The sequence below is a fragment of the Crocodylus siamensis genome, chromosome 1, assembly GCF_052110815.1.
Source record: "Crocodylus siamensis isolate JL-2025a chromosome 1, ASM5211081v1, whole genome shotgun sequence".
NCBI lineage: Eukaryota > Metazoa > Chordata > Crocodylia > Crocodylidae > Crocodylus > Crocodylus siamensis.
The window spans coordinates 302,881,922-302,954,010 of record NC_143395.1 but is presented as its reverse complement, the minus strand read 5'-3'; the positions used below and the strand labels follow the sequence as shown (position 1 = coordinate 302,954,010).

At 41.9% G+C, this 72,089-nt stretch overlaps 1 protein-coding gene across 1 annotated transcript; it reads right to left on the bottom strand.

The window, feature by feature from the left end:
- Positions 1–24,214: 24,214 nt before the first annotated feature.
- SLC5A7 (solute carrier family 5 member 7) lies at positions 24,215–55,328 on the bottom strand. Its single transcript, XM_090031683.1, has 9 exons — positions 55,229–55,328; positions 53,834–54,056; positions 45,851–45,964; positions 43,305–43,460; positions 41,584–41,732; positions 35,615–35,758; positions 28,873–29,026; positions 26,426–26,643; positions 24,215–25,561 (listed from the first exon to the last, which is right to left on the bottom strand). Exons 2-9 carry the CDS (start codon positions 54,009–54,011, stop codon positions 24,938–24,940), a joined length of 1,737 nt encoding a protein of 578 aa, XP_089887809.1. The 5' UTR covers positions 54,012–54,056; positions 55,229–55,328; the 3' UTR covers positions 24,215–24,937.
- Positions 55,329–72,089: the final 16,761 nt, after the last annotated feature.

The window sequence follows — 72,089 nt, the reverse complement described above, 5'->3', positions numbered from 1 at the left end:
CGGAAGCTCCCAGGTGCCTGGGAGCAGCTCCTAGCTGCTCAGGGCTCAGGGTTAGCAATTTGCTCCCAGTCAGTGTCTACATATGCATTTTGGTGCATTAGTTTAAAGTGCCATTTTCTAGGACTTGTATCTGTCAGTACTAGCAAATAGTGCTTTAAATTAATGTACTGCACAGTTATTGCTGCACACATGTAGATGGTGACACTTTACCATGCATTAGAGTAGTCTAATGTGCAGTAAAGCACAGGTGTAGATGCACCCCTCTATTGCCCCCTCTTTTGGTCCATCACATAGGCTGGTGTGGCCTCCGTAGGGTGGAACCAAATGAGGCGGCCCCATACCTCATCTACATATACATTTTTGGAAGGTCCCAGGTCTTGTGACAAGAACATCTGGTCTAGTTATGAGTGGGGGCTAATTAGCACATAGATTCTTTATTGGGGGAATCTGAGGTCAGATATATACTGAGCAGTGCTAGGCTATGGGGTCACCATAGCTTGAAACATTGTTGGCTGTGGCCTAGCCCCATGTACATAGATGTAGTTTGGAACAGGGTGTTTATCAAGTGCTTATGCTCAACCTTACAGGAGTTTACAAAAAGATAGAACTAAAACAGTGATTATACGACTGGGTTTTTCTGTACCATTCTATTAACACCTCCATAGCCACCTGCACAACTAAGTCTATACATAGTATATTATTTTCATATCAGCAAATAGCTATGAGTACATTTATTTTGAACTCTTATATTTTAAATCACTATTTTTTGGTCCCCTGCAAGGTTTTTCTGTATTGCCCCAGACATCACAGGAGACAAAACACCTTGACCATGGACTAATGAGGCTTTATTAACTGAACATTATACTAAAACAATCTGAAAATAAATTTGTTCAGTCAAAATCATCTTGGTGAAAATTTGCCTTCATTTTCACCACCTCATACCTGACTCCATGTCTTGAAATATCCAGTACTACAAGGCAAGTTAATTAACTGCAAGGCATAACAGTGGCATGGCCTGACCCTGATAGAGGGAGTCATCTAACCCAGAAGGAGAGCTGGGCTTGGTGCAGGTATAAGCCCAGGCCCTAAGAGATCTGGAGAACACCACCTCAGCAGGAGGACTGTAGCTCTGGAGCACCACCATAGAGAGGACAGCTGAAGCAGGCTGCAAGTTTGGGTAGGAACTAAAGGGCTTGAGGAGGTTCCTAAGGACCCAGGGAGGGGTCTGAAACCTATTGAGAGGCTGAGAGTGTGGGACCAGTGAGAGTCGAGAAGTCTTAGAGGTGGGGCTAAATGAAAGAGAATGTCTATGAAGATGCCATCTACCAGGCATGGGACATGGTGTTAGGGAGGAATGGAGCCATGCAGTTAGCTTATAAGGCAGAGACTTCAGTAGTGATTGAGAGTAATTTGGGAAGCCCTGGGGCAGCCTCCTCATAATAATAGACATCAAGGCATGGGAGGAAAATGAAAGGGGTGAGTGCCCAGAAAATGTGGGCTGCAGAGACTCCAGGGGCTTCATGGCCTTCCCTGGAGAAGCACTCTGCCACAATAACAATTAGATTATCTTTCAGTTACGTTTGTACTGCAAAATATTAATGGTACACAAGAGCTACTTGAACTGAAATGACCATTAGCTACAGTGCTTGTTGTGATGATCCCTTTGGAAAATGTACCCACACTATACTGAGGTTCAGAAAGTTTTTCATAACTAGCCACTGTGACAAGCACCATTGTTCTTTGCAGGTGTTCTTGGGAATTTATATATATATCTCATACCATTGACTCAAACTGGGAAAATAAAATTATACTCTTTAAGACCTTATCCTTCCACAAGATTTATGAAGTTTAATTTAATAGAGTCCCAATCAATAGTACAATGCATTTTATAACATTTGAGCAGCAGAACAGCAAATATTTTAGCAATGTTGCTTTTCTGTCTATTTATGTATTTAGGGTAAATTCATATCCAAAGTTTGTTTTGCAAAATTTAATCAGTGCCAGAAATGCGACCACTGTTTTTAGTAATCACTGTTTTTTTGTTAGAGACTATTAGAGATAAGTACTCGCAAAAGAAGTAGAAAAGCTGCTTTTGCTGGACGAGTTTGTGTTTTTGTCCTTTACAAAATTAATGACAAAACAAGATGTCACTTTAGGCTAATGTAACCTTTGTCTTACTCAGCCTTGCTTTAGTATACATTCTATTGTGTGGCAGCATTCAGAACATGAGCTTAACTGAAGTCCTGGAAGGTTACACTTGAAGAAAAACATAACCACATGATTCCTTTGCCATTCACTTGTCTGTCCCTAGGCAGGTATTCAGTTTTATAAGTGATGAGCTTATTAAGGTTTCTGCTTCTTGAAAGCCCCTGAGGGAAACATTTATCTCTTTGCCATTCTGTACTTAAAACCTGCTGCTGCAGAAATTCTTACAAGGCCTTCTTTGGGCTGTAAGCATGCTATCTATAGCTTAGATACATACAACACACATCTTTCTGTGGGCAGTAGAGCCTTCATTCATGAATCACTACTGGAACCCACACACAAATTATTAAGTTTATTCTTTACAGTATAAACACTTTTCTTTATTAATGAACATTTGATTTGCTTTTGCTTTCGAAAATACATGCATCTTTCAGCTGTCCAGCTGTGGGCTTTAACAGCACGTAGGGGTAGACAAGAAATCTGTGTGGCCTGATTTTTAAATCTGCTGAGGTCTGAGGAAAGTCTATGAGAGTTCTCAGCACCTGTGACAATCACAGGCCTGCAGCATCCAGAATCCCTAATCACTTTTCAAAATTCCAACTATAGTAGCTGCTGGACAAGAACCTCTTGAAAATGGAGAATCAAAATGACTTTCAGCACAGTTGCCAGGTTTCCCTAAATTTAATTTCTGCATACTTCTAACCCAAATACACTGACCTTAGTACCCAAAACTTGTGATTTTTCCTATATCTATTTTGCTGCATTGAATTTGGGTTGCCAGACTATTAGCCTGGTTGAATCTCATATCTGCTATGAAATTTCCACCTGGAGAATATTAGTTTTCCTAAGAAACCTCAGCAAAAATAAAGGCAAAACTTTGCAAAGGGACTCCAAAACAGTCCACAAGTGGCACAGACAGAAGTTATGTCTGCTGTATGATCAGCCCCATGAAAGCACTCTACAGACAAGCCATCACATGTGCACAGCTGCAGAATACTTTTAAAGTGGCTGATCATGAGACAAATTAGCCCTCATCAAATGAGGGATCAGATGAAGGCATCCACTTAGGAGCACTTTAGGGAACTTGTGTTTCCTAGGGTTAATTTGTGGTGCAATTGGGGCTGGTGCAGCCCAGAAAAATCCATCTCTATCCTCTCTATCATCACTCTTCAGGTATTTGAAGACTGTTATCAAAGCCACCCTCAGGCTTCTCTTTTCCAGGTTAAATAATCCTAGTTCTTTTAACCTTTATGGCGCCAGTATGCAGCTTGCTTCCCAGGCCCCTAATCATTTTTGCTGCTCTGCTCTGGACTCTTTCTGAACTGTTCACATCCTTCCTGATGTGTGGGGCCCAGTACTGGATGCAGTACTCTAGGTGAGGCCTTGGATTTCCAGCTATTCCCATGTTGCATCATTATGCACTAATTATCTCAAGGGCTCACTGGCTTTTAAGAGTTTATGTATGCCACAGTGGCAGCATGTTCTGGCCAAGACTGACCTGAATACACCCTGCTCTAATTTCACCCACCTCTGTGTACAGACACATTCTAAACCTGTAAGTTCATTGTTGGCTTTGGATTTAGGATCCAGATACCTTGCTTCAGGAGGGGTGGGGGGACATCCACCCTCAGACCGAGCACGACCTTTCCATTCGATAATAGGCAAATTTACTGATACACAGTGATAACAGAAAAGAAACAAACAGTCAAGCAATTCCATATATCTACCAAATCCTTGGGCTGTCATCAGAGTCAAAGTACATCTGGCCAGGACGCAGTCCTCACTCTGAGGCTCTTTCTTAGGTGTCAGATATTTGCACAGCATGTCAGCATTCTGGCAGTGGGATGCCAAAACCCATACCCAACCTCTAGTGGGGCGTATGAGACCTTGGGGATGCTTCCAAAGGGATGGGGATGGGGACCCCTCTCAAGAAGAAGAAGGAGGAGGGACCCAAGTGGGACTTTTTGTTACTCTCAAGACTCTGCTTTTGTATTCTTCTTCCCTCTTGATGACTCCTGATGACTCTTTATCTGTGGCTATCTCTGGTTGGTTGTCTCTCTGTGGTCACACAGCCACATAGCCTTCTGGGCTTTCTCCTAATTTGGTCTGTTTCCCCAAAACTGGGACTTAGCACCATCCAGCATGGGCAACTGGTGCCACCTTAGTTGGGAGGGCATGCTCCCCCCCAGCAATCAATCAGCAATGGGGAGGACCAATCTTGCTGCTGGGGGGATCCCCCCACGGCTGATCGCGCCAACCAGGAAGCAGCCATGGCACTCCTGGAAGTGGCTACAGCACCCTGAGAAGTGGATGTGGCACTTCATCTGGTGCTTCCACCCCCTGGCTGGCGCTCACAGGGGGGCACTGGATCTCTCAGCTGGCCCCCCACCCATTGCCTAAGGGGGGAACACGGCCTGCCGAGGGGTGCACTGATGCTCTCAGAGGTTGCATGTGCTTCCCCATGCACTCCCTATGCATTGCCACTGTCCCCCAGCCCCCTGCTCTGGAGCTTTGCAGCAGGTGTCACTTTATCTTGTGTTATGGGACAGTATGGTACATACTCCCTTGGTTCCCAGGCTTTTTTATAGACCATGTGTCCTTGTTGTGTTAGATATCCTGTCTGCCTTGAAGGCTATGATCTCCTGTTATGGCATGCTCCCCTCAATTCTTAGGCTATGTGTGTATTTATTGGCCTTGTCGTGTTAGATAGCCTGTCTTCTTCCAGGGCTGTGAGACACTCTGACTGTGAGACACAGGCTTCTTAGAAATCAGTTAACCCCTGCTGTCCATCTTAATCACTCTAATGCGCGTGCGCGCGCGCACACACACACACACACACACACACACATACATACATATATATATATCCACACACACCTATAAGCCAGTTCCCAAAAACCAAAACTTTAAATACCATTTCCAAGCCAAGACCTTGCTGAGGACACTCAGGGAAATCCCTCTAAGGCTACTTTTGAGCCTTTGGCTTCTAGTGATGTGCAAGAGTGGCTGCTAAGAATGAGTCTTTAACAAACTTGCCACCATGCTTCGGGGTTTGGAGTTGGCTTGCAGGCATAGGCAAACACGGTGTGGATGGGACAAGTTCAAAATCATCTTGGCTAGAACTTGTCATTACTGCAGTGTAGACAAGTTTTGATGTTGCACACATAATCAGGATAATTGGATATCTTAATAAATTGCTGAGCTTTTTTCCACCCCTTGGTCTGGTCATTTCTCTAAGTTCTTTCAGTTTTTCAATGTTCTCCTCAGAAGTTAGATGTCTAATATTGGCAAACTCACTTCTCTCCAACTTCAGGTTGCTTGCATTCCAGGCAACTTTAGTGTATCCCAAAAAACACTGACTTGGCCAATGAAACATTTTATTCATACAGTAGCACAGACAGTAGTACACACTTCCAGTGTGGTATGGAAAACAAAACATGAACTGGTAATACCCTTAAGTTTTCTTAGCCATAGGAACAAAACAAAATGTTTCATAGTCTTAGATATCAAAAAGCTCTCTGGTTCTAAGGGAACTTTATATTTTATTCCCTCATACAAATAGCTTTTACCCTATTCCAGAGTGAGATATGCACCTCTAATTGTGTCACTGTTATATATAAATATAAACATTCTTAATAATTATTTATTTAGTACCATAAGTATACCTAAGCACAGACTTTCAAAAAGCATGAGCCTGATTCAATTCAATCTTTGCTCGTTGAACCAATTTGCAAGTGAATAGACATTCACTTTTGATTCTGGAAATGCAGGCACATGCCTCCAGTGGTCAGGCCAGAAGCTTTGGGGCACTAAAGCGAGCCCTCAGCTGGAGGGAAACTGAGCTGGGGGGGCGTGGCCAGGCTGCGGAAGGCCTGAGTATGATTGGGGAGGGGTTTAAATCCCCACCCTGACTTGCATGGTCCCGAGTTGGGGTGTGCCTGGAGGGGGAATGAGGAAGCAGTCCTGCCAGGCATTTCCCACCCTCCTCCCTCACTGATTGAGTGTGTGTATGTGTGTGTGTGGGGGGGGGGGGCACGGGGGCACTAGCCTCGAAGAACAGGGGACAGAGTGGGGTTTCATTCCCCCCTCCCTCTCCTGTCCTACTGGCATGCTGGGGTCTGCCTGGCTGGGGTGGCGTAGTCCATGTCAGGGTCTCCTCCCACTGATGCAGCGGCAGGGCTGGGGGCATGGCCAGATGCCAGTTTCATAAACTGGCTTGACCTCAATGAGTTAAGTCTGATACTACATTCAACCAAGTTTATCTCAAACCAGTTTCAGCCATTTTGAACCTGGTTTTTGTGCACTGAACTTCTATTCTGTTACAGGTTTAAACCAGTTTCTGATCACTTAAACCGGGTTCTGTGTAATGTCTGTCCCTAGACCAATGATATATGATACCTGCACCACATCAAGCAACTAGAAAGACATTGCCCCAAAGAGTCTATATTTTTGAAGGACTGCAGTGCAAGAAAGTACAGATGCACAGTGGTATATAGCCATGCCTGAAATGCTTTACTACAGTAGCAAAATTTTCCTGCAATCTGCAGTTTATTATATATAAGGCTGTTTATCTGGTTCATTTTCATTTCATCAGATGAAATTGCAAATGTCTCTGACTTGTCTGAGAGAGCATGAAGGAATATGATGTGACTTTGCAAAAACAAGCTTGATTGATGATTTCGATCTCTAGGAAACATTATAAGTTTGACACAATTAGCTTATGTTGCTGTGGTAAGGCACCACCACTGGGGGAAGAAAAATATTAGTCAAAAGAAAGCCTCCTAAAATAGTGGTAGTAACAATTTAAAATGTTCATCCTCGCAAAGTGCAGTAAAAAGATACCAACATGTAGATGGAAAAGTTATTTATGGGGAATGAGACCCTCAGTGAACAGTGAACCAAGTGTCTTATTCCTTCTTTGCATTGACCTTGCATTTGGTATTTTGGCTGGAATAAAATGGATGACAGTGACTTACACTTTATGATTCCTCTAGGTTTTACTTTATGTCTAATAGAAATGATCGACTTGCAAACTATCTCATCTTCCGCTGAACTTAATGTAGAGCAAAACAAATTGGCAAGGAGCTTTTGCTCTAAGAAAAGCAGCTGAATGTCACCCACATCACACTGGACAAAAGTGTATTGCATCAATAGAACCGGACATGTTTATTGTGTATTACACCATGCTGGTTTGTATGATCCTTGTGAGTTACTATCAGGGTGCTTTGTCATTTAACTTACGAAAAGCTACAGCGATCTAAAAGATTCCTTGAGTAGATGTGATATCTTTTATTACACCAAACTTTTTTCCAGCTACTCAGTTGGTCTAATAAAAGATGTCACATCTACTCAAAGAACCTTGCCTGTCCATGTCCTGAGACCAACACAGCTACAACCAAAAACCCAACAATCTAAAAAACACACTCACTGTACTATGAAATTAAGAGCCTAGGATTGCAATTGGTATAATTTATATTTAAATAAAGTATTTTTACTAAAATAAATGTAGACAAAAATTCAAATGGCACACTAAGAATGTCCAATCCAGATTAACCTTTGCTGCCATCAAATAGTAACATCATTATCATTTCCAAATCTTTCTCATACTCTTCTGTATGCTTACAGAGTTATTAAAATTGCTGCACTCACTCATTAGAGCAGGTAAAATTTTTTTCAAAGAATCACATTTCCTATGAAACATGTTTTGCAAAAATGAATTCTTTATTATTAAGTGCATTTATTTGTATTCTATTACTACAACTACAAAATATAGGCATGTTTACAACCACAAATGTAAAGGCAGATGTTCCCTCTTTAATTTATCATTGCTCTGTTACCGTTAAAACTATTTCCGCTGCTTTGGGATTTTATTTCCTTACAGCTCTGAAACTCTAGCTAAGCAGTATGAAAGTTGGTGGGTTTTCACTGAATTTTAGCTGGAAGGGTAGTTAGCCCAAGAGCAATGTATATCTATTTGTTAGTTTTAAAAATAAAAACCTAAGCTTTGTTAAAAAAGATGAATATATTAGTTTTTCTCTCTTGAGGAGCTTACAATTGATGGCCCCACTTCAGAATTCGAGCATATGCATGAGTAAATGTGCAAATAGTCCTGTTGATTTCAAAGGGACTCCTCTGGTACTTTAAGTGGTATACCTATATCCTGGATTGGAGTGTAAAAAACAGATGTAGCAAGGACCAGATGCAGCATGAAATTTGGACAATGGTTCACTTTCAATGTAGGATAGCTTTAAATGATTTTGTGTGGTTAACTCATGCCAGCTGGTAAACACACATGCTACACTGGAGTTTGAGCTGATGTCTCCTTGGGTATTTGGGATAGTTTAAACCTCTAACTGAAAATACAATTTGAGACCCTTAGACCCTTGCAAATGTGAACAAAGAAAAGGGGTTGTATGTCACCCCTTTGATTGGGCACATCTGCATGAGATGTTTACTGCACAGTTGACTGCAGTAAACATCTCAGCATCTACACATGTACCCCTATTAGGATGCACAAAACTAATAAACTCTGCAGTAGGATAGGAGCTGTAAATTCAAGGCCTATCTTGTTGTGGATTTTTTTCATGTGCAGAAGTGCACATGTAGACACTGAGCTGCCTGGCTGGGGCACGAGGGTGCATCAGTGTGGGGCTGCCTGCCAGCTAGCACCCTTGTGCCCCAGCTAGCCAGCCCCTCCACAGCACATTGGGTACCTGTAAATGAATGTGGAGACTGCTCCAATGTGCTACAATTACAGCATTTCAGAGCAGACTCAATTAATCAATTAACTGAGTCTGTTGGAGCATAACTGCTGCAGTCTAAAGCCTCCTGCATCTTGTGTACCAGTGTCTCCTTGCTTCAAAATGGTGGGTTTAACTACAGTTTGTTGAATGAGCTTTAGTTCAAGCACCCCCGCCACCATTTTGAATCACTTGGATGCTGATACAAAAGATTCTATGGCAACCTCTTGGAGCTGCTTGAATTAAAGCGCTGTGCCATCCAGTCTGCCCCCCACTCTCCCCAGAGCATGTGTAAAAGTGCCCATTGAACCTAGGCAGGCTCGCAGAGTGACCCCTGGGGCCCCTGCCAGCCAGTCCTGTTGAGACCTGGCTCAATGTGCTGTGCTCCAGGCACATGTGTAAACTGTTCTCGGGAACTTCCTAGGAGCAATAAATTGCTGCCTGTTAATGCCATACATAGACACGCCCATTGTTATTAGCAGCCTTTAGTTAGAACCAGTTACAGCAGACTTGGCTGTTGTTCCACCAGTCCTTTAATAAAATGCTTCAGAAGGAAATCTCTTGAAAGAGAAAGTTTCTTTATCTCCAAGGTGGAGGCAGTGGAGCTCAAATATATGCCAGATTAGAACCTGGGGTAGAAGCCCTTGGGCTCAAAAATGAAAATGTAGGTAAATTACAAACACAACAGCATAAAGAACAACTCATAAAGAAAATGACAGACTAGGAATGCAAGCAACTATGATGTGCATTACATTTTACAGGCTACAAATTCATTACAGTTGAGGTTGCTTCAGACATATAAATATGGCATTTAAAGTGTAAGTGTTATGAAGTTTGCGATGGGCTTATCAAATACCAGAAAGGCTGGAAATGGGTATGCTTTTTATATGCCAATACAGTGGTTTTTTTTTAAATATTTTTTTTAAATCACATTAAAGTGTCTAGGTTGCTCATGAATATTATGAAAAATACAATATGTGATTAGGAGGGATTGCCTTTAGAGAGAAATAATTGTATTTGAATAAAGTATTATACTAAAAGAAATTTCTTTGCATGCTTAATTATTAAAGCATGCCCTGCATTCAAAGGTGCTAATTTAAAACATTTCAGGCATTACTTGTAAAACAAGGGAGACAACAGCAGCATTTGGAACTAATATTTTTAGTTTTATTGTACCAGGCAAGTGATTGTTAGGACAGTAGTCCCATGATGTAATAACTGACTTCCTAATATTTTTTATTATTTATGTTACAGTATTTGCTAGAGGTCTTAACTGAGTTCAGGCCCCTGTACTGGGCCCTGTATAGGAACTTAGTAAAAGAAAGTCACTGGTCTGAAGAACTCACAATAGGCACATGACAGAGGAAGTGAGAGGGGAAAGAAGAGGCAAAGACATTTGTCTGACCAGGGTTCTTAACCATGGTGCCACAGCACTTTGGGGTGCCGTCAGATCTTTGAAGGGTGCTGTGAGGTGTGAAGAGATAAGCAAAGTGTGAAGAGATAAACAGATAAGAGCAGGCTTGGGTTTGTCCCTGCCAGGCTGATCCCTGGTCCCACTGCTGGACCCCTCTTCAAGGAGATAAGCACTGCAATATATACAGACTTTTGAAAATTGAGTGCCACTCAACTCATAACATATATGGAGGGGTGCCTTAAGTCTAATGGGAGTGCCTTGAATCCAGAGAGGTTGATAACTACTGGTCTAAGTCTTTCAAAATATTTTGAACTTGACTCTCTGTAGCTCTTGTGCCTTGTATAGTCATTTACACCTGCATATGGAGGGTGCGCTATGTTATTCTTCCTATAAAATACTATGTCTATTTTTCAGAGATGCAAAGAACTGCAGAAGGAACATAGGATTAAAGGCACCTCCAGGGTCATGGAATCCAGTTCCCTACTACTGAACACAACCATGTTGTATAGAGCCTCTTGTAAACTGATTACGCGCCATCTTACACAAGGAAGGCTGTTTGTACTATACTATAAAATACTATAGAGTATGAGGCAACAGAGAATTGAGGCTCATGTGGCAATAGCTTGCTATCTATTATTGTATTTTGTGAAACCAATGAATGTTCTGAACTCATAAATTGTACATGTGATTAATTTATGCTGGGGCAGGTGCAAAGAGGAAGCGGTGGCATGGTTGCAGTTCCTTTTCAGACCACGCTGTAGGAACAGCAGCCAGGGCCTTTTTAAGCCTCTAAAGTGTCCCAGTAAGATTTTTAAGAAGTGCTGGCAACACAAGAGTTAAGTGTGTTCATGCGCAGACCAGGCCTATGGAAAATTCCACAGCGTGCCCAGCATGTGCCCTCTGGGTGAACTCTAAACGTGTCAATCACCTGCGACCTACTTGCAGCCCTGCTCATTCTCTGTTCTATACAGACAAGTAACCTGACACATGCTCAGTCAGTAAGAGCGTCACATCAGTGTTCTAGAAAATTCTTATAACCAAGCACCCTGATTGGCTAAGGGGTAGCTTTAAAAGGCTTCTGACCCCCCACCTTGGGGGTGGGTTGTGTGGGTGTCGTTGGTGAGAGAGTGAGAAACTGTGCGCTGTCTGTAGCAGAGGCTGCTTTCAGCAGGGACTGCGAGGCAGACAGCAATTTGGGATTCGATCCCCTGGTTCTCTTTGCAATCTCACACAGCGAATTCATACCTTCGATTTTGTTTTCTCTCGTACTGACTACTCTGATTACTGAACTTATTGGCTTTGACCTCGACCTCGATTTCAATTACCTCTACGGCTTCGACACTGATTCCGGCTTTCACTTACCTGGCATCTGACTGACTTTGGCATCCATTATTGACCACGATCCAGCTCATCCCTACTTACCTTGATCGTCTCCGCTGCATCATGTTCCAGCTCTTGACCTCGGTTTTTCCTTCGACCACCCGGTGTCCATTGGACTGGCATCACAACCACCTCGTTCTTCTCAACGAGTTACAGTTGTCGTTTGTTCGTATTGTTCGTTTAACCCTTTATGAGCTGTTGACCAGTCCTAAGACTAACCAATGGGCAGCCGCACCTAGCTCCGGCTAGAAAGCAAGGGCTCGTTGGGGAACCTTGTGGACCAACAGACCCCTCTGTTAGTGTTTGTGTTTGTTCTGTTTATTACAACTTTACACTGTAACTGAAGCAAGCATCACAACCTATGCCTTCAAAAGTGTAAGTTAAAATAAATCCCTTTTATTTGAAATCGTTACGCTTCCATGCCTCAGAACTCCACGCCAAAAATCCCTCTTGTTCCATGTCCAATTGCCACCACCCAGCCGTCCCACCATGACCAATACCGTGAGCTTGGCTCACCAACTCCAGTTTGACATAAAGCAGGTAAGAATTCCCTGTGTCCCTTCACCTTTATGCTCAGTGGCATGTGTCCTCTCCTCCCCTCCCACCCCACACACTTTTCCCCTGCTGCCACTGTCCTCTTTGGCCTTAACTGAGCAGTAGAATGGGGGGGGGGGCGGAGCTTCAAAGCCACTCCTGCTGAGCCAGGGACAGCAGCAGGGGTACTACTTCATCCCACCCAGGCACCCTGGGTGTTCCTCACCAGCCCAGGAGCAGGCTTGGGGGGCGGGGAGCCTGCTTATTGCCACAAAAGTTACTTTTATTTTTGATTATTGAATTACAGTTTGTACCTCCATTAATTGTATGCTTAATATTTGTCATTATGATTATTCTGGTATCTGTCAAGAAAAGAGATGAAACCATTATCCTTCACTACTTAACTGAGATAGTCAACATAGTCTTGGTATTACAGTCTAGGGATTTAACAGTCATATTGTCAAATATCTCCTAGGCTAAGTTGAACATTTTCTAGATATTGCTTGCCATGGCATGCTTTGTATATTTCTGAATTTGTTTATACTATTTAGTTTAAAGGACTGGTGGTGTTGGGAAGTGAATCTACTTGCTGACAATTTTTCCATTCTCTGTAAACACCTTTTCATCATTCCTCAAGTTAAAGAGCAATATAATATAAATATAATATAAATGCAGAAGGAAATAACATGACTTATTTGGAAGCAGTGCAAAATGAAAGATTTTGGCAGATTTTGGTTCTCAGCAACTGTATCAACAAAATCCATAAAAGACAATTTCTGATGGAAGAATGTTATAGGTCTTGTTTATTTGGCCTATGTATGTGGCTCTGTTGATAACAGTACATGTACAGATATTGTATCATTCCTGCAGTTAATCTTGCCAGAAGTGGGTTATGAAAGGAGTAGAATTACAGCAGGAAAATGCAACACAATATCTTGCTTCTAAACCCTTACTTTTAAAAAAAATTTAGTATTTCATAGATAGCTGTTTATACAGATTCTGAAATAAGCATTCAGCCTACACGGGTCTGATCCAGTACACATTGTTTTGCCCAAGAAATTAAATTATTTTACCAATGAAGTCAGTATAAAAAAAACACACATTTCTGCCACTTGAGTAATAGATTCAGCCTTTCTCTTGTCTCAAACTGAGCATAAAATATTTTTACAGCTGGCTCCACAGATCAAGAAGCAATCTACTAGTGTGTGTGTGTGTGTGTGTGTGTGTGTGTGTGTGTGTGTGTGTGTAGGGAGAGAGTGTGGGGGAGTGTGGGGACCCCGAACATGGACCCCCCCTATGGTGCACAGCTGTGTACGGTGGCATGAGCCCTTGGGGAGCTCGTGGCCCATGCAGGCACAGCCACCCAGTAGCACGTAGCACCAGGTACTTCCAGGAGCTGGCAAGGAGTGGAGCCAGGTCACCCTGCCTCTATCAAATGGGGCTCAGGTACAGCTCCCAAGACTCATACACCACTGGAGGGAAGCTCTGAAAGATAGAGCCAGTGGTCTGGGCCTGCTCCCTGCTGCCACATGGAGTTTCTGGGACTTCCCGGAAGTGAAGCTCCCTGCTTCCTGGTGGAGTCCCATTTGCTGCATGTGGCAGCTGGGAGAGGAGCCAAACTGTTGGCTCCATTGTGCAGGGCTTCCCCTCAGTGTCATGCAAGTCCCGGGAGCTGCATATGAGCCCTATGTAATAAAGACAGGCTGGCCTGGCTCTACTCCTTGCCACCAGGTGCCACTCCCAGAACTAGCTGGATCCTGTGCTACTGGGTGGTTGTGCCTATGTAGGACATAAGCACTCAGAGGGTCAGCTGCCTGCTGCTGCTGCTGTTGGAGGCAGAAGCTGTGTGCCTTTGGGGGGATGTGTGGGTGGGTCCCCACATCCCTCACCCTCCCTCACACCCTACAAACCCTACACCCAAACCCACCCTGTCCACATCCCCCACAACTTTCTCACATATGCACATACCCACACTCCCCAACTTACCCCACATCCTCTAACACACATCCATACTCCCTCACAATCCCCCTCCACACACCCACCCACATACACATCCCACACCCCACCATGCACACATACCTACCCCCCCAGCGACCTCCTACATACTCCCTACAAATAATATACATGAGTAAGGCTTTATTTCTGAGCTCTTATGCAATCACCTCTATATATGCTACACAAACACATAAATCAGGACAAAAATATTTTTTGAAATAAAATTAAAATATGTTATAGTAGATGCTTGACTTTTAGTATATGATTTGGATTTTTTCTGGTTCAAAGATGGCAACCCCACCTCCCAAAGGAATACTTCTGAGGGCAAGGGGAGGTACTTCCAGTGGCAAAGGTCAGAGGCTAAGGAGAAGGACTTCCGGTCCCAAAATGGCAACCCCAAGGGATGGGGCACCTGTGAAGGGGCAGGGCTACCAATACAGCTCTTGGCAGCTCCCTAAAACTCATTAAGCAGCCCTACAACCAAAATAATTTGCCACTCATGATATATGGAATACCCATGCTAAAACTTGCAGGAATTTCAACAAAAAGGATAACATGCATGCTACAGCCACATTTAATTTTTAGGCCACTGTTTACAATTTTGCCCCTCACTTCCGTGTGCTCTGGGAGAGCAGGGTCTGACAGTAAGGAGAGAGGGAAGGGGCAACCAGGGCAAAAAGTTAGGGAGAAGTAGAGAGCAGAGGAGCTACCTGACCCCCAGATTTATTGACCTGGCTGTAGCAGTGGGAGGGGGACAAATTCAGGCATGCCTCTAATAATTAGATTCTATACCTAGAAAATTATAACAAATGTATACATTTTCCATATATAGAATCTAATTTTTTGTGGGGTTGTCTTATAATCAGGATTGTCTTCTATTTGAGTAAATACAGGGAAAAAGAGAGAGAGAGAGAGAGTATGTTCAATATATATGTATGGCAGATACATATATGACTCTAATTTTTGTGTTTTACTAATTAGCCTTTTGGCAGTAGCTTCCACAGCTTTACATGATGAGCCAGCTGACAATTCGACTCATGGCTCATGTATATGTGGATTAGCCACCCTGGGTATAAATCCTCCCTTCCTTCAATATTGATGTTGATAGGTCTTCATTTGTCAGTAGGTGATGCCACTTGGAAGTTTCTTTCATGCTCTTCATGCAACGTGGAATGTTTCAGCCCACATTACCAAACTCACACATCATTGAAGAAAACCCATAAGACTACAAGCATCTGAATTTGTTAACCTAGGTATTGCCATATTCTGGGCAGAATAATCCCCCACCAGGAATGAATTCAGGACTGTATATAGCCATTTTTCAACTGAAAAGTTGTCATGGAAGCTTCTTACTGGTATAGTGGAAATACACTGTACAGTGGCATTCTGTCTGTCTTTACACATAAATAGTCTACTTTAACAGCTTGCTGTAAAAGATAAGACATGTGAGCAAACATTTTAAGATGGAATTTATCTATAAAAAATACATCCAACTAAAGAAATTTATTACTCATCAGTAGCTGGGATATTCTCTTATTAATTGGATGGTGTATTTAAGCTGCAAATTTAATGATGCCTTACAGAACTTTCTTAAAAATTAATCTATGAATATATTGTCTTCTCAAATTCTTCTTTTCCTGAACAGTAGATGATGGGTATAGGAACTTAGTGACTTGTTAGAGTTGCAGCTCTATAATCATATGGAATACTTTCTCACAAACCAATAAAATGTTCATAGCTCCCTTGTATATGAAGCCCAGTAAATTATAGCCTTCTTGTACTTAGTTTATTTCTCAACCATTTTTCTGTCATTTCAATGTTTGTGGAAAAAGCATAAGTGAAACTAGATGGCAAGGTCCTCACTTGAGCTCTCTACTTGCATGCTGAGCTATTTACAAGGGGTTACACTTATGATGTCAGCTGCAGTTAATCACTCCTAGATTGCTGAAAGAGGGTAAATTAGGATACTGTGTAGATTTCCTAGGTGTTGATATACAGAATATAAAAACTAATAAAAATGCCTTTTGGAGTTGTGTGATGTTAAATAAAACCAAGTCCGAGACACTTGCCTTGCTGCACTTGTGTCTTTTTATTAACTAGTATGTACTGTTTCAAAACAGCTGGGTCCTTAAAATCCAAGAGCAGTTGGGGTCAAAACTATCCAGAGATCATAAATGTCTTTGGGATGGTTGGACACAGTCCACTCACAGGTGACAACTATGCTTCTTTCTCCCTGTATACATTGTATCATGACTGAGATTCAAACATTTTTAATCCAAGTCCCTTTCTGGCTTAGGTATTAAGGAAGCAATGCTACATATATATAATTTGCCTCTTTTTTAAAGGAGACAAAGAGTTCAGGCTTATTATATTTAAGTAATATAGTCGAAAAAATCTTACAACCTCCCTTATTTGCTCCTTGCTGATTAGGAAGGGTGGCAGAATGGAAATATCAAGGCCCATGCATGTATAGATGTTTAGGTGAATGAACCATTGTACAACACCATCTACAAAATATTTCAGAAAAGTAAGAATGCAGGTAGTGCTGTATGATGTCAGATGTCATAGGAGGCACCAGCAAGTTAGTGGTCACTGGGTGCATCTACATAAAGTTGCTCCAGAGTTTTTTGTTTCTTGGTGCACCATTTGAACATGTCCCTGGGAGCAAACATTTCTAGAGTATATTGTTCTCAAGTTTATTCGTGCACAATGCATTGAGCTGGTCAGAGCAGGTCTGGCTGGAAGAAGCCCAGGGCTGCTCCAACTGGTTTCAGTGTGTTGTGGATGGGCTGGCTATGGCACAAGGGTACTTCAGCACAGGGCTAGCCAGCAGGCAACCCCTGAACTGAAGCACCCTTATGCTCCAGCCAGGCAGGCAGTGTTTACACATGCACTGCTGTGCATTAAAAAAATCTGGAACAAGCTAGTACTTGTATTTGCAAGTCCTAGCCTGCCTCAGGAGTTTATTAGTTTCATGCGCCTTAATGCGAGGTCACGGTTGGCAGGGCTAACCGGACCTTTCGTGTATCCACAGGTGCATCTCAAGTAGAGCCAGGGAGGTGATCCTCCCCTTCTATGTGACACTGGTCAGGCCATAGCTGGAGTACTGCATCCAGTTCTGGGCACCCCATTTCAGGAGGGATGTGGACAACATTGAAAGGGTCCAGAGGAGGGCCACCCGTATGATCTGGGGACAACAGGGCAGACCCTACAATGAAAGACTGCAGGACCTAAACCTGTTCAGCCTTCACAAGAGAAGGCTGAACAGCCTGGTGACTGCCTATAAACTCACTAGGGGGACCAGAAGGGTATGGGGGAGACACTGTTTCCCCTAGCGCCCCCTGGCATGACAAGGAATAATGGACACAAATTATTGGAGAGTAGGTTTAGGTTGGACATCTGCAAGAACGACTTCACAGTTAGGGCTGCTAGAAGCTGGAACCAACTTCCAAGGGAAGTGGTGCTGGCTCCTACCCTGGGGATCTTTAAGAAGAGGCTTGATGACTACCTGGCTGGAGTCATTTGAATCCAGTTTTTCTCCCGCCCAGGCGGGAGGTCGGACTTGAAGATCTACAAGGTCCTTTCCGACCCTACTTCTATGATTCTATGATTCTATGGTCCTCCACCAGGTTGTCCCCAGAGGCTAACACCAGATCCAGTATGGCGTTTTCCCTAGTGGGGACGTGTACCTCCTGCACAAGGTGTAGGTCCTGTACACACATCAGGAACCTTCATGAGTCGATAGACCTGGCCGACTGCTCCTCCCAGTTGATGTCAGGGTAATTCATATCACCCATGACCACAACATCCTTTGCATGCATGGCCTCCCCCAGCTGCCTGGAAAATTCCAGATCCAGCTCTTCCTCCTGATGTGGTGGCCTGTAGTAAACCCCTACCACCAGATCCCTCTCCCCCTGCCCTCCTTGAAGTTTGACCCACAGGGTCTCAGTTAAGCCTTCCTCTGGTCCTATTTGGAAGGTAGAACTGGTATACTGTTCCCTAACATAGAGCGCAACCCCCACACCTTTTTCCCCTTCCTATTTCTTCTAAACAACCTATAGCTCTCTATGTCTAATGCCCAGTCATATGTTTCATCCCACCATGTCTCCACTAGGGCAACCAGGTCAATTTTACTACTTGCAAGCAGGAGAGCAAGCTCCTCCTGCTTGTTCCCCATGCTTCTTGCATTAGTGAAGAGATACCTTAATCGCCCCTTTAGCTTAGCTTGTTGTCCTCCTTGCCAGTATTAACCCCACTTCTTATCCCCATTTGATTACTTCATTTTGCAATGAGTAGTCAAGCAGACAGAAGGAGATTTTCCCAGTATTTGATGTAACTATATTTTATATTGAACAGTATTTTATGCAGCAGTCCTGGAGTATCTGCTTGGATAACTGTGCTCTGTATCTATTGTACCTCCATGTGCATCCAGTCCTACTGTTCATCAAGGCAAATGAGTAGAGTGAGTAAAGTAAGTACTCCTATAGGCATTTATAGCTATCCTGACTGCAGGATGATTTTTAAAAATTTTTTTGTTACCAAACACAATTTACTCTGCTTGATAATAAAATAAATGTATTTATTTTTAATAGATAGACTAAAACAGAGTCAAAATTAGACACTATTTTCCTGAATTGCATGGGCACTATTTAATACAGTACTAATGCAGTTAAACATATACATCTACAATATGTTTCTTATTTCATTAGTTAAATATACTTTTCATATAACATTTCTGGCACAGACAAAAATATACATTTTATAACAACAGCCACAAATACAGCCCTGTTTAATAGCAGATGTACAATAAATAGTAATTGCACATTGTACTTGATCAAATAAACTTGAAGGGAAGAAAATAAACTGAATGACCACTTTATTCCTATAATATTTATATTTAAAATCCTAAATTATTTGTACTATATGAAAATAAAGGTTAAATCTGACTGTTGCCATATTGGATTCACTTTACGTTTACATTCAGTTCAGGTTCACAGAAGATAGTTTATAATACATATGCTCTCCCACATGGACAGATATAGACAAAATAACAATTCATAGTTTGTTTGTACTATTTTTGACAGCTCAGCTATGTAATAAGTTTGTTGTTATGAACAAATGTCATGCAGAAGGATCTAAAAACATAACAAATGAGCATTTATGCAAAGTAATTTTAAGATTACAAAAATAAGTGTACAATTATCATCATGCTTCATTTACAAGTGGTAGGCCCACAAACATTGACCTCAGCATCTGAAAATGAACTTTTTCCATATTTTTACCTCATCGATTGTTGAGAGGATTTATCACAAGACACTATTGTTTACTAACTTTAAAACAAGGAAGCGCTAGCAGATGACTTACACATCAGAATGATGATAAACTGTGTAAGAGTCAGAGGGTGTAGAATCATATCCTAGTGTGATTTTGCACGTGAAATTCTATTTTTATTTTTATCACCCACAAAAGTTAAAACTATGATATGGCCCTTAATTGTATTAACATAAGCAATGCCAAATATATTGAACTAAAGCAAGAAGACTTGTACAGAGAATATCTGTAGGGTTCTTGGAATGTTCCAACACACAACATAGAGAACATTGATTCGGTAGCTTTGCAGTTTCTATCACCCGCTCAAATATAAGCACATCTCTTTAGCCTATAGATTGGGTTAGGTGAGGACTTCTGCTCACACCTCTGATTCTCCATCCCTTTTTTTAAATGACAGATTAGCCATTAAGTAATGCTCTTTGGAAAGCAAAAAATAGCAAGTTTTCCTAAGTAGATATGGTCAGACAAAACAGACATAACTATTTTCAGTCAGAGGATGCAATTCTATCTAAATTGAAATGTGTTGCAAAATTGCATTGATTTTGCCAAAAAATTGTTTAGGAGGGAAACAACATAAAAACAAAAAAGTCTGGCAATATTGAAGCAGTTCATTTTAACATTTGGGGGACAAAATATTTAATTTTTTTGCTTTGGAATAACTTTCAGTTTTGAATGTTTTATTCCAAGTGTATGTTCCAATTTAATTGGAAAAATATCTAAATGGGATGATTTTATACATAAAAAAGTAATTTTATTAAAAAAGATATCCCTGCCAGAACTTTCTTTGGCAGAGAATTGGAGGGCGGGCAGGTTGGAGAGGAGGGCAGTTGTTCTAATTCAGAATAAAGCTGCATTTCAAAATCTCCTATGAAACTGAAAATATTCATCCTTCACCGAGCTCTACTGATACTGTCACTGAAGTATGCCCTTGTGTATAGCATATCTGCAGTAGTTTTGCTGTATGCATGCTGTTCATACCCAAAGAACATGTTAGAATTTAGTTCTTACTGTGAAATTATGACTATCCATATACAAAGCCCCATATAAAAGTATTCATAAGGGTAATCTGCACTCTCCACAGTGACTCTTCTTTTCTCTTTTTTATGCTCCGATAGAGATTGCCACTGTATATGAAGCAGGTTTTAGACCCTTCTATGAATGGAATATCCCATCCATTTGTTAACCCACCCATTGAAAACTTGTCTTTTTTCCATTAGTTGGGTGTTGTGTGCTCTTAAAGCACAGCCTACTTATGATCCATACTCATTGGAGCATGTTTTTTTTTTTAAATACAGTTCTTGGTGCATATTCAGACCTGAGATGCAGTGTTATTTTTGAAACTGAACAGTTGGAAAACACAACAGTATACAGCATACATGCACGTGTAATTAGAACTCCACAAAATGAGCAAAGAAACACTGATGCATTGACCTTAAGAAACTTATGCTGATGTGTAATACAAAAGTCAATGGCTTCTTCCTTTAGCAGCAAAAATTATTCTTACATTTTCTGTTCTCTGTTATAATTCCTAGTTTCATGGATGTTGATAAGAACTTATCACTGGTGACTAAAATACAAGAAGATGTCAGTTTCAACTTTAAAGGGTTTTGTCATATACCAACATTAAACAGGCTATTGAAGTATAACTCTTTGTCGTACAAGACTGTAAGCATTAGACCTCCCCCTGTGAAGGGCAGATATCATTCAGGACACATACACACACACAGGCACACACATCTACGATTTGGCCAAACAGAGCAACTTAATTTGTTCTTAGCTTACAATGCCAGGGGCTAAGAAGGAAGAGACCTGCCTCTTTCTAGTGCTATAATTCTATGGATGGTGCTCCGTAACTTGCTGACCAACCCTATTATTTCATGGAGGCACTGGGACTGCCCAGTAGCAGCTCTCTTCTAGGACTGTTATAAAAGCTGTGTTTTTTTTAAGGGTCTGGATTGGTCTTTCTTTTTAGCTCTCCTACAAACTGATGTCAGCTTTGAAAACAAATGCTTGCAGCTGCTGAACACTTCCATGAAGACCGGGTTTGGTGGAAAACTCAGTTTTCAACTATATGGAGATTTCCAGCTGTCAGCTTTCCATACACCACTGGTTAACCCCCACCCCCACCCCCCGCTTTCATCTCACAAATCTTACTTTCTATAGAAAAGTTACATTTTTCATGGTAAATCCCCAAACCCACATGTTAAAATTTTTCATTTTGTGCCCAAAAATTTCTGATGAAAAGTCAAATTGTCCACATGAAAAATCCCGATGAACATGTCCAGACAAGTAGGCACATGCAGTTTGTAGCATTGCAGACCTGTCTGTGGCACCGCAAACTGCACATGCCACATGTGCAGGCATTCACCATGCTACTAATTTGCAGCACAGCGGATTTTTTTGACACTGGGAGACCCCAGGGTAAAAAAAAAAGACTGTGGCAGAAAAAAGCAGGGTAGTGCACATAGTGGCACCGTGGGTCACCTGAAACAGGAGCCTGGCTGGCTTGAGCCATGCTCCAGCTGCCAGCCAGGCTCTGCATGCCCGGTTGCCTCTGGTGGTGCTCTGTGAGGCCCTCAGGACCCCAGGTAAGGCTGCTGGGGCCAGCCCAGGTACTGGTCCCAGCATCCCCTACCCCACCAGGGGCAACTTGCCTTGTGACAAAGTTGTCCACTGCACGGACAACTATATGCTGCTATTTTCCCCAGGGAAATGCACAAGCACACTTGTCTGGATGTGCTGTATGTTCTTATCAGCTCTGATACCCATTGCTCCCAGTGCATGCTGAACTACTATATTTTCCTATTATTGGTTTGCTTGTGCTGAACAATGAATTTGACAGTAAGCCAAAAACTGCTACATTTCTCATAACAAAAGAGCTGCACTTAGTTCAACAAAGCATAAATATCTATTGCTTCCCCCAAAGCTTAGTCTTCAACTCAAAATATTGCTTTAAAATTAATTTTTTAAACAAGGGTTTTATCCTCCATTGGTGACAGTCACTCAGATAGGCAGAAAGGGCAACTGTAGTAGTATATGTTGCTTAAGTTTGTCTTGCATAATGTAAGGGTGAAGTTACATGTTACATTTAGACCATACTGTGGATACTTAAAATGCAAGTGTCTTCAAGTTAAAGCTCATTGGCTTGTGCTAAGTCTCTTGGAGCGTTTTAAAGTTATGCTACGTCAGACAAGGCTTACTCTGGGATGTGCTCCCTAGGTTGTATTAGGGTAACTTCAGTCTGCTCTATGGAGATAAAACAAACAATTTGTTGTCCTCATGCATCCCAGGATGCATCACTCCTTCCTTCTAGGACAGGCATAGTTCCCAGGTCCTGGATCCTAGCCATGCCCCTGCTTGTCAACCCTCTAGCAGCAAGTCAGAGCTGTGCAGGCAAAATGCGATATTAATCCTTAACGTGTGACTACTCACAGCATGTTCTAACTTTAACACTGCTTAACATTCAGTGGATTTAGTATGAAATCTGAGTGTAATGTGTAATTTCACCCTAAATAACACTTTAAAATAGTGATACATTTTATATCCTTCTCTAAGTATTATAAGTTTAAAACTCCCATAAGAAAGGTTTTACTAATTATACACTTTGTTTTTATTACAAATAATAAAATACCTGGTATATATATTTAAAATTAATTATTAGTAAAACAAGAAATATTTCTTTGATCAAGCAACTAGGCATTTTGGCTGTAAATAGATATTGCATTTGAGATGGGCTTGATTGCCCTGGATTTTGACGCAGATTAAAACAGGAGCAGCACAGTCATATAGGGTACTGTTCTAACACTTAGCACTTATTGGATGCATCTGCATATGCATTTACAGTGCAATAACTTATTGCGCAGTAAGTGGTTGTTAGACCGTCATCTACACATGTAAACATTACAGCACAGTTACACTGTGTGTGCTCCAACTTGGGAGAAAAGTTACTTCCAAGTAAAGGGAGTAAAATGACTCCTAAGTTGGCGCACACATACAATGTTACTGCACAATAAAGTGTCTACATGCACCTTACTGTGCAGTAAGTAGTGTAAGTCACCACAGTTACTGCGCAGTATGGATGCACATGTGTAGATGTGCATCTATACTGCACAGTAACTTTTGGGTACTGTGAAGTAACCCAAGTTACCGTGCAGTAACGATGCACATGTAGATGCATCCACTACATATAGTTGAAATACAAGCGCACACACATTCAAGCAGTTTAGCAAGTGTTAAAGGTCCTTGCAGCATTGCAAAGTTGTTCCCCTTCAGGTGAAGATTATCTCTTAACACATACTAAATTTAGTAGGTCACTACATTGTAATGATTTGCAATCGTTGCAAGTGAACATATGGCACCACCCTAAGATGTACTAACCTTAATACATCTCAATATTCCAATGATTTGCTACTGTGACAAGGTCCTTACCACACATAGACCTTCCAAGTTGCATTGCTGCTCCTCTGCTAGTAGATGAGCACACAGCCTGGCCAGCTTGTTAGGGACTGACCTTCTATAACTTTACAGATGCACACCATGATGTCCCAGGAAAAAGCAGTAGCACAGTTTATTCTGTATACTTTGGTGGGACTTGAAGTGAGACAGTGGTCTTGTAACTCTGTAGGGCTGAGGGACAAAAGGCTTTCTCCTGGGACAAATGTAAGGTCTATTTACAGCCTTAGTAATAATCGTGTACAGTAGTGACAATATATCAGTTTGTGCCATATAAAATGTTGACTCTTTTGTATTTCAGTCACCATAGTCTAATCTCTTAAATGACTGTATACAATTTTGAGTATCTTTATATACTGGCTCAACTAAATAATTACCACATGTTCATGTTACTTATATTTTGCATTTGATATATTTATTACATTCGGTTGTACATAGTTCTGCTTGAATGGCAGGGGGTGGAATTTATCCTTTGTTAAACTTTGTATAACTAAATCCAACAGGTCAGATGGTGGCACAAAACAATTTATTTCACAGGGTACTCGAAGTCCTAGAAGTGACTTAAAGAATTGTGCAATGGAATTGTATTTCCCAGTCCTATTTTTCTTCTGCCAAGATGCTTGTTACTATTTTTGCAGCAGAGCTGGAGCATTGTTGTAGTCATGATGGTCCAGGAAATGTACAAAAGGCAATGTTTTTTTGATGATATCTTTTATTGGATCAACTGTATAGTTGGAATTGATGCTGGATAAGCTTTTGGGCACAAAGTACCCTTCTTCAGGTCTAGGGCCAATAAAACATATCACAGAAAAACTCTTGCCTCTATTACCATTCGTGATGAGGCTACCCTGCTGCATTGCTTTTCATGTGAAAGCAAGATCTCATTTTAGTTATCTTTAGCATTGGGTACCTCTGGGCTTGAATCTATATCACTGAAAGCATCTTTATTAGTGAAAGTTGAGTCCAGAGTTAGACTGTGACGAGGATTCACAGGTGCAAGTTCATTTAATATAATATTGTCATTTTTTACAAGAGTCGTTTTGTCCATGTGTTCCTTACTGTACTTTGCAACAACAGCATCAAGGAAGTCTAATTTTGGTGGCAAAGTACCACTTTCAAATAAGTACTTTGCTAGGTATGAGACAGCAATGTTAGTGAGGAAAGAAGTAAGCATGGCGAGTGTTTTAAATGGGAATCGCTGGACATAGATACCATTTTCATCGATATAACAACCAGGATAGACGATCAAGGGCTGAAGGTAAAGGTAGGGTTCTCCTCCTGTTATTCTGAGAAAGAGGCCAAACAAATATCCTGTAATCGCCCCATAAGTGTTGGTTCCTTTAATAAATAAGACACATAACAGTTGGGGGAAGATGATGATGTAAACGAGATCAGAACTGAGGTACCAGAGTCCATATACTGACTTAGCTAGCAGCGCCATTGCTGTTGCTGATGCTCCAAACACCAAAACAGTGATTCGCATCACCCATACTATTTCCTTGTCTGAAGCCTACAAAACAAACAAGCAAAAAAAATACCCATGGAGAGTTAGTTTGCATGTAGCAATTGATGTATGGATTTCTTAAGATTATATTTTATTAAAAACCCTAAAATATCCAAGAACGCTTTTTACATGATTTATATATCAGATAAAAATGTGCAAGATGAAAAATACATAGTAGGTAAAAAAAAAAAAGCTCCTGAAAATAAATTCAAGTTCTTATCCCAAAATTCTGTCCCTCCAGGAAAGCATAGTTTAATGCAGTGTCCAACAAAACAGTGTGATAGAACTATTTTTTTAAATAAGCAAAACAGACTACATGCACACATTACTTATATAGCTATATAAACAACACAAAGCTAGTGTGTGTATGTTTGAACTATTATCTCTGAACACATGGCAGATCCACCACAAGAAAGTTCCTTTTGTAGTGTAACATGCTGACAGTTTTATGTAGTATTGCAAGAGTGTCTTGGACCCTCAGCAATCTCTCAGACCCTGACAGCCCACGGGCCTCCTCCCCCTCCCCTAGAAAGCCCTCAAGGAGCAGAACATCTTATTTAGTTAAGACTTTTAAAGAACTTGTGGTGACTCTAATAGCTTGGAGCTCTTCATATATATTGCAACATTATGAAGTCTAGTAAATACAATTTCACTATATGCTTTCTTCTATTATACAATTAATCACAGTAACAGATATTTCTGGGCTTTTTCATTTAGTTTATAGAATATGCTGTGATAAGAGAAGTGCTATACTTTACCCAACTAGAAACGGGAACAAAGAAGATATTTCTAAAGACACAAATGGCAATCTAATCATCTTTTAACCATCACTTTTCTTTAAAAAATGAACAAATGATAATATAATCTCACGTTTTGACGAAATGAAAGTTGATAAATGTTCCGAGCAAACATAGAACTTGCTGATAAGATTGAGGAATCAGCTGATGACATCACAGCAGCAGATACTGCACCAAGACCAAAGAAGGAAATGTAGACAGGACAAAGATACTGAAGCACAATTGGCAAAATCATATCTGCTTCTTGTCTTTTCCAGGGTTCTGGAGAACCATATGCTGTCTGGGTCCAATCTGCAATATAAGTACAGATGTAATTGATTACATGATTAATGCATGATCTGGTATGTGTTGTCATGTTCCTTCATCCCTGCTGATCCCATGTAAACCTCAACAATTTGAATTCCAGCAAACATAAACCAGCTATTCTGATTTGCAGGAGACTTGTCCCTCTGACACTAGACTGCAGTTTCGGTCTTATCATTTCAGCCTGAGTACTTTAGGTGTGCCTGCTAAATTTCTTCATTTTATAAGGAAACTAATGTGTTGAGTTGCCGCTTTTCCTAATAACTTCTACATCTTAGCCCTTCCTTTTTTTGTCAACATTGTTCAGCAGCATCTCTAATGTCCTCCATCTGATTCTCTGAAATCAATTGCCCTAATCAACTAAAAGGACGAGTACTTTCCCAATCCATATCAGTTTGCTTGTTCCCATATCCTCCCTTTCATTATTAGTGACACAGGAAAGACTCTTGGCAAGGCAGATAAATATTCTGAATCACTCACTCTCCTGTGAAATGCCAAGCACCGTTGTGGGCAGCTGTTGATCTCACAGGACGAAAAAACTAAAGAAACCCTGTCTTTTTCTAGCTACTGTGCTGGATATTTTGACATAGATCGGATCTCAGACTTACATGAAGAACAGAGCAGGAACAGGGGCAACCACCTTTCCTGCTGCTTTGGGGCATAGAAAGAAGGGTTGGATTGGAAAAACATTTCCCTCATTTCCCTCTGGCCACAGGAGCTAAATGGGTATAAACCTGTGTCAGGAGAAGATTGAGTTTGGTGGACTAGTGAGGGAAGATGGAAGCTTAATGTCCCCAGACAGAATTTCAAATTCATTTGCACATCCTGATTAAACCTAAAACAATTCCTTTGTCCCCAAAAATGTGTTTGTGAGTTTGTAGTGTGTTTATAATCATCATGCATTTAGTTGATAGAGGTCAAATTTGAAAGATGAACTCAGGGTGATATTAACTGTAAATAAGTGGTACCACTAATGACCTTGCAGGCTGCTTATTTACCTCAAAAAAGTTGGAACTGGATAGTCTTTGGGCCAGAAGTTTCTGGAGTCAGGTCTCATGACTGAACATGTACCCAATGCTGCCAATTCAGCATCATACTGACAAGGTACAAGGCTAAGAAGTTATGCAGCAATACTAGAGATTTCATTTATTTGCTGACACTTTGTATCAAAGCTCATTCTGACCACTTTCACTAGGAAGTTAAACCTCTCATGGCATTTTTTCAAAACAGATGAAAACAAATTTTCTTTTGAACATCCTCAATAAACAGGTCTAGGGCACAGATTTTATAAGGTATTTAGCATAAATTTAATTGTCTTTCTGAATTAGAGCCTGAAGCTGTAAGTTCTTGTTAAATGCAGAATAGCTTCCATGTTTATCTACATAATCAGTGATTATTAATCACTGCACAACTACCTAGAGGACTCAGGGTAATGCCCATCTTTTTGATATATCTGTACAATGTCTAAAACTGATTAGTAGATCTCCTTGGACAGCGGCTCTGAAATGAGAGGTGACCCCCTCGTGAGGTTTCAGAACTTACAAATGACATCAAGTGGCCAAATTCAATTGGAAAAGCCTCGCATGTACTGGAAGTGGGGTGCATGCCCTAAAGTAGAGTCACAGATCCAGTGGTTCTCAACCTTTTGAGGTTCAAAAGACCCCTTGGAAAATACCAGCTTTTAGCTTTCACTTGCATTTTGACTATGGAAAAATAACAGTGAATCTTCTGTTGCAAAGAAAAACCACAACAGGTCAGAAATGTTTTTGACACTATGGATTCCTATTTGAAATCCCTGGGTTTATTTTGTGAATCATGTGTGGGTGTCTGCACACCTAATAGTACAAATATTGTACAGCACCCCACAGTACCCTGAAAAGCATCTCATGGCCCCTGTGGCACCCTGGTTGAGGATCTCTGATCTATGACGTACATGGTTAACATCCACCGATTCTGGTCAGTTGTGATCAGCCTGTGACACTTACACTAGACTGTTCAAGGGAGCATTTAAAATGCATCAAATACTGATGGTGTTAAACTAAGCTATGGGGTAATCTGAGTCTGGAGATAGTTCTATAAAATTAAATTTGGATCTAGTGTTATATGAAGGAAGTCAGGAGATTAGTAAAGGTCTGGCTAGAATAAATTAACCAGGAGCTCTGTAAGGGTTTCCACATATTGATAGCAATAGTCATATTTGGTCTTCTCAGTCTTTACTTGTTGATGCTCCAATTGCGCCAATGAGTATTGCCGGAAGAGCCATCACAAGACAGCCAAAAGCAGCCAGAAATGATAATACTTGAGCATACATGGCAGAAGATGAAGAAAGAACTCGCTGAAAGTATGCTTGCCATGGGATTCCTCCCAACATCTGCAAATATAAAACATAACCAATCATTTCTGGTTGACAGAGGGTTTCTTCAGAGTATTTACAGGCACTGAAACAAACATCACCAATAGTATGCTCTTCCCCAAGGTTATTATTATCTCATTTATAGACTGATTACCAAAATTTCAGTCTGCCACCACCCTTAAGAAACAAATATTTTCAGCTTAAAGTAGGTACAATACCTATGTTTAACCACATCTCTCCTTTGTTAGGCAAGCTATGTCTTCGAACAATTCTCATTAATACTTTGCACTTCTGAGAAGGATCCCAATGAGATTCATGTACTCTATGAACCCTTTTAACAGGTTTGAAAAAATTATTAACCCATTTCATGTGTGAAGGGAACTGATGAACAAAGCCCTCTTCAAGTCAAGTCTAAAGCAATAGTGGGATATAATACCACCACATTCTCTTGGTGTTAGTATCTAAATGATGCAACACATCCTATGTAATATTTGATTTTCACCTTCCTCATTCAAGCATTTATTCTCTTAATCCAGTTTTTGGCAGGTGTGTCACAAAGTAAGCTCCACACCCTCCTTAAAATACCACCTTAATCCCCTTCCCCTGCCCATTCATCATTCTGCTTCTCCTTCTTGCCCTGTGCTCTGTGCCTGATCTATTGCTATTCTGCTTTGTGCTTTTTGTTGTGTGCTTCTTGCATGATCTGCTGCTCTGCTTTCTGTTCTCTTCCCTGTCTGCCGCTGTGCTGCCTGCCCCCTATCTAATCTGCTATGTGCCACACACAGAGGCTGCCCCAGACACTTGTGGCACATGTGACACAGGTTGGCCACCCTTGTCCTAAGTCATGGACCCATAATAATATCAATAGTAGGTCTTACACAGAAATGGCATCGATCTTTCAAACCATAAAAAGGGAAGACATGTTTTTCTTTTAAAATGCAGTACCTTTTTTCTTCTGCCTTCTTGGGAATTAGAAATAGTTTTGAGTACATTTTAAATTACAAAAAAATGTAAAAGAATAAGGCTGAAAAGTTGAGCACTATGACTTCTGCCTTCAGAGCCAGGCCAGTAGTGTATGAAAAATAAGGGACTGGGCACATACCAAACAAGGTGAAAACAAACTATTGAATGGTTACTCACTAAATGAACAGTACATCCTAGGCATTGCATAAAGTAGGGGGCCTGCAGAAATAAGAGTGTGCATCAGGTAATTCAATAATGCATTAACACAAGGGGTATGCCCAGATGAGTGTGGACGTGTAGTATGTGGCAATCCTGGGGTCAAAAATACCCATGCCAAAAAAAGCAGGGTGGCGCATGTGGTGGCAGCATGTGCCACCTAAAGCCAGAGCCTGGTTGGCTGGAGCCACCCTCGCTGGCTGCTGGCCAGGCTCCCTGATACAGGAGCGCTGTGACTGCAGCTCCCAGAGGGCCCCAGGACCCCAGGTAAGGCTGCTGACCCCAGCCTCCCCTACTCCCACCTGGGGTAACCTGTCATGCCCCAGAATGCCCGTGGCTTGGGCATTCCCTGGGGACAAGTAGCAGTGGCCACTGTGACTGCTACTTGTCCGAGAGGAAATACATGTTCCCCCTCATGGGGATGCACCCAAGAAGGTTGTGCAGTTCCTATCTTCTGGGCACATCTACATGAGATGTTTACTGCAGAGCTGACTAATTAGCTCTGCAGTAAACACCCCAGCATCCACACGTGCACCCCTATTAGGGAACAGGAAACTAATAAACTCCACAGCAGGGTAGTACTTATAAATACAGCAGCAGTGCATGTGTAGATGCTGAGCTGGCTCTCTGGGGCACAAGGGTGTTTCAGTACAGGGGTGGCCTGTCGGCTAGCTCCTGCACAACCAGCCCCTCTGCAGCACATTGGATTGGTCAGAGCAGCCCTGGGCTGGCAGGCTGATCCCCTGGGCCCCTATCACCATCCATGTGCTGCACAAGAATAAGCTCTGGAGTGAATTGCTTCGGAGTTAATTACTCCTAGGCATACATTCAAATGGTGTGCCTGGGAGCAAAAATCTGGAGAAATAAGTTCCAGAGTTTATTAATATGCACTAATTGCACATAGAGACTCACCCTCTGAGTGCTAGTGTTGCAACCTTAATAAAATTGCAAGGTAAAAAAATGGAAATTCCATTAAATATTATCATATTGACACCCTTTTACATCCTAAAGGGTTGAAATGTCTAGATACACCAAACAGACCTCTGACACTTGAGTTAATGGAGTAACTGATGGCACTACAGTAAAGACCACTCATACCATCAGCAGGGAAGGCAAGCAACCGTTTACATTTGCTAGATCTCATAGATTTTTATCTTAAAAGTAGTTCCTAAAACAATGGTTCCTGCACATTTGTGGACAAACAGCTTGCCCTCAGCTGTTTGCACGTCAGGCAGCGCGTCTACATGTACACATGTAATTTACTGCAGAGTATACCCATTCTGGGCAGGCATCTCCATGGGCAGGCATTTGGGAGCAGATTTGCTCCCACCTTTCTCTGCCTCCCTACAGCAGCCAGGGACAGCCAGGGGCTGACAGGGAGCACGGGACCAAGACAGCTGTCTCCTGACTGGGGCTGGGAGATTGCTCCCTGCCCCTGGGAGCTGCCTGTTGCCAGTGCAGGCTCTGATGACAGAGCTCAGGCTGGGATAGTGTCCCTCTGCCCAGCAGCGGGGAGCTCCTGGTCCCTGCTCCATCATCAGAGCAAAAGTTAATCTGATTGTGGAGCTGGGACCAGGAGCTCCCTGCTGCCAGGGAAGGGAATCATTGTCCTAGCATGGGGTCCACCATTGGAGTCTGCCTTGGCAGCAGGCAGCTTCCGGGGGCAGGGAGCAATCTCCTGCCTCCTGCTGCCTGGCTGACCAGAAGCAAATTTGCTCCTGGTCAGCCATCTACATGTGCCTTACTGTGCAGTAACTACTCTGCAGTTAATTTTCTACCTGAATTTGCAGGCAGCAAATTAACCATGGAAGAGACCAATTTACTGTGCAGTAAGCATCTGCACATGTAGACAGTGATACTTACTGCGCAGTAATTTGGTGTAATGTGCAGTAAAGTGTCTTGTGTGGATGTGCCCAGGCAGGTTTTTTGCATTACTGCTCAAAGTGACTTGCCCCTTATAGCAGCTATAAAGTTAATGGGACCTAGTCAGTCTCACAACTGCTAATGATCCAGCACCAGCAGAGTCTGACTAGAAGAATCAGCTGCCTACCTTGCCACTTTTTGATTGTCAAATGAACCCTCCATATGTAAGTTAGACTGTAGTAGGTTGTCATTTTCCACTCCCTCTTTTCCATCCTGGCCCTGTTCCAGTCCTGTCTTTTACTCAGTCCTAGCGGCGGAACCAGAGTTGCATTCCCCTTTGGCCGTGTTGCAGTTGAGCTCTGTGTGCGGGTGATGCCTGAAGTTCCAAACTCCTGCTTCAGCCACTATCAGTCTTCCCGCATGTGATCCATTATCTGCTGTGTCCTTGCAGTGCAGTCCCTATGCTTTCCTTCCAAATTGTCACTCAGGCTTTTTTCCCTTTTCTTATCCTGTCTTCAGTCTCCCCCCAATACTCACATTCCTCAATTCTGCTGGTTTCCAGTTCCAGTCTCTTTCTCCAGGTGCTTTGACCAATCTCAGAATCCACTTACCCCAAAATTGGTCCCATCCTCTTTGTCCTAGCTCCCTCTGCTCACCACCACCCCCCACCCCCAGTGCGCTCCTGCCTGGTCTGTCTCTTTGCTCTGTCCACTTCATCTACTTCATCTCACTCTACAGGCCTATAGTTATAGCTCCTTGCTGGCCTCAGTATCCACCACCCCAAAATCTCCTAGTAACTCTTAAATCTCAATCCTACTATCTCTTCAGCCCAACGACCTTCATTTCCAGTCTTCTCTCTAGGTTTTAGTATTTTTCCTCCAAGTCCTCCACTGGCCCTGCAGGTTCAGCTCTTGTCACCTCTACACATGAATCAGGCAAACCTCTTCCTTCAGTCCCTTCAGCAATGCTTCCATTCACAGCATGGGAAAGAGAGTCTTCTCTGTTCAAGTACCTGAATTCAGTTTGGACATGGCCCAGAGCAGCTAGAAATTATAAATCCTTATCCCTTGTACTCAGATCACTGCTTTCTATTTAGAAGCTCTGCTCCCTGCAGTCTCTTCATAGTATCTGATGAAGTAAACTGTTGACAATGCCAGATTATATATCTCTGATTTAGTTAGTCTACATTCTATAAGATGCATTTTTATCTTGCCTTCTGCTTAAGTTCAAGGAAAATCTTGCTCAGCTGCATGCAGACTTAGGCTGAGCTATGATCAGTGCAGAATCTCCATATATTTAAGCTGTGAAATTTTAGCAAGGTTCTATTTAGCAGTGTGGCAAAACCATAAACAACCTATCCACAGTTTTGCAAAGGCCAATAATGTGGTAAAACCTGTATGAATTTACCAGAGAACAGAAAGTTCTATCCCTAACAAAGTCCATCAAATTTTAGTTCCATAGGCAAGATAATATATTTTCTTAGTTAACCTTTTAGATGGCTGAAAATTTTTGGTTAATTTTTTTCAGAATGACCCCAAACCAACTAACCAACCAACCAAAAAACCCAGTGTGAGCCATTCACTTGGCATGGAAAAATTTAACACAAATAGTTAAAAGGTGGCACTTACACGCTACTGAAAACAGTCTTGTAATGGGAAGGCTTTGTTAACTTAATTAATGGGTGGAGCTATTATTGTTGCCTAAAATAAATGGATTTCATGATCATTAAACACTTCAGCTTCATTATAGAATACATATCTGTACCCACTAATCAAAGTTTTCTCTGAATCGCCTACAATTGTGACATTATTAATCATCTGCATAAACAGGGATGTCCAACTTCAGCACAACCGGGAGCCACACATGGCACTGGCATGTTACCCTCTGGGCCGCATTCTGTGCTGGCAATACACTGCTAGGCTGAGCCCCTGGGATCTCTTCACCCCACCACATGGGCAGTGCTGGTAGTGTGTGCCTCCCCCCCTCCAATGTGCACAGGCAATGTGCAGACCTTTCCAGTGCCCTGCAGTATGGGCTGCATGTTCCATGCACAGTCTCTTACCTCTGCCATGTGAACACTGATGGCATATGTCCTTCCCCCCAGGCTCCTTGTTGTGCAACTGTGGTAAAGGTCGTTGTGGGAGCCTGTGGGCCACATGCTGGCTCCCCATGGACTGCATGCAGCCTGGAGGCCACCAGTTGGACAGCCCAAGGCTGGGAATATTATCCTTTAAATGTTATCCCTTAGCCTGTTAACTTAGCAGAATGGTTGTCCGGGGTGACTGATGCCTCCTGAGTCTGGGGTGTGGGTAGGGGGTGGGGAGGGAAGGCATAATTTGTGGGTGGGCCCAGGGGCAGGCCAATCCACTCCTATGGATCCCATATCCACTGGTATGGGTGGCTTAGTGCCCCCTCCCACACACACTGCTGGCCCGCATGGCAAAAAAATTGTCTTATCCTGAGTGGGGGCAACATGCTCTGTGGCCAGAGGCTGCTAGAGCACCAGCAGCAGACACCCCAGCACCAGCAGGCAGCGGATGTGCTGTTTCTGGTGCTCAAGGTCCCCCCACGGCCCGAGGCTGCTTGAAAGCCATCAGCAGGCAGCCCAGTGCAAGCAGGCAGAGCATGTGCTCCATATCCCCCTGTGGTTCTGGGCTGCCTGCTGCTGCTGCTTGGGTGGTGTCTGCCCGTGAGAGGAACTAGAGCAACAGAAGCAGCAGCAGTGGTTTCCCTTTGGGCAGGGCTGCCATCTTTACAGCCACCTTTCTTGGACCCTCTAGATGTGTTCTCTGAACCATGGGTTGAAAACCTAAGTCAGTTCTCATAGCTAAAAATATATATAGTTATTTTGGTAATGGTCCTTTGCTTTGGAGCTACTTTGAAGTGAAACATTGCTGTATTTATTGAAATCAATCTACTGCCACCAAACATATGCGGTATTCATCAACAGTTGAGAGGTCAACAATCCTGAGGCAGTTACTGGCAATTTTTAATTAGACACTTCACTTTCACAAAAATCACCTAAGACCATATGAGTAGGGACATATTGAATTCGGGGTGGCTGCCCTCTGGTTAGGCAGAATGCAGGGCCCAGCAGCCATTTCATGGGCGGACTGTGGTAGCCCCCTACACCTCTGATTGGCTGAGGGGCTCTATCGGCCCTGCCTCTCACCACTGATTGGCTACAATGGTTACCTGTCATACAGCCCCATGCCTTGCCACTAATTCAGCTGAGAGGGCTGTCATGTGGCTCTGCCTCTCACCACCAATTGGTGGAAGGGGAGGGTCACATAACATGCATCCCTAGCAGCCAATCAGTGGTGAAGTGTGGGAGCAGCAGCCATCTTGCCAGAAGCCCTTCAAACAGGCAGACCCCCATGCCCTCTGAGGACTGCTGGCTCCCTCTGGGGAGGCAGCAGTTTCTTTTTGGTAAGTTTTTTTCCTGTGGATTTCATGAGCAGTGCCTGATTTCATGCTGGGTTTTGCAAAATCTGTGAAATCTCAATTTTGGCAGGTCCCTACTTATGAGTGATTACATATTTTACTTGTGCATTCATCACTTACCAATAAAAGGAAATTGTCAATCCAGGTATAGATGTCAGGTGATTTTACATTTCCAAGCCAAGGTTCCTGGTGTACTTTTTTCACAGCTGTGCGCCCAATGTCTTCAACTGCAGGATGCGACATTGCAAAAGGAACACTGATCCACTACAATCAAAGAGTGACATTTTATTTAGATTTTAAGACTGAAAATATTAAAGTAGAAAATGAAAAAAAACCCCTATTTTCTTTATTATTTGTTTCAGTTCTAATGTCGGATTGGAATACAAGAGAATCAAGTTTGCTGCTGGTATAACTATGTCAATAAAGAATAAGCTGTCCCCTAAGCACATATCAAATCCATGAGTCTATATATTTTACAGAATGAATTATTCTATATATTCCCACACTTTTGAAAGTTAAACCCCTCTTCAGGAAAATGAAACCTACTACAACCCTGAAGCAAGGCCAGGTGTTGTTATAGACCTACATCTTTGAATGTAACTCCTGTACTTTTCACTCTGAGCATCCTTGCATGCCTTTAGGATAGGGCTCACCAGACTTTGGGGAATGCCACTACCAAAAGGTGGATGAGCTCATGTATTAACATGAGAGATAGCTAGAAAAATCAATTTCATTACGTTGTGAGGATTTGGAATGGAGTTTTGATCTATGGGGAATGCAAGCACAATCTATTAAAAAATCATGAAAAAAATATGGGCAAGCCCATCCATCCTTCTTCAGGTACTCCCTTGAAATGTGGAAATACAGGTTTAAGACTCTTCTCTTTCTCAGATCAGGGACTTGAATCTTTGGTCTTTACACACCAGGAAAGCATCATAGTATTTAGCAAACAAGGTTCTTCGGGTTTTGGAATTTTGAATGTGTGTTTCCACCTGAATTTTTCTGAGAAATTTTCCTGAAAATGGTTCAGCTATCTCCAATACTAAGGCTATAAAATAATGAGTTGCTTTGCTGATGGAAAAGAAAATCTGGGAATCTCTTCTTTAAGAAGCAGTATTACTTTGCTTTGGAATAAGGACTTGAATTATGGCTGCACCTTTCTTTCGTCCTTCTGAAAATATGCCAAATTTACCAAGTTATAAACCCCTGAAAAATTGCACTTTGCACATGCTCAGTTGTGACATCTTAGATTTTAGCAGAGAAACCTTTGGGAGATTCATTTTGGTCTGAACAAGCTTCAGCTCAGGCTTTCTTTACAATTTCAACTATGAAATGCTACAAATGATTCTGGATCCAAGCAATGGAACTGATAACAGGGAGCCTAAATTTCTCACTGGCCCCTGTCAACATGGAGTAGGAAGCTATCTGGTTTAAATGCAAAGTGAATGAAAGCTTGATATGAGAGGTGGGATGAGAAGCATGCTGACACAAAGAGTGCAGTATGAAATTGGGACTGAGGGAGAGAGGAAATTTGGGACTTAGATCTGAGGTAGGAAGGGCTTGGAAGGGAGTCAGGGATAAACTGGGACTGGATGGGTAAGGAAACTAAAGACAGGGAGTGATGGAAAAGGAGAAGAAACTAGAAATGCCTGGGCAATAATATGGCATTGACTGTGCCTAGAGATATGGGAATTCTTGCAAGGTAAAACTAGGACTTGCTGAGAAAGGAGATTGGGACTATGAGGTAAAACCAGAGAAATGGGGATGAGGAACCAGGGATGGGAAAACACACTGGATCAGTAGAGCACAAAATTCTGCAGTGTGGATTTGGACCTAATGCTTTTGACTTGCACCAGTCTTCTCCTGTCAGCAAACTGCTGTGAGACCCAGCGGAAAGAGTCCTATTCCCATTTAGTTCTGGTCAAAACAGAAGATGACAACCACTGTTATCAGTTATTCCAACAATGCAGGTCAGGAAGATCTGTTTTATATTTATAGGTCTCAACCCCATGATTACCCACATGGCTGGCAATATAATTCCATAGAATAGAAATTCTGATCTTTATTTTTTTCTTTAAATAGGAAATTAAATCTGATATGTTTTCAAAAAGAATATTACTGAGGTTAAGCAAAGTTATTCATTCAGAAATGAGAAAAAGCTAGAATGAAAGCTCCGTTGTGTAACCTTAGTTTGCTTTCTCTTGTGCACATGCATTTTTATAGTTTTTAAGAACATAATCACATACCATTTTTTCCACAGGAGTCCTCCTTTTTCAGTGGACATGCTGGATGGTACTAAATGAATAGTCATTATTAGATATTTTCTTTACTCATTGTTAAATGTGTGACCCTGTTCTTTATTCACTTCATACTATTCAAACCATACTTTGAGGACAGACACATCCAGATGTATGCATTGGTTCCAAAGAGGATGGAGCTAGACTGCTCTCAGTGGTGGCAGATGACAGAACAAGGAACAACGGTCTCAAGTTGCAGCAAGGGAAGTTTACGTTGGATATCAGGAAAAATGTTTTCACTAGGAGGGTGCTGAACCAATATAACAAGTTAACAAGAGAGGTGGTGAAATCTCAATCTTTGGAGGTTTTTAAGACCTGGCTTGACAAAGCCCTGGCTGGGATGATCTAGTTGGGGATCGTCCTGGTTTGAGGAGGGGGTTGGGCTAGATGACCTCCTGAGGTCCCTGCCAAGCCTAATTTTCTATGATTCTATCAGCATTTCCAAATGAATGCGGCCATGAGGTATGTGGTGCTACAAAAACGTCTGTGGCACCACATACCGCAGGATCAGGTATTCTTCATGCTGCCTGTGCATGCACTGCTCCGTTTTTTTCCCCATGCTTTTTTTCCACCAAAAAACTGTGGAAAAAAACCTCAGAGCAGCACACATACAGGCAGCACGCGCTGCTGAAAGTGGAGCCGAGAGCCATGCTGTGGCTGCCAGTCAGGCTCTGCCTGACAGGATTGCTGCTTCTGCAGTCCTGGGAGGTTTCCCAGGACCCTTGGTAGGGCACAGTGCTGGCCCCAGCCTCCCTACCCAGCGTAACTTGCTGCATGCCAATGTAAATGTGGCATGGGTAGTTCCCCAGGGACAAGTAGCTGGAGCTCAAGATGTGCCCGTGCTACTTGTCCTTGGAGAACCAAATGTCCATGCTTGTCTGATGATTCGATTTCCATGTGGGTATCTCCATGGCATACATGATTATATGATCTACATTAAACAAAACCAATTCTAATTGATGTCAACATGCTGATTAGGTGAGGATGGCACTGTTCCCATTTTATGTATGGAGACCTAAGGCATAGGGTCCAAGTTTAAGTCCAAGTTTTGTGCCTTATCTGAGAGGTCCTGGACTTGATTTATCTGGGTACTATAGTGCTTTAAAGCACAATTCCCAAGAGTTCGGTTAGAGCTGTGAGCATTCAGCATTTCTGAAAGTTAGACCACAGGGTCTCAAGTCAGGCAACCAGAAAATGAAGAATAGACAATTAGCAGACTGTGAGAGAGAGAAGGAGCCAGCAGGCTTCAAGGCTCCCGGGCTAATCAGAGGTTCAGCGGCTCCAGGTCCGCAGCAAAAAATATTCAATAGATGCTTACAGACCAGACACTGGACATTCTCTGCATGAAGGAAACATTTGACCCGTGTAAATAATCAAAGAAAACTCTAAAGGTCATCTAGTCCAACCCCCTGCTTGAGGCAGGATCAATCTCATCCAAGCATCCTATACAAATCCTTGTTGAACCTATTACTAAAACTATGCAGTCAAAACTGTCACAACTGCAAGGTATAGCACCCTACCCTACCACAGGTAATGGAAAAGTTGTTATATGCTTGGGAGATCCAAGGAAAAGGGCTATGTCCCCTGTTACAGAGGAAAGCAAAACTCCTCACAGTCTGTATCAATATGACCATGGGGTAAAATTACTTCCTGACCCCAAAAATAGTGTTTGGTCTAACCTGAAGTGGAGGGGCAAGACACTCTAGCCAGGAACTTCTGGATTTAAGTCCCAGCAGGAACGCTGACACATCCTAGTCAAAATCCCCAGCCTTAGCTGCAGCCACTGCCCAATGCTTCTAGGAAGGTGAACTGTCCTCCCTCTCACCCCTGACACATGTAGCAACAGGAGGGGGAAGAATTCCTTTCCAACCCCATGTGGCAACCAGCAAAAACATACAGCTAAAAAAACAGTAGGTCATCAGGTCCATTACTACATCGATGCACAAGGGAACCAAATTAAAGTTAAACAGGCAAACCTAATTCTTAGCATTCCTTAGTGTTTGAGTACTTACTTTGTAACTTTAATAATTATTCTTTATATATAAGCTTTTCTTGAGTGTTGATGTGCTGTGGGGAGGACAGGACACCATGCAGAGATTGGTATAGGGCATATTCTTTGCTATCTCTGTTTTATGTTGGGCAAATAAAACAGGGAACGGTAGCTTAGTCAGAGGAGAATGGGGGAGGTGGGGGGGATGCATTGGTGCAGTTGCACCTTCCCCCCGCCTTTGATTCCTCCTTTACCCAAAATTTAAAATGAATTGCCTGGTAGTGGTAGCAGCATTTATAGTCAGGCAGCAGTGATGGAGTCACTTCATGGCTCATTATAATCTACCTGATTCCTTCTAAACTTCATTCCATAGGAATTAACAACCCTTCTTTTCTCATTGTCTTAATGTTAATAATCAAGCTATTCTTTCTGCTACAATTCTGCTGTTTGCTAGTTACTCCTGGTAATGTAGCTTCTATTTCACAGCCCTATAGGCTGTGAAATGCTTCAAGTGGGGAAAAATTAACTCAGGCAACCATTAACTCAGATTTGGAAATAACTTTCAGTGAAGCATTGGGTGCACAGTCAGGATGCTTGATTTTGTTTTATGAATCTGAAAGAGATGTATATTCAAATCTAATGACTACAGGATTAAAAAAACATCTTTTGAGTATTTCTTCCTAGTTTGTGTTTTTTAATACATACTGGGTGCATCTACACCTGACGCTACATTGCTGTAGCAATGCATTCCCTCATTATAGTGTGCTGCTACGGTGACATAGCAGCTAAAGATAACCATGCATGGCGGGCATGGCACAGTATAAGCTGTTACTGCATCATTGTTTAGTACCCAATACATGATATTGCAAATTACTGCACATTTCGATAAAGTTATGTGTTTGTTCTAGCTTTGATCTGAAACCAAACAATATAGTCCTAGGCCCCTAGCATACTATTAAAGCTTTCAGTTTCTTTTTACCTTGAAATATGCTGTGTTATATGTGATGCTGCTGTGCACAATCTTCACCTCCCTTTTCAAAATCCAAGATCTTGCCATGACCCTGGAAAAATTGTGTCACTGGGGTATTTCTGGAGTGCTTTCTTCTCTGCCCTCCCTACCTTTTGTGCCACTGGCTGCAAGGAAGGTGTCAGCTCCAGAACTTTATGCCTGTTGGTGCTTCCCCACACCAGGAAGTTACAAAAGGTTTTGCACTATCTGAAAGGAGACTGGAGTGAGCTAGAGACTAGGATCCTGCATCACTATTGTAAACTCAGGCACATGGGCGACTGGTGACTCTGCGTGGGCACCAGTGGCCGATCGCTGACTGGGGCGGAGGGTCCCAATTTCAGGGGGGGCACAGGGGAGCATGTGCTCAGGCACACTACATGTCGCCTGTGCTCAGGCACATTGGAGCAAATGTAGCAGTTCTGTTGTGCAGGATGGATTTGGAGGCTTTGAGTGATGAAACAGAGGTAAGAGACATTGGTTATGGGCAGGTGCATGGCTAAGAATACACTCAGCTCTGAGGATCTTGCCATCTTCCATTCAGTGGAAGCCGTTTGGGGTCATAGAGGACTATTTTGTAGCACTGTTAAGGTGAAGTAGTGATGCCTTTTTAGGGCTACTGTTCTCTAGCCAAGTGAGGGGAAAGATTCTTTTTTCCCTCACTTCCTGTCAAGACACCCACATCCTAATCTGCAATTAAGGAAGAACATTGGGTCTCTGATGGGCACTGAGTCCCACAGTTGAGAGCAAAACCACTTTGCTTTGTAAAACGGAAAAAAAAAATAGTCAAACTCACCAGCCCCAGGAAGATGCAGAAGAGCTGAACCACATCAGTGTAGGCAACTGAGTACAGTCCACCCACTACAGTGTACAACGTTGCAATCAGAGCAGAAACAATAACTGAAATATTGATATTTATATCAATTATCACACTTATTGTGGCACCTGTAGGGGGAGGCAACAAAATAAAAATTGTTAACTGTTTGTTCTTTCTTTTTAAAAAATATTCTCTAGGCTGATGGCTTGCACTGGTTTCAAGATTTGTTTCGTTCTACAATGCGGAATGGTTCTCTTTGGCTCAGCCATGCCTTTATGATGCAGCCTAGATGAAGGAGTGGCAGGGAGCGGCACTCTCCTTCCTCCCATGGAGAGTTTCCTTGAGTATTTACGTTGGGGAAAAGTTTACTTTTGCCAGTGCTGCCATCTGTTATTCAGACCAGTGCATGGTGCATGGTGATGGAGTAGATAAAGAGCCTTGAGTTTCCGACACAGGTTTTTAAGACAGGAGGGAAAGACCAGACTTGGTGGATTTTCCTTACTGGAAAGTGAACCTGTCTCTGTGGAGAATGGCCCGTTAAATTCAAGGGCATAAAATGGTTACATTTGTTCACACAGAAGCTATCATTCAGAAGCCTCTTAGATGTATAATCATTAACTTTCAGTTGTTAAGACACCAAAAACTGTTCACAATAATTGCTTTGAAATACCACATAGAGCCTTCTCCAAAACGAACTGAGCTGGATTCAGAAAAGAAAGCACATTTTAAATCCTTAGAAAATACTTCAGGCCACTCATCTTACATCACCTCAGCATGAAATTTGTTCTCAAATTTTAAGAGTTTTGTGACAAAATTATGGTAAACAAGTTTCCCATTGCTTTGTAGCTAATCAGAGCACAGTGGGGAAAAAAGCTCCAAATTTTATTTTATTTTTTTAAAAACAATTGTGCTAAAAAATAAAGGCAATATAGGTGCATTGTGCATATTATTTGCTGGTAAACAATTAAGAGTGCTAATGGTTACTCAACTAAAGGGCTTTCTCACTTTTAAAACAGACAGAAAATCCAAATCTCTATTATAATTAAAGAGCTCAGCAACATAACTATTTTCAGGGATGGATGAGAGGTTTGGTGATTTTGTATTGAGCCATGTTTCAGTTAGTTCTCTGAAATATTTGAGTGGTAGGATTTTTATTATCATTATTATTTTGACAAGTACAGATGCATAATAAACCTGGATTCCCTGATAAGTCTCAGGTCCAGAAAAAGTGGACCTGAGCTTCTTCTGCTGTGGTCAGATGGAAGTGGCTATACTATTTATATGTATTGTCAATAGAGTTGTGTGGCTATTTTTGAGAGCTGTTATCATTTCTGTGACTTTGAGGCTGTTCAAACTCAGCACAAAGAGATGTACTTTTATTTGGAAAATAATCAGTGAAGTCCCATTACAATTAAGGAAAGTGATGTAGCTAAAACTTTTCTTGTTGCTTTGAAAACATTTTGCTCAAAAATAAGGACTCCAGAACACTTCATTTAGTGCTGAGGCAATCAAGGTTCTGATAATCAGCTAGATGGAAACCATCCCTTTCCAAACTGTCTGGTCAAAACAATCAGCATTTAAAATCAGCCCATGGATTTAGCTGTTGATTTTTAATCTATGTTGCTTTCGTGACTTTCTGATGTTCTTAACTTGCCCTAGAGGCAGTGAACTATTCTTTTATTTTATTACTAATTCCTTACCTAATGCAGAAAATATGGCAGCAGCCCAGAACATCTCTCCCATTAATGCTGGGATAAACAACAGCCCTCCCATTCGTTTTCCATACATCTGCTGGAAAGGGTCTAACATTGTAACATAGCCTTTGGAACGCATAGGTTTTGCAAAAAACAGACCACCTAAAATGTTAAACATTAAAAGACATCAATGTGAGTGGAGAAATACATTTACTTTAAGTAAAACCTTGCTGTTTTTTGCAGGTATACAAATAGTAGCCATACTGTATTTTTACAGAAATAAGTATAAATAAAAATATCCTACAAAGGAGATTTTATTTTGGGGATAAGAAAAGAGCTTTTTCCAAGAGTAGGATAAAACTAAAAGAAAATCATTAACAATCCTTACCTACACTGACACCTGCAACACTGATCTATATGGTCTAATTATGAAATAAATCTGGATTTTTAAGTCTCTATGGTTCAGGGCTTTCAGCCTGCTGTTGGTGGCACTCAGTGGCCTTTCATCTAATAGTGTTGCTTAGCTTACAAGCAGCATATCGGTAGAGAACAGGAGATTGTTTTTTGTTCATATTTTAATTATGTAGTTGTCCAATGCAACACTACCCACCAGAAATGGAAACAAGTACTGAAATGACCGCAGGTCTGGTTTTCTTCATAATGTTACTCCATATCTATATAATTCAGGCTTCATGGTAGAGCTCTAATGTATTCAATGGAATCCTATCAGAATAGAACTTGTGAAATGCATTTGGGATACACTGTAATTAAGAGGCAAATCAACCTCCATTAAAATCAGTTGTCAGTACCTTTCTCCATATCAGGTACATGAGAGATTTTTTCTACAGGAGATTTCATAAACATCTTAAGCTTTTCCCACATCACCCAAAGTCTCTCTGCTGTGTAAAGACTGGGGAATGGAGGGCAACTAGCTTACCATGTCAAATTTACTTTACTTTTGTGTTACACAATAGTTCAATATTTTGGATGAGTACAAGTAGTTATTCTGCTATTCTTTTGCTGTTCATGATTTCTGTGTTTTTTCTATTTGTCATATCATATATCTTCCTTTTTGGGGCAGTAGAAGAGAATTTAAGAATGGAAAAAAAAGAAATAATATATCAAGAAAAAGAAGATTTAGGGTAACAGGAAAAGCTTACTGACTGGGCAGTTTCAATCTCCCAAGGGAAGTTAGGGATGTTTCACCATTTACAGCATTTAAAACTAAACCAGATGGAACCCTCGAAAGCATAGTCCACAGAAAAGTATTGAATTGTTAGAAAGATCAGTTCAGTTCGGCGTCTTCTCTATTACTAACTTAAGTATTTTTTTTTATTCTTCCACTGAAGTTTATTAAAAATACACAAACAAAAACAGGTGGAAGGTTCCAATGCACAGTGTATGCCAAAAAACAGCTCTCTAACTGTAGTCCACAAAATGTGGTCACTTGTCCAACTTTTCCTTCTGTTCAGCTATTTCGACAGAAGTCTAAATGTTAGCAGGGCAAAGAAGACTTTGGATGTATCAGCAGAAGAATGGGAGGAGGAAGCGAGGCACATTCAGCCTGGTTTTGAGGGAATGCTCCTAAAAAGTGTATTTTAATACTAAAACATATTAAAATACATATTTTAATCCCATCAAGGTATGGTGGACCTAGAACACAGGCCTTCAAATTTATGGGTAAGTGCTTGATGAATCTTGGTTCTTAAGCAATTTTGCACCCACTGAACATGGTTGACTCAAAGACCCAGATTTTGCCCAAGCCTTTTGGCCCATAGGCAACATATGCCCCAGATTCACATCAGTAAAATGGGGATAATGCAGTTGTGAAGCTTTCAGATACTATAGCGACAGACATCATCAAAGCACCTAAGAGAGGGTGAACTGAATAAATAAAAGCTAACAAAAGTTACAAAAATATAAAAGATATAATTTTAAAAAAGAAGAAAGGAGAGAAGAGAAGAAGAGAGGAGAAGGGAAAAGCTTGTTTGATTGCCATACTTGGCTAATGAGTTCAAAGGGGGTGAACCATGGTTATGGACACATATTTATTTGGAGCTGTTTCAAAAGGGATGCGGGGTGGGGGTGGGGGGCTTTCAAGATGTTATATTCTTATTGTTAAATGTCGACAAGCTAGGAAAGCTCTAGAGGCAGCAAAACCTCTCCAACTTTAACACTTCTTAATTTGGTGGAGCAGTTTTGCTACCTCTGTTTCATTCCTAGCTTATCCACGCATAGCAATTTGAACATAACAGCTGCTGCCCGTTTCAAAAGTTCCCCTTTTGAAATGGCTCCAAGCGTGCATGTGTCCATACTCTGTTGGTATCAAAGGAATTCTTTAGGATTTAAGTTGTCAGATTATTTGCAGTAATTAGTAGTGCATTTGTTTCTTGTTTAAAGGCCTGCTCCAAAGCATGGTAATAACACCAGAAAAACTCTGTTTATTTTAATGGCCTTTTAATCAGACCCTTGCTACAGGGATCAAACAATTATGACATTAGCATACCTCTGAAAAATACTGAGGTACTAATTTATTTTAGTTCTTTGCTTACCTAAAATCAGGCTAAGGGAATATCCAATGGGTGCCTGTGCCCAAGCCAGCCCATAGCCTGGGACATACACAACCTCTGCGGTCCCATTGATGTAGCCTCCTCCAACCCAAGTGGCTGAAAATGAAAAGGTGAAAGACTTAAAACGTATATGATGCGTCTACATGAGATGCTATGTCACTGTAACCACAAGCTACATTGCAGTATCTTGTTGCTACAGCAACATAGTGTCAGCAGGCATGAACCATGGTGCGGATGCTACTGCACCGTAGCTCACTACTACTGGGCAGTAGCATTGGAAATGACCCATGCAGTACCAGGACTGTGCAATCATGGTAGTTACTATGCAGTCATTTAGTACTTGCTTCAGTAACAACTGTGCAGTCTGGTGGACACGTAGACATGCCCATAAAGAAGGCAAAACACTCACGTCATATTTCAAACAGTAAACCATGCCATGAGGTCTAATATTACAATTATTTATTATTTGTTTCACTATAGTCACTAGGAATATTAGACATGAGTCAGTCATGGACCACCTCCCCTCATATCTGTCAATGTGCTGGGGGCTGTACAAAGATAAACTAGAAAGATGTTTCTTGTCCTCAAAAGCTTTTGCAATCTATATATGATAGAGGAGACAACAGTCATATTGAGGGTGCATCGACACATGCATATTAATGGGAAACATTGTTTGCACATGGGCCTGGGACTGCAGCACACTGAGCCAAGTCAGAGCAGCCCCAGCTGGCAGGCAGCCCTGCGGTCAGCCTGCTGGCCTGGGGATGCTCCCCCAGCTCAACGTGCTGTGGAGACGCTGGCTGGAGCACAAGGGTGCTTCAGTATGGCGCTAGCTCCTGGCAGTGCTTGCATTGTAGCACTCTTATGCCCAGCCACCTCAGGCAGCTTTTACACGCGTGCTGTGGTGGAGTTAAAAATTCTGCAGCAGGATAGAACTTGTATTTACAAGTAAATTAAGTAAATCCAAGTTCTATCCTGCTCTGAAGTAAATTAGTTTACTCCAGCCTAATAGGGGCACACATGTGTATGCAGGACATTTACTGTGCAACTAATTAGTCTACTATTAGTGCAGTAAATATCTTATGTAGACATGTCCATAGTGTACAGTGAAAATGTGAGACAATATTAGTCAGCCATGATAATATAATGGACTAAACAAGCAACAGCCTAACAATTATTTTTTGGAGGCATAGCACTGAACAAACATATTAAAGGGGAGATTTGAAGGAGAAAAAAAATATCTACATATATAAGGTTTGGCTCAACCAGGAACATTCTGTATATTTAAAGCTGGCAAAAGCCCAACAAATGCATTGTTGACTAAGGTGTACTTAAAAGACGTGCTCTTAACATGAGGCTTGATTTTTTTACTTCCCCAGACAAGTTAAAAATCTCTTGTTTCAGGCCAATTTTGACTGATCCCAATGCTAACGGGATCTGTGGTGTACTGCTTTAACTACCCAGTGTTTATAATTTGGCATATCTGTATTTAAGCTTCCTACATACATATTCCTGAATTGAGCTATGCTACATCTATAGGCTCTCCATTCATTTATATGAGGAAGTGCATTATAAGTTGTGTTACCAAGTCTTGGCAGATAATAGATTGATTCCTGTCTCTTATAGACAGCTTGTCAAACCTGGGAGTTTGAGGATTAACACTAAGGCTAGGGACAGACATTACACATAAACTGGTTTAAGTGCTCAGAAACTGGTTTAAACATGTAACAGAACTGAAGTTCAGTGCACATAAATCAGTTTGAAAATGACTGAAAATGGTTTGAGATAAACCTGGTTGAATGTAGTATCAGACTTAACTGATTTGGGTCAAACTGGTTTATACAATGCCTGTCCCAGACCCCTTCCTGGTTTAAGTTAAATCAGAGTCCCTCAGCATCCTGGCATGCTCTCTGGGCTGGACTGTTTGCTCCAGAGAGCTCGGCTAGCCCGTCCCCTTTGCTCCCTGGCTGGATCTCCAGCAGAGACTGGATGCACATTGGGGTCAGCATGTCTTTCTCCTCCTTCTTCCCACCCTCTCACCACTCCCTGTTGAAGCAGGGACCACCCCCTCCCCTGTGCCTTATATCGACACCTCTTAGCATTAGCTAGCATACCACATGCTGGCTATGGGTTGTGCTGTGGGAGATGGGACAAAGGCAAGACAGGACTGTGTCTGCTTAGGGCTTTTTGGAGCTAATCAAGTTAGCTGGTAATGTCCCTCTGTTCCATCCTTGGAAAAGCTGCTTAAGAAGAGCTTGAACTAATGGAGACAGGCTGTTGTTGATGGGCTGATAAACACTGAGTTAGGGGTGATAGATAAACACTGTGTTATCAACTCCCTGCTGGGCTGCTCAAGAGTGGCTCCCTAATCAGGGTGTCCTGCCTTCCTCAGCTCAGTACTGTGGAAGGAAAGGGAGGGCTGCTCTAGCACCCCATGGCTTGTAGCCTGAGCCACTGCAGGCATGTGCCTGCATTTCTTCAGTCCAGAGGGGATGTGTGTATGGTTACAAACTGGTTTAACCTAGCCAGGTTAGACTAACGTGCAAAGATTGATACAATTCAGGCTCCAGCTCTTTGAATGTCTGTCCCTAGCTTAAGCCTTTAAAGTACAGATCTCATATGCAGAAGTATATTGTAACTCAATCCTGACAAATAATTCTTAACAAATGATTTAATGAATGTTCTCTCTTCCTGTTTGCAGGCAATATGTAAATATACCTTGATTTCCTTTAGAATGCAGTTGTAGTTAGAGTTACTTGCTGATTAAATTTATGAATTAATTATTGGATCTATAGTTTGCTCACAAATAGTTCATTATATGCATTAGATTTTTGAATGCAACAAAATCTGAGCTGCTTTGATTTGATGCAAAGGCCACAAGCAGTTGTTGATATTTTCTGTGATTGGATGAAAATTAGTGTAACCTTTATAATCATACTGCCCATGTAAAAACTTATGATTCTAAATCAGAAATTCACATTCTTCAAGTATTCTACAATATTATCTTAGCCACAATTGTTTCAACAGGCATTCATGCCAGTAAATTAGTTTGCTGGGATGTTTGAGGAAAGCAATGGCAAAGCAGGCATGTTCATCGATAAAACACATTTATTATAAATAGCTCAGGAAACTTTGATGGCAAGTTATTTTTAATATTCTCTTCACACCTTTTGAATTAGCCCACAATTGCTGAGAAATTAAGGGCACTTACATTTTTGGTTAAATTGCAACTTTCCAAAGGCTAAGATCTCTTCTACCCTGTATTTAGAAGCAAAACAGTAGTCTTATGTGTAGCTGTATGTATTCATAGGGGATATGTTAGGGATACTTGAGAAAAAGAAGGTCTGGTGGGAATGGCTAAACCTTTTTGCTTGTGATCCTGTTGTTGTCAGTGGACATCTTGGCAAGATTTACTGTGCAACGTATATAGGCACTGGCCATGGAGACAAGGTGTGTGCCTAGATGTAAAGGAACAGAGAGAACACTCTCTCATTACTGATCCTTGGCACCAGAACCCAGCAAGACAGAATTACCAGTATATAGCTCACAGTATCAGCTCTTTTGAATCAGTTGATGGTGACTTATAAAAAAAGGGCTAGGTAAAAAGCCTGGAGAAAATGTCCTGCAGTGTACTCTAGTCCTGCAGCGTGCAAATGGCTTATTACTAATTTTAGAAGAAGAAATTGGTGATAGGTCCCTAGATACTATAGTTACAGTCACATTGTAAATAGGCAGAAGGATGGACATTTTTATCTGCTTTACTGGAGAGGATATGAGCAGGACAGTTGCAGAATGACGCCCAGTACTAAGGGTCTAAGTCAGGGGAGGGCAAAATTCGGCCTGCCAGGCCATTCTATTCAGTGCATAGCCCACAGGACCCCTAAAAAATTTAGAAAATTAATATTTATCTGCCCCTGGCTGTCTGTCGTACAGCCCTCAATGGCTTGCCAAAACTCAATAAGTGGCCCTCCACTCAAAATAATTGCCCACCCCTGGTTTAAGTCCCCATGGGGTCAGAGCTGCAGTAATAGAATTTTTTTCAATTGGCACTGCCCTAATTTATACTTAATGAAGTTGTCAATGGGGACAATTAGTCTTTTGAACTAGATTCCCTTATCCTTGCCAAAAGTAGGCCAAATTGCTATAAACCTTCATGGATGGTTGCAGAGTCCATCCACGTTCCCCAGGCTTTGTGGAGGAAGGATGAACTGAAGATTAGTGTTTGTGGGGAGGGTGGAGTACAATTTGGTGCTAATTTTCATTTCCTATTTATTCTGTTTCTGGATTTAGGGGTGAGAAGCAGCTTTTATTATTATATTTTTGTTTGCCAGATTATTTTAAACATCTGTCCAAAGAACCTTGAGCTTTGGAGGATAGTATTTTGGGGATCATTTGTCCAGTTAATTAGAGCTGAAATACCTAGGATGAAATAAGGATAGATTTTCATTCTTCAGTGTGAATTTTCTGATACTAACTTTTAAGTTATTCTAATGTAAGCTTTTTGTCAAGTCTTTTTTTAAATAAAAGAATTGACTGAAAGGAATGAATAGTAACATTTATATGGGAAGTTATTTTAGTTTATCTAAATGCATTCTTGAAGACACAAAAATCAAAACCAGACAATGAACTGATTTATACAAACTCTGTGAGAAATACTACAGATGACGTGTGCTAGGGGCATATAGTCAAAGTCTATTCCTGGTAGAGATGAAGACACAGCAACACATATTAAATGACCCTTGTATGATAATGAGCATCAAAATATTTAATAAAAAACAATCCAGCATTCTTTATGAGATACTTTGTTTACTCAGTCTGTTTACACAGTCAAATCATCATCGAGCTAATCATATGTTGTAAAACAGATATTTGTCTACTGATTACACAAACAACATTTTGGTACTGATTTTCTTTATGGAAGAATATATAGACAACCAAAATAAATAATGGTATCTGAGCATTGTTATTATGACTCCACTTGGAATGCTATTGCTAGGCTGTGTCACTATTTTGATGAGACAATCTTCAGCGGTTCCCCAATGCTGAAACTCAATCATACAAATTTATGGCAGGCTGAAATTTGCTGTTGATCTCAGTATGGACAGAAGTGGGAGGTTGGGGTAAGTGTTATTACAAATAAAAATGCTAATAGTTCAATTTTTAAATTGCATACAGGTAAAGCTAACATATGAATTAAATATTTTTCTATATTTGTAAAATAATTTCAGTTTTAAAATGAAATGTTGAGATTTATTCATGATTCAATCTTTTATCTGTTTGTATTTTAAGCACAGCAGTTACATTCAACTTTCAACCATGCTTTGTGTTTAGGCATATTAATTACTTTTTAATACATCTGTTTCTTCAGAAGCATAGCATACATTTGGATTTTCCCTATAGGCACTATTTGTGGGGAGTATATAATTTACAAAATGTGCAAAAGCTATTTTTTTTAATAAACTGTAAGGCTGTAACTGTAATAAACTGTCACTGACTCTAGGATTAGGCCCTATATTTCATATTAAAATCTATAGACTCAATTTTTCTATAGCCATCTTGAGTACCACACTGCTATAGAAATAACTCCTTTTGTTTCAGTACTAAATTTTTGTTCACCCTAGGGAAGAGTGGCAGAAGACCCTATCTCATAAACATAAAGTGTTTCAATTAAAGCATTTTATTATTTTCTAAATGCTTATTTACAGGCTATGCTGTGAGGAGCTCCCAGCAATTTCTAACGTACATTGTCATTTTTATTTACATGAAAAACTTTGTTTACTGAATTACCATATAGATATCCAAGAGAGGTAAATACATGAAATTATACTAAAATAATCATATTACCACTCAGGAACTTAGAAACTGAGACATTTTCTTTAATAAATACTTGGATATTATAATACATGCAATGTGCAAAATTAAAAAAGTAAAAGTGCCTATTGTATGAGGCAGCATAATTTTAATTGTTATTAAAAATTATTTTGTGTTTATAATTTGACTCTTGCCCAGTTATCTTAATGCAGACAAAATTCAGTCTATCCTCTGATTCTGCGGACGTTTAACCTAACATACCATGGATGTCCTTACTAAAATAAATGTTGTGCTAAACTTCATACACTACTGGTAGTTTCATGCTCACTTTAACAGGAGAGGGTGCAAATACAACATAGCTTTGCATAATCAGACCTTATCCTATAACATATACGGGGGTTTTATCCAAACAAAGGCTTCAGGGTCAGGCCTGATTGGTAGTATAACATAGGTGGTGAAGGGTGCAAAAACAGTCTAACTATGTTGTTTGCCCAACTGCTCCAGCCACCGATACTGTCCTGTGCATTGCCGATACCTAGGTTGCTCAGGTGCTCAATTACAAACTAGGGTCTAATGTACATGCAAAAATCAAATCACCAGGAGAACTGACTGTAGGACGACAATTCCATTTTGAAGCAAGTTTTGCTTCTGGAATCTACTTTTCATTCTACATTAGCACAAAACTAAAACATTTGGAATGGTTTCTTGGAAACCGGTGAGAGAAGTGGGTGGATGATTAGGGTACTGGCTTAGGATATGGCAGACCCTGGGGTTTCTGATACAGGATGAATAAAAATCTGTACTCTGCATCTTTCCTACCCCAGGCCATTATCTTCAGCTATAGAAGCAGTATGTTTAAAAAAGTTTCCAAATACAAATTTTGTAGAAATCGATATGTCTCTAGAAAAAAAAAATCACTTTGATAAAACAGCATCTTCTGGCAAAGCTTAATTTCAGCAAAAACAACTCTGAGCAGCTAAAACTACTAGTGATATCCAGCCAGATCTCAATAGTTCAGAAGCAATGACTACTCCAAATAACAAACAGTGGAGGGAAAGAAGTGAAGTATTAGCCTTGATTCAAACTCTTTCAACTTGTGTACCTTAAAACATCACCCTTAACAGTCTTCTCAGCACAGGAAAGTCTGCAATCCTTACATCAGCAAAACTTCTATAGCCGCCCATAAGAATTTTGCTTGATCAAGGATAGCACAACTTTGCCCTAATGAATCTTTTCTTCCTAGACAGGGCTGAACCTGAAAACCTGACAAAAGAAGGAAATTTAAATGAGATCTGATAAATCTAATTTGGAATAGGAAGGGTTTTGCTTGAAAGGCATGTGTTATAAAGCTTTGAAATAAAATGTAACCGCTAAAGTTGAGATTCATATATTGTAAGTTTGTGTAAAAGTACACGATATAGTAGACAATATTTGTAACTTCAGGGCTAACAGTGAACTTACTCCAACTGGGGAGGAATGACTCACCCAGCAAGTCCCATTAGCTTTGGTTGGCCAACCAGTCCTCTCAAAGTGCAATTAGAAGTTAATCATCACATAATCTCTTCCTGCTAATATTAGCATGTATGGTACAACATTATACCATTTTCCCAACTCATGTCAAAGAGGTTAAAACACTCTAGGGTGTATGTCTATTGAAACTGGCAGTACTACTCATTGGGCAAATCTGGCCCAGTGCATCAAAAAATGGGCTTGGTACAGCAATTTTTTATTCATTCATTTTTGCACTTAGGCTATTTTTCTTATTGAACACAGCACTAGCCCATTAGTTTAGCATGTTATAGTGTACACAAAAATTATGTTCACTCCACTGGAAACTCTGAAATCATTATTGCTCCAGGCATCTCTATTTAAACCATTAATACAGGTTCAGTGAAAAAGAAACTGACTATGTATTTTCCTTTAAAGCTTTTATATACAATAATTATTATTAAAAAAGAGAGGTCATTTTTTTAAAGAACAGCATTACACAAGCAAACAAGAAATATTCTTCCTAAATTGTAATTGCGCTTAGAACTCAAGATGTCGTTTCTCCATTCTGAATTATCAAAAACCGAACCTGCTTGTGAAACCTTTCTATGAAAGAATGACATGCTGTGTATTGTATATATAAAAAAAAGATAGGTTTTAACATACCGGTCATTGTAAATCCACCAACTAGCAAGCCTATATCTCTTCCACCGACTATAATGGCTTCGCTGCGGTCTCCACTGCTGCCAGTATTTTTGGTTTTCCAGGCAGCCCATATTCCAACAAGCAGGATTGCCAAGTAGAACACAATTATAGCTACCAGCCCCTCCACATGGAAAGGCATGTTGAAATCACGATTGTTCCTTGAAATGCTATTTCATTAAGATTTCTGGAGAGAATGCAATAATACAATTGCTTTTAACAAACCAGATTAATGTTACATGGCACAATGAGACTAATTAGAGCCAGAATATACTGAAAACTCAGCTGGTTATTAGTGAGATTATGATAATTAGGTTATTGAAGCGTTCTTTCACATGTAACGAGCAAGAGTGTATGTTTGTGGTTTAAAACAATAGAATTGGCACCAATTTTTCACAAACTTCTAAGAAAACCTTGAAACTAAAATCAAATTGTCACCTGAAAAGGTCTTAACTTGTTACAGTAACAGAAAAATTAGGAACATGTGATTTAAATGAAACAGGATGTAAGAACTGCTTTTGTAATAAACCACTTATTAAAGTAGAATTGTAGTAGTTCAACATATACCTTGGTATATTAGAACTTTCTTCTCAAGACACTCTTTGGCATGCACCCTCCAGAACAGAAGTTGTTAGTAAGTCATTCATTTTAACAGAAAGCATTTAGAGAGTTTAAAGCGACACTACAAAATTAATGACTGACAAAAGCTCTGGACAAATAATAATCACAAAAGAATATAAAAGACTTGAAATCCATTACACTTTCCCACCTCCTAGTATCTCTGTCCTCATTTCTTATATTTATACATCTAAATTTTCTTTTTGATAAGACAAGAATTCCTCCCACATCCCATGAATTTCTTCAGTTTTGTCATAAATTTGATAAACAGCTTCATTAATTTTAAATTCAGACTTCCACATGCCAAATTGCCAAAATAGCAAGACTGTGAGATAAACAGACTGCACAGGATTGAAGCTCTTACAAAACAAAAACATTCAGTGCACCCTAGCTCTTTTCCCTGAATACAGGTTTTCCATTCCACAGACAGGTAGTTTTTAATTCGCTGGTATTTAACAAAAATCTTTAAGGCAGCATACTCTGTGGATCTTTAGCTAAACAAAATATTTAAGTTTGCCAGAAGTCCAAATGAGGTTTAACTACACCCTGGTGAGCTGTTGTAATCTAGGTGGAGAACAGTACAGTCTTCCAACCCTGTGCACATCACTATCCAGTACCTGTGAAATACACAGTCAGCCTTTACATTTAAGCAAAGCAGTAGCTGGAGACAGTTTTAAGTTCAAACAGGCAAACCCTGAACTCTCTTGCTAGCCACAGTAGCAAGTTAGATTCATTACTCACGTTCAGAGAAAATAGTTCACTGTATCTTTTGTTCCATCCAGCCAAAGGTTTTCCCTTCAAATATTCTCCCCCTCAAAGCTATTCTCTTCTCCAGTGTTACTTATTCTTTTCTCTGCCCTCATTCACCTCTTTTGCAGCAGGTTTCCTCTTTCCCCTTCTGTCTCAGCTCTCTCTCTCCACTCTCACTTGAACTGGCATCAAGCAGTCAGATCCCAGTGCCTTGTGTCCACCCACAGAGGCAGAGTGTGAGCAGCAGCTTTCCCCTTCTTTAAAGGGACAGGCACATTGCAAAGGCTCCAGCCCCTCAGCAGCATCAAGTCTACCAGAGCACATGCACACAATGTCCTGTGCAGCAGTGCACACCACTGATATACAGTCACATTCCCCGCCAGCTAAGAGACGCCCTGGGTTCCCTTCATGGGGAATGCTGCTTCCCCACCTTTACTCATGCGTTCCAGATATCCATGGGGAGAAGCACTAAGTGTTCAGACCATCCCCAAAGAAGAACTCTCTAGGGCTCTTTGAGCTGCTGCAGAAAGGACAGCTGAGCAGCAGGTCTGTTCCCCAAATCTTCTTAGTTTCTCTAGCCCTCAGGTGACAAGTGTAGAAAAGACTCAGTCACCTTTTTCCATGTGGCTTGCCTTTGTTTTAGGGCAGTGAGTGGTTATTGTACTCACAGAGAAAAATCCCTTTATAAGGAAGGAGGGATGAGTGGGGTGAATGAGAGCTGTGACCGTCAGAGTTGGGGAGGGGTGGAGAAAGACGTCAGTGGGGAGAGAGGATGACTCAAAGGAGAGTGACTGCAAGGGGAAGGAGGGAGGGAGAAAGAGACAAAGCAAAGGTGAGACAGATGGAAGGGATGAAAAGGACTGCTGTTGAGTAAAGGAGGGTGTGCGACCCAAGAGGGAGGAAAGGAAAGGGCTGACTGAACAGACCCACTGGGTTGCGGGGGAGAAGAGTGAGCAGAGAGAGAGAAGGTAAATTAGGGGAAACCCAGTGAGGAAAGTAGGAGTTGTCATCATCTTCCTCAGCACCCTCACTGTCAGTTTTGAAGATGGGCCTAACACTGGGCAAGAGAAAACAAAGTGAGCAGTGCACCCCCTGCCACCCCCGCAGTTCAGGACACTTTGACCTTTCAGATCCAACATGAACCTGCTCATCCCCTGATTGCAGGATTGCCCATCCTGGTGATATTTCCTTTCATAATATTTGATATTTTTCTTAAAGCCTCAAGCCAGGGAATTATGAGGTCATTCAAGAATCTTGGCTTTTATTTAAAAATAAATTTTTGAGCCTTCATAATTACTGAGAAAAGCTTGAAATACCACTCTTAATTACTCAATGCCAAACAAAAAAAGAAATACAAGAAATCAAAGAAAGAAGAGGCCAACAATTGTTGTTGTAAATGATATTAATAATAATTTATAATATAATCATTTTTAAACTTACGATTCTAAAGCCAGTCACTTGGAGAACAACCTCTTTAAGCTGAAAAAACCTCTTTAGGCAGAACAACATGTCAGGAAGTGGGGGTTCATAAAGGCTTCTTATTAACATACCTGTCCCCCACCCCCTTTTCTGCTATATGTGTCTGGGTGTTTTTAAGCCTCCCCAGAGGCATTGGGTATTAGCTACAGCTAAGGCTGCAGACTTCAACTGGGATCTACCAATGCTCTTGCTACAAGCAAAGCCAGATGGTCCTGGCTCAAGGGTCTTGCCCCTCTGCTCCGGGTCAGACCGATCACCATATTTGGGGTCAGGAAGGCAGTGGCGATGCATAGGGGGGTGTTGCCACTGCGTGACAGTGCTGGTGCCCCCCCCTTTGAGCACTTGGTGGGGAGTGGGAGCACCATGGCCACTTCTGGGAATGCCACAGCCGCTTCCCAGCTAGTGCAATTGTCTCCGGGGAGTACCCCCCCGATCGCTGGCTGGTCACTGGGGGGGCTCGTGCCCTCCTGACTAAAGTGGCACCCAGTTGCCCATGCAGGAAGGAATTTTACCTCAAGGTGAGATTGATATGGACTGGGGGGGGGGTTTAGGGGGTTGCCTTGTTCTGTAGAGGGAGGCATGGCCCCCTTCGTAACTTAGAGTTCATTTTTATGTTTTGTATAAAATTAAGGTGTTTCTGGTGCTAATTGAAGGACTTGGAGGAAGTTAGTTACAATTAGATTTGTTTAATTACACACAATTAATTGTCTCCAGCTGAAGAGAGAAAAAAGCGCAATGACAAGTCAAAATACAGAAGAAAAGTAAGCCAAATATTTTTTCTGGCTTAATATTAAATTTAAAAAGAAAAAAATTCAATCAGATCTAAAAATAGTATTGCTATTCCCAAGTTAAAACCATATCAATTAAAAGCATAGCAATTAAAAGTTCATAAATGCAGTTACAGTGCTCCAGTAGAACCAGTGATAAAACTTCTATGCATCTTCAGTGTCTGTGGAGATAGGCTTTCACCCCAAAGTTGGAATAAATAAGCTATCTGAAGGTTATAGGACTCTAAGGGGAAATACTCCCTTTCTAAAAAATGATCTATCTAATGATATTCATTTGAAACTCAGTGTACCTCCTTCAAAAATATAGACCATTTTCCCAGGTTTTGGAAAAAGATATAATTAGATATATGATGGTGCCACCAATATTTTAGTTAAGACTACATGATGGCTTTCTTGCTTGGCCTAATCACATATCAAAGGAATATTGTCTTTGACGTTTGTATGTGTATGCCATTTTTCCTGGCAGTGGTAAAAGGGAATCAGACAGTTCATCTCCAAGTTGTGGGGCTTAGAAAAATAGTAGTTTTGTTTAGTTCTTTTCATTTCTTGTCTTTTCATTTTGTTTCTTTTAATTTAATTTTTTGTCTATGAGCATAGCTGAAAAACAGCCAGACCGAAAAATCTTTGTTCATTTTACAGCAGTTCTAAAATAAACCACAGCCTTTACTCTTCTGGATTTTTCATTGTTTTTCTACCTGCTTTAGATGTTTTTAGATCAAATATCATTATAGTATCTGAAGGCCAATGGGTTCATAACATTTTGTCTACAGTTACAGTTATGTATGATTCTAAAGCCTGATAACAGTATGATAGATCATCCCTGATGCTGTGCTGAATTTAGGCTAAAACAACTGAAAGTACATGAAATAAAAGACACCTCCTAATTTAACCAACAACTTAGACCTTCTTCACGCCTGTATAGAGAAGACAGTGTAGTTGATCTGCGCTAGCAGTAGTTATAAAAATAAGAACTATTACTTCAGCTGCTGAACTAGAGTAGCGTATTTCACAGTGTATATGTTGAGGTTTGAAGCCAAAATATTTATCCCGAAATTTCCATCTCAACTTATATACTGTAACAGTATTTCAGCCTGCAACCAGCAGCACCAGGGTGCAAAGCAGCTGGCAAGCTGCCAGGGGGCCAGGCAGTCCCTGAGCTGGGGTGGGGGGGTGGCAGGCCTTCCCTCCATGGTGGTGCCACCCAGGTCTGGCTGGGAAGGCTGCTAGTGGGCTGGGTGTTTCCTGAGCTTGGGGAAGCCAGATCCAACTGTTCCCTGAGCCCAGACTTCCAGTATCTTGCACACCATCACTGCCACCTTCTCCTGTCACGTCCCCATGCTGCCCATAGAGCGAGACAGCCCCTTTCTGGGTGGCCCCAGGCATCCTGGTGCCTGCAGGAGCCTGCTGAATGCAGAAGCAGTGAGGGGCCTGATTCTGTCTTTCTGTGGAGCCTGCCCACCTCTCCCAGGGCCAAGGGTTTAGCTGCTGGTGGACTAGGCAGCCCTGAGCTGTGGGTCACCCCGGTCCTTCCACCTGCAGTGACAGTGCCCCCTGGGCCCAGCTGAGCAGGCTGCCAGTGGGCCGGGTGCTGCCGCAGCACCTCACACACTATTTCCAACCACCTTCTCCCACCACCAGCACACCCAGTCACCCTCCTGCCACCCCGCCCCCCGCACTGCCCATGGGGCAAGCTTCCCTGGAGGTGGCTCTGGTGAAGTGGGATTGATTTATACACTGGATTTATAGAAATCCTAACTTTATGGATTAGAAATATGGCATGGAATTGTATACTATGTCAAGCTGTACACCATAATATATGGTATAGCTAACTGTACTTTTTCTTTCTGCCTGGACTACTCATCACTGATCTCACTGGATTATCAAAAGTTTTCCTGTATTTGGTGAAATGCCAATGCCCCTCTAGTTTAGACAGTGGTGAGACAGGAAGCCTAATTTTCTACTGTCCATCATGACTCATTATTTACTCTTTGGGATATTCAAAGGATGTGCACAGTTTATTTCTATGCAATTGAACTCTTCTGAAGATCCCTGCCAGTTTGATGATAGCCTAATTCCTGTTCCCCATATTTCACATCTGAATGAAAATCATCTGCCAGCACTACACATCTGAATGAAAATCATTGCAACATAGACTGTACATGTACCATGTGGCTAAAAGGTTTCTTAGAATGATGAATAGCTGGTAGCATCTCTACAATCAAATAGGCATTGTGTGTGTGTGTGTGACTTTTGTTGCTGGTATTCCTGTGTAGGCTTTCTGTATAGGAAGTGGTGTTTATTAAGATATCAGTATCTGTTGAATTACTCTTCCGGGCCAACATGCAGGAGAAAGGTGGTCACTCCTACCAGCGTCTTTCAAGGATTCCCAGCCCCCTTCCTTGCAGCTGTCAGTTTTACCTTGGGGCATTTTGTGAATGCAAAACCAGGACAGATTCTGATTCTATTCTCATTTACAACAATATGTCTGGAGTAAGTCAACCGAAACTAAAGGAGTCACTTCTTACTTATACAGCTTTAAATCATAGCATACTCTGGGCTTAAATTGAACTTTTTCCACTATTTGTATCTAGGTTATTACTCAGCATTAGAGCTACCTGGAGAATTACAATTCTGTTTGTGACAACTTTCAAGGTTTTGAAATTTTGTTTTTATGGCAATGTTGACAAAACCTGACAGCATGCAGGGGCATCAGGCCCTGGCCCGAGATGTGGGAGACACAGCTTCAGATCCTTGCTCTGGTGCCTGATTCAGAGGATAGTTTTACCATCTCAGGTTAAAGATTTGAACCAGTCTCCACATTCCAAGCCAGCATCTTTATCATCAAATACAGAGTGTGAGTCAGCCTCTTTATTTTTCTCTTTTTCTTCACCCCTGTCTCTCTTCAGTTTTATGGCAACCACAATGTCTCCACAAAATATTTGAACTTTGATAAAGCGGCATATTTCCATGAAAATTTTCCAACCAGCTCTCTTCAGCATCACTAATTTATGCAAGTGTGCCAAATGGTGTTTTATGGAATTAGAGTCTAATTAGTTGCACGTATAACCTGATCTCCATAAAAAAAGTGTTTGAATCTCTTGCAGATCATGGGAGCATATAGAATATATAGATTAGGCACAATGGTTATCCTAATTATGCTGAAAAATCAAAATATTTTTGGGCTAACTTAAAAATTATAATTCATAATACTCAAGAATCTCTGTGCTGGTTATATTGTATGATCCATTAGAAATAAATATGTTTCCTGTCCAAGAATTCTTCAGAGATAAAAGTATTCTTCTGACAGATTTTGCATAGTTTTATGAAATAATTTGCAATAGTTTGAAATAGTGAATAAACCACACACACGGTTTGTTTTTAAAATGCACTTCTGAGAGACTTCTGAGGACGTTTTCTCTCATAATGCTTTTATTGCCGCTTAGCTTAAGGCCTGTAATAAAAGCTTTCTTGAGGCAGATGCTAAAGAAAGGTTTATGGTAGAATGATCTAAAAGCAAAGCCTCTAGATGAAACTGTGGCTTTTGGGATACCATTCACCTTAGATTCCCACTGCAATGTTTTTCTTAGCCATGGAGTTCCTGAAGAAATTATCCTTCCATTTGCTCAATAGTTCATCCAAACCTCCTGGGATGAAAAACACTTGGAAAACAAAGTTGAAAGAAATTAACAACTGATGATTATCTTGAGGGGAGACATTGCAACAATTAAGAGTTCTGTGCTATTCAGTCCTCAGCCAGTGTGTACCACAAACATGAGCTTTTTGACCATATACTGGAAAAAATGTTGAAGAAATGTCTGTCTTTCCTACAGTGGAAGATACTGTTGTAATTCAACAGTAACTTCTCTATAGAATATCATGTTCCAAAATATTTGCATTAAAAATGTTAAGCACCCCAAAATTAGGTCAACCAGAAGTAGGGTTGCTTTAACTCTGGTGACCTTATAGCTCTAGTTGACTTGAGCTGAATTGTGGTAACTTGTTTTTACTAAAACTCACAGAAATGGCTAAACCTATTGATAATGAAACAAAATAAGTAAACAGTCATCATCCTCAGCCAGATACTGTGCATGAAAAAGTTAACCCTAAGTAGATAACATTTGGGCAAGCTATAGGCAGCTGAAAACAGAACCTGTATTATGGGAAGTTTGAGGAGTACAGGCATTATTTTTTTACTGCCTACTGAAAAGCCTAATATTTTACCCCACTGTAGGAACAGGAAGAGGTCTGTGAATCTCCACAAAATGATCCTCCCCCTATAATGGTGGCACTCACACACCTGGAGGAGGTGATGGAATCACTCCTACAGCATGCTCAGGTAACTCAGAGTTAACCTCAAGTTGCACTTTGATCATGCATAAGGTGGTATAGGATTCTGCCCTTATTTGACAGTAGATGAGTGGGATACAATACAATATGTGCATAATTTTGATGTTATCTATGTTTTAGGTATCTTTTAAAAATAATATCAACTATACCTTTTGGATATTGAGAAAGGTTTTAAGTGAAATGAATTTTGAGGCCTTGTTTGTCAATTCAGATGGGAACCAGCTAGGAAAAATTAGCAACATGAAAAAAAATCCACAAAGCCATTTGTGATGTAATTCAGCAGGGAATTCCTCTTGGCCTTCAGTGAAAACAAGATTGTACTGTTTCTGATTTTGTGTTACGGTCTGAGAGAAATTTAACAGAGTTTTTGATCTGGCCTCTGGTAGACATTTTTTCTCCATATAATTTTCAATTCTTCAGCAATTTATGGACAAGAACCACTGAAACAAAACAACTGGAATAAAAGCAAACCAACCTGGAAATTGAAGTTCATTGACTCATTTGTGAAGAGTTATTGTATGATTTACTTTCAGTCCAGTGTCACTGAGGTACTGCGGTTACCTATAGGTCCAGTGTTGAAGATGTTTCTTAGTATTAACTAGGGCTGTGTGAAGCTTCAGTTGCTGATTCGACTCAGTGAAGTTTCGGCCTGATTCCGTGGCTGAATCTCCAAATCTGAATTGAATCAGGAGACCCTTTAATCTTTCTGAATTAAATTGGAACACTTCAAATCAATATGGAGAGATTTGATGATTTGGACATAGACACAGCTTTAAATGTTTTTTCTACATAACTTAAGGTACCAGGCAGCTCATCATGCTGAGATGGTGGGGTGGATGGAAGCATCCCACAGGAGCATGGAAAGGAGGTCCCCAGCACGCTCAGCGGTGGACTCAGAAGTGGACCAGAAACACTCTGGTCCACTTCCAGGTTTGCCATGGAGCACTCTGGGAATGCCTTTCCCTGCCCCCTGACCCAGCAGCTGGTGCCTCTTGGGTCTGGGGGGGGGGCTTCTGGGGCCCCCCCATGGCTGATCGTCAAGCCAGGGGCAGCATGATGGGTCAGAGTCCCCTGCATGCTTGGCAGCAGACCCAGAAGTGGACTGGAAGTACTTCTGGGTCTGCCGCCAAGCATGCGCCCCCCTTCCTCCTCTCCATGCTCGTGCGGGATACTTCATCCACCGCACTATCTCGGCATTCACGAGCCATGCCTGGTACCTCAAGGTATGTAGAAATAACATTTAAACTGTGTCTAAGGCCAAATCGCTGATTCTCTGAATCAGCATCGAATCTTCAGATTCAGATTTGGCAGAATCGAATTGGGACAGTGATCCAAATCAACAAATTGAATCACTGTCCTTGATCTGGGTCAAATCTGAATCCATATCAAATATGGCTTGCTTCGCACATGCCTAGTATTAGCTCAAGCAAAGGTCCTGATAACTTCTTCAGTAGTGGACTAAGGACTACGTTGAGAAAACACATGTATGGAAGCAGAAAAAAAATGAGATTCAACCTGTGGTGTTTTCTTGCCATCATCCCCACTAGGTATGGAAAGAGGCTAATTTCCGTTGAGTGGACAAAGGCTAGGGATTTTCTAAGAGGAAAATGTAATTTATTTTAGAGCATCTTTGAAGGCCTGAGACAGTCACATAGAAGTTCCTCCAGTCTGGCTGGAGAACAGGTATGAGGCCCTGGCAACTCTGGAGGAGAAGGAAGGAGAGGAGGAAACCGGGGAGGAGGAAACTCCACGCTCTCCACGTCCCGAGCAGGCTGAAGGAGATAAGCAGGCCAGGAGGAGAAAGCGTCACGTGATCATCATAGGCAACTCCATCCTGAGAGGTACAGAGGGCCCCATCTGTCACCAGGACCCCTCGGCACATGAGGTCTACTGCCTACCTGGAGCAAAGATTCAGGACATGAAAGGGATGATCCAAACCATGATTCAGCCCACCGATTACTACCCCATGGTCCTAGTCCATGTGGGTACTAATGATGCGGCCAGGAGAAGCCCTGATCGCCTGATGGAGGACTACCACGCTCTGGGGTGTGTGCTAAAGGAGATAGGCGCACAGGTGGTTTTCTCTTCTATCCTACCAGTGAGTGGACGTGGAAGACGGCATGAAATGTGCATCGCGGAGACCAACTGGCGGCTTCGGAATGGTGTCTCGAGGCAGGCTTTGGCTTCCTCAACCATGACCGGCACATCACGACAAGAGACATGCTTGGATGGGATGGGCTCCACCTTTCCCCTAAAGGTAAGCGTGTGTTTTCTTCTAGGTTGGCGGACCTCCTCCGGCGGGCTTTAAACTAGGCTTGTTGGGGGAAGGGGAAGATGAGGGTGGAGGAATCATTGGACTGCCAGACCAAGCAACACCCACAAGTACAGCCCAGCCTAGACCGGACGAGCGAAACATATACACAGGTAAGCGACAGGGGCCAGGGCAATGCTGTGATTAGGGGGCCAGTACACACATCCACAGGAGGCCTCAAATGCCTCTACACAAATGCTCATAGTATGGGAAACAAGCAGGAGGAACTCACCCTCCTGCTAGCTGACACCAACCTGGACATAGTGGGGATCACTGAAACGTGGTGGGACTCAACGCATGACTGGGCGGTGAATGTCAAGGGCTATAGGCTGTACAGGAGGGACAGGATAGGAAGGAAAGGTGGGGGCGTGGCACTCTACATTAAGGAGGAATACCCATCCTCATCAATTAACAAAGAATCAGAGGAAGGGCACTCTGAAGTGCTTTGGGTTAGAATACAAGGCAGTCAAGGGGAAAGAGACTTAACAGTGGGGGTCTACTACAGACCTCCCAACCAAGGGGAAGAGCTTGACCAGGAATTCTTAGGTCAGCTCATGGAGGTAGTGAAGTCTAAGGATGTGGTAGTCATGGGGGACCTGAACTTCCCGGACATCTGCTGGGAAGAGCAGTCAGCCAGATCTGACTGCTCACATAGGTTCTTAGCCAGAATGCAGGACCTCCATCTAACCCAGGAGGTGCACAGCCCCACCAGGGGAGATGCCTTGTTGGACCTGGTGCTGGCCACGGGAGATGACCTGGTGAGGGGGCTGCGGGTGCTCGACCACCTGGGCGACAGTGATCATCGCCTGCTGGAATTCACCATCCAGCGCAAGGTGGCAAAGGCCTGCAGCAAGGCAGCAGCCCTAGATTTCAGGAGGGCAAACTTCAATGAGCTAAGGAGAATAGTCGGGGAAGCACTGAGGTCCCGGAGGGGAGGGGAGCCAGGTGTCCAAGGAGAGTGGTTGCTCCTTAAGGAGATGATCCTCCAAGCCCAAAGGGAGGTAATCCCAACACGGATCAAAGGGAGCAGGAGGGCACACAAGCCCCCATGGCTCACCAAAAGCATCCGGGAATGTCTCCTAGCTAAAAGGGAGGCGTACACCCAATGGAAAGGAGGGGCCATCACCAGGGATGACTATACTGCAGTTGCTTGGGGATGTAGGGGGGCAGTCAGGAAGGCCAAGGCAGAGATGGAACTGGGACTAGCTTCCCAGATTAAGGATAATAAGAAGTCCTTCTTTAAATACATAGGGGGTAAAAAGAAGGTTCCGGGTAATGTGGGGCCCCTGCAGGACACATTAGGAAATTTGGTCATCACACCAGATGACAAAGCCAACATATTTAATGATTTCTTTGCCTCCATTTTCCTAAGCAGGGACCGGAACAGTCACCCCCCTCTGGGCCCCCCTCAGGCCCCAGGGGAGGCACACCTAGGCCAAGGGTTAGTGAGGAACTAGTTAGGGAACTTCTGGAGGGACTGGATGTATTCAAGTCAGCCAGTCCAGACGATCTCCACCCTAGAGTACTAAAGGAATTGGCTGAGGTCATTGCAGGACCCCTGGCATGGCTTTATGAGCACTCGTGGTGCTCTGGTGTGGTGCCAGAGGACTGGAAGAGGGCCAATGTGGTTCCCATCTTCAAAAAGGGTAAGAAGGAGGACCCAGGAAACTATAGGCCAGTTAGTCTTACCTCGATCCTGGGCAAGCTTTTTGAGAAAATTATTCTGGCGCATATCCACGAGGGGCCAGCAGGGGAGGTCATGCTTAGGGGCAACCAACACGGGTTCATTAGTGGCAGGTCCTGTCAGACCAACCTGGTGGCCTTCTATGATCAGATCACCAAATCATTAGATGCAGGGGTAGCAGTGGACATAGTCTTCCTGGACTTTCGGAAGGCCTTCGACACTGTCTCTCACCCTGTTCTCATTAAGAAACTGGGGGACTGTGGTGTCGACACCCACACAGTCAATTGGGTCGCCAACTGGCTGGAGGGCCGCACCCAGAGAGTGGTGGTGGATGGGTCATTTTCAGCCTGGAGGGATGTGGGCAGTGGGGTTCCGCAGGGCTTGGTCCTCGGGCCCGCACTGTTCAACATCTTCATCAGTGACTTGGACGAGGGGGTAAAAAGCACCCTGTTCAAATTTGCTGATGACACTAAGATGTGGGGGGATGTGGGCATGCTAGAAGGGAGGAATAGGCTGCAATCTGACCTAGACAGGTTACAGGGGTGGGCGGATGAGAATAGGATGGGATTCAACACTGACAAGTGCAAAGTGATGCACCTAGGGAGGAACAACTGGCACCATACCTACAGGCTGGGGAACTCCCTTCTTGTCAGTACAGAGGCGGAAAAGGATCTTGGAGTCATCATTGACTCCAAGATGAACATGGGCCAGCAGTGTGGGGATGCAGTCAGGAAGGCCAACCGTACCTTGTCATGCATCCACAGATGCATCTCAAGCAGGTCCAGGGAGGTGATCCTCCCCCTCTATGTGGCACTGGTCAGGCCGCAGCTGGAGTACTGCGTCCAGTTCTGGGCGCCGCACTTCAAGAGGGATGTGGACAACATGGAGAGGGTCCAGAGGAGGGCCACTCGCATGATCAGGGGGCAGCAGGGAAGGCCCTATGAGGAGAGGCTACGGGACCTGAACCTGTTCAGCCTCCACAAGAGAAGGCTGAGGGGGGATCTAGTGGCCTGTTACAAACTAGTCAGGGGGGATCAGCAGGCATTGGGGAAGTCCCTGTTCCCCTGAGCACTGCCAGGAGTGACCAGGAATAACAGTCACAAGCTGGCAGAGGGTAGATTTAGGCTAGATATCAGGAGGCGCTACGTCACTCTCAGGGCGGCTAGGATCTGGAACCAACTTCCAAGAGAAGTGGTGCAGGCTCCTACCCTGGGGGTCTTTAAGAGGAGGTTAGATGTACACCTTGCTGGGGTTGTTTGACCCCAGTACTCTTTCCTGCCATGGCAGGGGGTCGGACTAGATGATCTACTCAGGTCCCTTCCGACCCTAGAAACTATGAAACTATGAACATTGTTCTAACATTTAAATTAATTTGTAGTGGAATGCTTACCAGAATTCCTCACAATGCAATATGTAAAAAGGAGCTATTATGACCCAATGGTAGTACATTGCTTGAAAAGTAGACAAGAAAGCTGGTATCCTATAGTCACTAAGGGAGCCAGGGTTCTGCCTGTTTCCTCCAACCTCAGAGGCCACAGAAGCTCACAGAGCTGTTATATTAAAGTTCCTTATGCATGCAATCTCTCTGTAGGAAAGACCAACACAAGCCATATGCACTGTTTGTATCTGACTTATGCTTTCATAACAAACGTCCCACTTGGCCTTTGCAGAGAGGTTAATGTTATCCCAGAGCAACAGATTATCAAAATTTTCCTAAACTCTCACAAATTTAAATTTACATTTGTAAACAACAGCCTTATTTTTTTTTCTTTTTGGAAGCCATTCTTTTAACTAAGTTCATCACACTGGGGCTCATTTTGTAAGCATGCTTATGTCTAAAAGGTGTAGGAAAACTACTTAAAACAAAGTTAATAATTTGTTTGTGAAAATATCACAGTAGAGCTAACCTTAGAGAAATGCAAAAGAAATTGTACATAGCTCACCTATTATGAATAACCTTAAATGAACACAAAATGTAATAGTTTATTAGAGCTCTATTTGGAGTAAACTACTTTTCAGTATTTATCAAATATGTATCAAATGTATGTGAAATTGTCCAACTGTAATATTTGCACTATGGAATAAAGTTAACAGAACCAGCACTTCTGGTTTCAAATACAATCTAATCTCTCCCAAATGTCAGAACTGGACATATCTTTAGACCTAATGCTTATTGTACTACAATTGAGTGACTTCAGACTTCAACAGACAGAAGTATCAGTTTGTTTTGTTTGCATACAATTGTGAGTTCACAAATGTTTCCGGGTAGCCTGGACAATAGAGACAGTTTCCTGATGGACCACATGGTTGAACTTGATTGGGGAGTTTTTTTCTCCTTGAGAAGAAACTGGATGAAATTCCTACTGGGTTTAGAGCCAGGCTTCATTTCAAACAAAGAATCAGAAGCTTTTCCCAAAATGGAACATTGATTCTGAATTACCTGAGAGAGAATGGAGAGCCAACTTGATTAATATGAGAGCAATCAAGGGTTTTAGTAGATAAAATATAAAGGCCATTCATCATAGCCTAAGGGCTTCAATGGAAAATGCTACATAGACTTTTGTAGGTTCTACGCCCAAGTGAATTTTACCCATAACAGTTCTCCCTCTTTATTAGACATTCAACAATTAACTTCAATCATTGCTGCCTAAAGACAGCTGGCAATAAACACTATTAGCCTCACAAATTAAATAGTTCAAACAATGATTCATTTTTGTGTTTCACAACCCATTGTCACCAGTTTGGCAGATTTTGGCACTGGTGTCAGTGGTTGGGCCCTTGGTAGATAAAAATGCTTGAACACATGTTTAGCTTTTAGTAGGTGAGTAATCTCACAGACTACACTGGATTTCTGATGCACATGCACATAAGTATTTTACTGAATAAGAAACACGGTGCATACAAGGTAGTATGAAACTGACAGGTATAAAAGGAAGCAATTTTTCAGGGAAAAGTCCATGTTAAGTGAAAAAGCATATTTTAATCAGCAGTGGTTATGTGCCTTACGGCGTAGTTTGTTTGAAGACACTGATCCAACAATTGTGTACCAGAAAGCACTGTTAAAGTATCTTTGCACCCACTTTATCATAACTTTGAAACTTTATTTTCAGCCAGAAAAACATCTGACTTGTTTAAAAGAAACCTTCCATTGACAACAGCACTGAGTACCTTCTTCTACAGCCTTTGTGCACTTAAGCTGCTCCAGATATCTTACTGCAGGGGTGTCAAATATATAGCCCATCAGATCCAGCCTGCAGAACTCTTCTGTTAGCCTGCTGGACTACCAAATCTCCACCGAATTGAATCAGGGACCAAAGCTTCGCACAGCCCTAGCAAATGAGGATGATGGAGTTACAGCCTTCACTTGCTTTGCTACTGCCCAATCCCGGATCAACACTGCTACCTGTCCCCAGACCTGTGCTGCCACCTAATCCCTGACCCATGGTGTCACCTGCTTTGGGACCCACACCATTGGCCCTGGCCCTGGACTCACTGCAGCTGCTGCTGGATTCATGGATCTGGGCTCAGACCAGCCCCCATGATCCAGATCTAGCTCGGGGCCCAGAGTGAGTTTGAAACTCCTGGTTTATTGAAATCTCATTCTGCACTAGAAAGTAGTGGTAGCTCACGGACTGAGGTGGCACGCTCATGGACCACTGCTCCTTAGAGGGAACATTGCTCGGGGCCACCAGGAGTCTACGTATGGTGCCGAGTGCTAGTATATAGAAAGGACTCTGAGCTATGAACCAGCAAGAATGTTTCCGGGAGAAGACAGAAAATAGTTTAGTCATAGCATAATTTATGTCTCTCCTACTATGGTGCATCAGCATAATTGCAATAAGAGACAATACACAGTGAGATCTGCTACCCCCAGGATTTGCTGAACAACCCACCTACAGCAGACTACTTGACATATTATTTCTGTTCTGGATGCTTGAAGTAAGAATCAGAATAGAGCATGCCCATGCTTATAGTACATCATATGGCTAATACTTTTGGATCTGTAAAAATATCCTTATGGTGAGGATAAGGCCTTCAGTTTGTTGGATAAGGCCTTCAGTGTGGAATAGAGCTATAGGCTGTGTCCTAGCCAGTCCCATTGATACAGTAATGGTTTGTGCATGGGGAGCCTGGTTAGCTTTCAGCAGGTGGTCATTATTTTAGGTTTGTATTACCATTGTCAGTGAAACAGGCTGGTGGTCTTTTGATGGGCAAAGTCTGAAGGAAAAAGGAGACCTTCCAAACTCTAGATATGGTCCATACAGAACAGAGAGGTACTAGCAGAGGAGGTGGGAAACTTACACAGTGTTCATTAAACTTATCTTGTGGCTTGAAATGAGGCTATATGGTGCACAAAACAGAACTGCTGGTAACAGACAAGTGGAATTAATTCTCTGGTAATGACTTTCTTCAGCAGTTTTGATGGGTTTAAAATTTAATTAAAGGAATTAATTTCATGCTTTATTTATGCAAAAGTATAAATCATGCAGTGCAGATTCATGAACTTTTCCTTAAGGTATTAGGCTTTGACACAGAGGGAGGTAAATGTAAATAGCATGAAAACAAGCAGTTTTTTAGGATTTGTTTTTCATTCAACTTGAATTAGGAAAATGCGCTATGAAAAATGGATTCCAGTCTGGTGGAGCTTCCACGATACTTTTCATTTTGATCTTTTGCTACTAACTGCTCTAAACTACAAGGTTCATAAAAAGGAGGTAATAAATTAGCAGAGTTTCCCAGAGCTGCAAAAAAGGAAGCTAGGCTCCATTACCCAAGTGCTCTCACAGATTTATTGTGAAGTCATCCTTTCAATCTACACTTTCATAAGTTAAACAAATTGTAGGTAAACATAATATTTGTATATGCCTCTTTATAAAAACAGTCTGTCAAGGTGATTCATAATTTATTGCATACTTTGTAGCTGTACAACTTATCCATCCTGCAGTTGTTAGGCATAATGAGAAAAAGGAAACAAGACCTTGTATACTCTAGCTGAAGATGGTAAACCTCAAAGAATGTTCCTTTCAAATAATTTTAAAAGGCCTGACAAACTCAAAGAAGCAAAAACACACAGAATATAAGCTATTGCTCTATTCCCATCATGCCCACTGTGGGACTGTATTTCAGTAAATGCAGTATGTGTTCATGTTTTGACCTCTAATATACATAGATTCATAGTTAGTAGGGTCAGAAGGTATATCAGAAGATCATCGAGTCTGACCCCCTGCCCTAGGCATGAAAGAGCGCTGAGGTCAGATGACCCCAGCCAGGTGCTTGTCCAGTCTCCTCTTAAAGACCCCCAAGGTAGGGGAGAGCACCACCTCTCTTGGAAGCCCATTTCAGAGTCTGGCTACCTTTTCTGTAAAGAAGTTCTTCCTGATGTCTAACCTGAATCTGCTCTCTGTCAGTTTGTGGCTGTTATTTCTAGTTACTCCAAGGGGTGCCCTGGTAAACAGAGCATCTCCTGCTGATCTCCCCCTCTGATGAATTTGTAAACAGCCACATTACCTCTCAGCTTTCTTTTGTGGAGGCTGAAGAGATTCAAGTCCTTTTCAATCATCTTGGTGCGCTGTTTCAATCACCTTGGTGCACTGTGACCAGTGGGGTCCAACAAGGCTCTGTCCTAGGGCCTATACTGTTTAACATCTTCATCAATGATGTGGACATTGGTGTCAGAAGTGGACTGGCCAAGTTTTCCTATGACATCAAACTCTGGGGTAAAGCATCCGCACCCGAGGATAGGAGGGTGATCCAGGTGGATCTGGACAGACTCGTGAAACGGGAAGATGAGAACCTGATGGTGTTCAACACCAAAAAATGCAAGGTTGTCCACCTTGGGAGGAAAAACCTGCACCATACTTATAGGCTTGGTAGTGCTACGCTGGTTAGCTCTACAGATGAAAGGGACTTGGGGATCATGGTTGACCACAAGATGAACATGAGTCTTCAGTGTGATGTGGTGGCTAGTAAAGCGAGCAAAACGCTGGCTTGCATCCATAGATCTTTCTCAAGCAGAACCTACGGATGTCATTCTCCTGCTGTTCTCAGCCTTGGTGAGGCTGCAGCTGGAGTACTGCATACAGTTTTGGGCTCTGCAATTCAAAAAGGATGTGGAGAAGCTTGAGAGGGTGCAGAGGAGAGCCACGCGCATGATCAGAGGTCAGGAAAACAGACCTTATGATGAAAGGCTGAGATCCATGGGGCTATTCAGCCTGGAAAAGGGCAGGCTCAGGGGTGATTTGG

Excerpts from the sequence above, each read along its gene's own strand:
- SLC5A7 (XM_090031683.1), bottom strand. The coding sequence starts at position 54,011 with ATGCCTTTCCATGTGGAGGGGCTGGTAGCTATAATTGTGTTCTACTTG. Across the intron at positions 45,965-53,833 it reads TGGTGGATTTACAATGACCG|CCACTTGGGTTGGAGGAGGC; the intron begins GTATGTTAAAAC and ends TTTCATTTTCAG. Across the intron at positions 25,562-26,425 it reads AACTTTCATTTCGTCAAAAC|GCTTCAGACAAGGAAATAGT; the intron begins GTGAGATTATAT and ends TTTGTTTTGTAG.